The 53,341-nt window shown below is 45.4% G+C and overlaps 1 protein-coding gene across 2 annotated transcripts; it reads left to right on the top strand.

Moving 5' to 3' along the window:
• Positions 1 to 17,663: 17,663 nt before the first annotated feature.
• SYDE2 (synapse defective Rho GTPase homolog 2) lies at positions 17,664 to 50,615 on the top strand. 2 transcript variants are annotated; one of them, XM_077276286.1, is made up of 8 exons: positions 17,664 to 18,132; positions 18,700 to 20,192; positions 29,117 to 29,749; positions 34,376 to 35,469; positions 37,522 to 37,648; positions 43,612 to 43,793; positions 43,912 to 44,143; positions 48,069 to 50,615. In XM_077276286.1, exons 1-8 carry the CDS (start codon positions 17,933 to 17,935, stop codon positions 48,515 to 48,517), a joined length of 4,410 nt encoding a protein of 1,469 aa, XP_077132401.1. In that variant the 5' UTR covers positions 17,664 to 17,932; the 3' UTR covers positions 48,518 to 50,615. The 2 variants fall into 2 exon arrangements, with proteins under 2 accessions (XP_077132401.1, XP_077132400.1); XM_077276285.1 differs by lacking the exon at positions 18,700 to 20,192 and having other exon boundaries at positions 17,664 to 18,020.
• The last annotated feature ends 2,726 nt before the right edge of the window (positions 50,616 to 53,341 follow it).

Below are 53,341 nucleotides of genomic sequence, written 5' to 3'. Positions count from 1 at the left end.
GAATCCCTTTTTATGGGGATTTCAACGTAAGCCCCGGAAGAGCCACTGAGCCTAGGAGAAAACAAGATCTGAACATAGCCTTAGACTCATGTAGACTACATCTTAGACCTCACAGAGACATCCTTTTTTTGCATACAAGTGCTATCCGTACTTGTGATAGTCTATGGAGCCATTCACATGTCTGTGATTTTTCTCAGACCGCGGTAAATCATGGAGACATGTCCGATTTTGATCCAAGAGTTGGATCAAAATTGACAATATAAGTCTATGAGTGCATCTGATGCAGGGCTTCCTCTTCATGTTCAATTTGTCTGAAGGTGCGGACAGTGACGCCAGACCTGATTGGGTTCCTGCGTCACGTGTCACAACATGGTACGAGAGCCCCGGGGAGAGCGAGTGCCGACATTGTGGGAACGGTGCTGGCACGGAAGGCGAGTATAAGCTTTATTATTATTTTATGGGGGCCAAGCGAGGGGTATGTCAAGGAGTTGTCCAAGTAGTGAACAACTTCTTTGAGTGCAACCACCCCAAACGGCTACAAAACTACCAGAAAGTACAATGTGAAAATCAACACGCTATATATATATATATATATATATATATATATATATATATATATATATATGTGTGTGTGTATACAATTGTGTGAGTGTTTACCCCTTCCTGATTTCCTATTCTTTTGCATGTTTGTCACACTTAAATGTTTCAGATCCACAAACAAATGTAAATATTAGACAAAGATAACATAAGTAATGACAATATGCAATTTATAAATGAAGGTCTTTATTGTTAAGGAAAAAAGAAATCCAAACCTACAGGGCCCTGTGTGAAAAAGTGATTGCACCCTAAACCTAATAACTGGTTGGGCCGCCCTTAGCAGCAACAACTGCAATCAAGCGTTTGTGATAACCGGCAATGAGTCTTTGCCAACGCTCTGGAGCCTCCAATTTTAGCATATAGTCATCAAGCTTTTCCAGGGCATATATACTGATTGTAGTCCTCATCTATCTGACTCTGCATTCTGAGCATTAATCCCTTTTTATTGACTATGAAAATGGAAAGAAATATGTCACGGACCCCCGATCCAGAATGGTTTTAAAATGGAACGAAATTCCTTCCAGACTTCAACAATCTCAGGAGTGACTTTGTGTCAATCCCCATAATACAGTATATCCCACTTTAGATCATTGTTTCCAAAGTCAGCTTTCTGGCTGAAATAAGGTGATCTGTTCTCAGAGTCTGGGACGAGTCCAGCGGTTTGGAGGAAATCTGCAGAATAAAGTGAAATCTGGTGAGCGGCTGCTGCTCAGACTGATCACATACATCTGTCTGGCTCCCGAACAGCCAGTGCATTCCTCCTGCTCTAGATAGTACAGGCGGCCATAGCCAAGCCCGAAAATATGGAGCGTTACTCTACAACCAGGAGTAGAAACTGTAGCGTTTACCACCTGCTCCTTACAACATTAGGCCACATTTTACTCATTCTCAGTGAGTTCTGTGACTTGTAGTTCCAGAATAGTAAGGGATTGATGGGTTATCCATCCATGCACACAATATCACCCCATTGAAACTATAAGTGTACTTTGGCAGGGTTAGGACTAGCACTAGGGTTTAACACACCTATGTGATCCAGTCTGCCCAGGTTTTAATTTGCAACACCCGCTGTACAATTATGTGGTTGCATGTTTGGTGCGGGCTCAAGACCAGTATCAAATATCGGCCAACATCCGCCGTACATTTATGTGGTTGCTCGTGATGAGTGAGCATACTCGTTGCTCGGGTTTTCCCGAGCACGCTCGGGTGGTCTCCGAGTATTTGTAACTGCTCGGAGATTTAGTTTTTGTTGACGCGGCTGCATTATTTGCAGCTGCTAGCCAGCCTGAGTACATGTGGGGGTTGCCTGGTTGCTAGGGAATCCCCACATGTAATCAAGCTGGCTAATAGCTGTAAATCATTCAACTGTGGCAAGGAAATCTCCGAGCAGTCACAAATACTCAGAGACCACCCGAGCGTGCTCTGGAAAACCCGAGCAACGAGTATACTCGCTCATCACTAGTGGTTGCATGTTTGGTGCAGGCTCATGGCCGGTGTCGAATATCCGCCAACATCTGCCGTACATGTATGTGGTTGCATGTTTGGAGTGGGCTCATGACCAGAGTCAAATATCCGCCAACATCCGCCGACCGCAGTACATTTATGTGGTTGCATGTTTGGTGCGGGCTCAGGATCAGTGTTGAATATCGGCCACCTTTGTTCTAACTGCTGGGATTGTAGCCAGCTCTAAATCCGCCAGTTATCCTCTAAGATGCCACTGTCAATTGTAACAGTGGCATTAAAGAGGCTGGAAACAATAAAAATAATGGTGGGGTGCTGACGGTACTGACATCATAATCTTACAATGCTCTGCAATATTACAGTAGTGTATCGTACAAGAGATCAAGTGATTTCAGGTTCAAGTCTCTTAGGTGGATCAACTATTTATATATATATATATATTAAAGCTCATATTACCCCCTAATTTCTAAAATATAAATAAGAAATAAAAAGATAAAATATTTGGTATTGTTGCATGCCAAACTGTCAAAACTAATAAAATATAATTTGGACATTGAGGAAGGAAAAGTTAAAACTGAAACCTGTAGCCTACCTTGTAGAAAGGAGCCTCTTCACTGCCTGTAAGTACATTATGTTTTGGTGGTCTATGGGTCTATGGATGCCCATTCCTTTGTCGCCGTGCATGATAAGGGACTGCAACAAAATGATTTCTCACAGCAAAAAAAGCATTAAAATAATTTGACACAGTGAAATATTAAAATAAACGTGCATGCTCGGCCCTGCGGAAAAGAGAGCCATTAGCCAAACCAGTCTCTGGTCAACACTTATCTTTTTCCAATGTTTTTATTTTCATTTTAGCAACATAACAAGATTCAAGTTTGAAGGCATTGTTTGTCATTAGGTAACATATAACATATAATATTCCATATTATAATAGACATTTGACATATAATGGGTGTCTATAAGACTTTGTATTGTTTCATTAACAATTTTAAGCGTATCAAACGCTTCATATCGTTTTAAAGATATAGAATGGTCAACACTTATCTAATATGTATGGCACCTATAGCTAGGATTCCATTAATCTAAGCAAAATAGCTCTCTGCCCTAGCTCTGTGGATGGTCCCTGGCACCCAAGCCGCATACCCTCCTCCTGTTGCCCCGGTCCTATTGGTGAAGTCAAATATAGTAGATGTGGACAGATTCAGTTCTCTCCTTAAACCCATCTGTGTAAACGTGGCTTTATTTACCGTCATTCTCACTTTGGCTTCTATGCTGGTGACAGACGTCTGGTCGCTGCACAGTCCTATCCAAGAATGTGTCAGTGCGTGTTTCCTGCTGGTTATATAGGCCATGTGTGTCGGCGTCAACCATTGCTTTACAGCTACATCTGATGTCATGGATGGAAAATATCATTTATCAAGAAATATTGCAATAATTAGCTGGGTATTTCTGGTAGTAAGGGGGCTTATTAAATATACTGGTTGTAACATTGTGTATAGTACCTGGGCTGTACATGCAGTAATTAACTCTAAACTTTTGGGAGTTGTAAAATTAAACAGAAATGATCTGGATTAAAAGAAAAAAAATCCATCCTATGTTAAAGCTTCCAAATATATTAAACAAAAGGGGGGCGATTCATTATTTACATTTTTTTTACTTGTATTTATTTTTATTTGTTTTTCACTTTTATTTTTTTGTCCTCTGGTATTCATTGACGTTTTTGCACCAAATTCTTCAAAGTGGGGCACACGGTTGGGGAATTTTGACCATAATAAAAAATGTTCTTTATTTATATCTGGAAACTTTTTGCAACTATTATAGCACAAAAAGTCACATGTTCCTCTAAAATGGTGGAAAATTTGTACAAATTTTCAGACTTGAGGTGAAATTACCGGTTGCAACTTCTTAAAAAGTTCCCACCACCTTTGTTTGTTAAAATGCCACTTTCTATAGAGGGGAGTCCTACACCACACACCACCCAACAAAAAGGGAATAAGACCAACAAGAAGACCCAAATTCTCCATACGGCCCTGTAGCAGCCACATAGCCTACCTCTATATAACCCAAAGGGGGTCAGATTGGCAGATTGTGACACATCATAGATTAAAAACACTTATGGCAGCTTTACTTGTGCATAGAACTAATGGCAGCTGTAACATATTCATCCCTTTTTCCTTGCTATTGGACCATTTACGTTTTACAATATGTCAAGTTATAAAGTAGTTTTAGAAAATGACTATCTATACACACTGTTTATAGTTACAATCTAATGCTTGATTCCTATTGGTTGCTGGAAGTCCCTCCCATTTAGAATGTTCAAGTAGCGACTTCGTAATCGTCGTCGTGGAAACAAACTGTTGATGTAGTTACAGCGGTTGGAGAGACAGCATCTCTTTTAGGGATTTTCTATATCTTTTACACTTTTTAGCATTTTTTTAAAACATTTTTCCTCATTTATTGAGTTGATATTTTCAGCAGGACAGAAAGTCACCATGTCAGGTCAGATCATAAGGCTAGATTATGTGTCACTGTCGATACTTACAGCATATAATATGAATATTAAAGAGGACCTGTCACTTGAATGTCATATGTAATTGTTCTTTTTTCTTTTACCAGGAGTAAATGCCGCTGTTTCTGAATCTGGCGCTGTTGTTCTTTTGCTCCTGCGCCTCTCCTTTCCCTCTTCTCTGTGTATAAATCTAGTCCCTTTTTTTTTTTAGCCAAGTAGGCGTGATCCTCAACTCTTGTCTATGGGCGTGGTATTGAGAATCACGCCCAGTTGGCTAACAAGACTAGATCAATACAGGCAAAAGAAAGAAAAACAACCCCAGATTCAGGAGAACAGTGGCATTTATATCAGGTAAAACAAGTTTTCTTAAGTATTTCAAAGGTAAGTAAAGCACTATTATATAGCTACCAGATAAAATGCATTTGGTCATAAATGTCTGACATAAGGAGGGAATCAGTGGTCATTGGGTTCTTGCATGACAAATATGAAACAAAAAAAATAAATAAGTGTAACCAATAGTAATTGCCCCAAAATTAAATGGCCAATGCAGTCTCTTATGCCCTCATTTCTTAATTACAGCTACAATATCCCCAAAACCTAAAATACTGTCAGTTGCATGTCCCGTATCCAATGACTGTGTTAAAAGGGACATATTAAAATTAAAGTAGTTTAAAACATCACCATCAATACAAAAATACAAAACATGCTATGAAATTAGGATAATTGTACACTTTTTAAAATTATATTAATATTTTCAGAGATAGATTTAATGATTCATCCATATTTTCCTCGATTATATCCTAAAAATTGAATAGAAATTACCCATTAATATAGATGGATAGGGGTTCAAATCCCACCAAGGACAAGATCTGCGAGAAGGGGGGGATTAAGAGTAGCCAGGACCCCGGGCAGTTTAGAAGGCAAAAAAGACTGCTGCCTCATAGATGGAGTTAGCTAATCATCTGCGCCCTCTGTTAAGGCTGGTATTGTATATAAAGGAAGGAGGGAGAATGTTTGAGCTTAGGAACATGGATATAGATTAAATAGCTCATACTGTATATAGGAGGCTATGTGAAGGCTCACATTGTATATAGGAGGCTATATGGGGACTCATACTGTATATAGGGAGCTATGTGTGGGCTCATACTGCATATAGGAGGCTATATGGGGGCTCATACTGTATGTATCTATGGAGTTGTGTGTGGGCTCATACTGTATGTAGGAGGCTATATGGTGGCTCATACTGTATCTAGGGAGCTATGTGCGGGCTCATTCTGTATATAAGAGCTATATGGGGGCTCATACTGTATCTAGGGAGCTATGTGCGGGCTCATACTGTATATAGGTTATATGGGGGCTCATACTGTATCTAGGGAACTATGTGCGTTCTCATACTGTATATAAGAGGTTATATGGGGGCTCATACTGTATCTAGGGAGCTATGTGCATTCTCACACTGTATATAAGAGGCTATATGGAGGTTCATACTGTATCTAGGGAGCTATGTGCATTCTCACACTGTATATAAGAGGCTATATGGAGGTTCATACTGTATCTAGGAACCTATGTGCATTCTCATACTGTATATAAGAGGCTATATGGAGGTTCATACTGTATCTAGGGAGCTATAGTATGTGCATTCTCATACTGTATATGAGGCTATAGGGAGGTTCATACTGTATCTAGAAAGCTATGTGCATTCTCATACTGTATATAAGAGGCTATATGGGGGCTCATACTGTATCTAGGAAGCTATGTGCATTCTCATACTGTATATAAGAAGCTATATGAAGGTTCATACTGTATCTAGGAAGCTATGTGCATTCTCACACTGTATATATGAGGCTATAGGGAGGTTCATACTGTATCTAGAAAGCTATGTGCATTCTCATACTGTTTATAAGAGACTATATGGGGGCTCATACTGTATCTAGGAAGCTATGTGCATTCTCACACTATATATAAGACGCTATATGGAGGTTCATACTGTATCTAGGAAGCTATGTGCATTCTCATACTGTATATAAGAGGCTATATGGAGGTTCATACTGTATCTAGGGAGCTATGTGCATTCTCATACTGTATATAAGAGGCTATATGGAGGTTCATACTGTATCTAGGGAGCTATGTGCATTCTCATACTGTATATAAGAGGCTATATGGAGGTTCATACTGTATCTAGGGAGCTATGTGCATTCTCATACTGTATATAAGAGGCTATATGGAGGTTCATACTGTATCTAGGGAGCTATGTGCATTCTCATACTGTATATAAGAGGCTATATGGAGGTTCATACTGTATCTAGGGAGCTATAGTATGTGCATTCTCATACTGTATATGAGGCTATATGGGGGTTCATACTGTATCTAAGAAGCTATGTGCATTCTCACACTGTATATAAGAGGCTATAGGGAGGTTCATACTGTATCTAGAAAGCTATGTGCATTCTCATACTGTATATAAGAGGCTATATGGGGGCTCATACTGTATCTAGGAAGCTATGTGCATTCTCATACTGTATATAAGAAGCTATATGAAGGTTCATACTGTATCTAGGAAGCTATGTGCATTCTCACACTGTATATAAGAGGCTATATGGAGGTTCATACTGTATCTAGGAAGCTATGTGCATTCTCACACTGTATATAAGAGGCTATATGGAGGTTCATACTGTATCTAGGAAGCTATGTGCATTCTCATACTGTTTATAAGAGACTATATGGGGGCTCATACTGTATCTAGGAAGCTATGTGCATTCTCACACTATATATAAGACGCTATATGGAGGTTCATACTGTATCTAGGAAGCTATGTGCATTCTCATACTGTATATAAGAGGCTATATGGAGGTTCATACTGTATCTAGGGAGCTATGTGCATTCTCATACTGTATATAAGAGGCTATATGGAGGTTCATACTGTATCTAGGGAGCTATGTGCATTCTCATACTGTATATAAGAGGCTATATGAAGGTTCATACTGTATCTAGGAAGCTATGTGCATTCTCATACTGTATATAAGAGGCTATATGAAGGTTCATACTGTATCTAGGAAGCTATGTGCATTCTCATACTGTATATAAGAGGCTATATGAAGGTTCATACTGTATCTAGTGAGCTATGTGGGTGCTCATACTGTATATAGGAGGCTCTGTGTATGCTAATTTTATAGGGATACATTTGTTAGCTAGTTATTGATATTCCTCGGATATCCATCTGTTTTTGTAAACTGGTCCACACGCACACGTAATTAAAAGACAAATGAGGCACTTCTAGGTAGGTTGGTGCACAAGTAGGATCCAAATCCGTCAATAATTATGCAAACATCTTGGCAATCTTGTGGTTTTGTAAACACGGATGTTCATTTTATTATGTAGAAGTATCCAGACAAAATTAGAGACATTTCGGTCATAATCTAACCTTCATCAGTCAGCGCTTTCCTGCACCTCGGTGGATACCGCACCGCTTCACCCTGCTGCGCTATACAGTGTTCATCTGTCCGGCTGACTGATGAAGGTCAGGTTTTGACCAAAACGTCTCTAGTTTTGTCTGGATACTTCTACATAATAAAATTAACATCCGTGTTTACAAAACCGTAAGATTGCCAAGTTTTTTTTTACATAATTAGATACGCACACGCAGTCACGTACACACAGTAGAAATAGTAGTAGTAGTAGTAGTAGTAATAGTAGGCAGCCAAATCGTTGTGGTAGGGTCTAATGAAGTATGGGTACCTGGACAATCATATACAAGTAGTATGTAATAAATATATGGTTGATCGGCATATACATGATCAAATACAGGCAAAAAATGATTTTGAAAACATACATAAAAACACATATAAGCAGAACTTTCGCAGACATACGTAGATAAACACAAATAAATGCACATACATACACAGTAAGGGTATTTTTACATTGGGAAGCAGCACACGTCACTCGCCTTTTCCTGGCCTGTCTCCCACCCAGCTCCTCTCTGGCGGGAAGCAGCAGTGCAGAACTGTGGGATGTCACTTTAGCAGACATGGCCGAGGACAGAACCGCGTCTGCAAGCTGTGACACAAGCAGGTGCTGCATTCTCCAGTTTCCTCCACACTCCAAAGACATACTGATTGGGGATGTACATTGTGAGTCCCAATGGGGACAGGCACTATTTAATGGGGCAATGGGGACAGGCACTATTTAATGGGGCAATGGGGACAGAAACTATTTAATGGGGCAATGGGGACAGGCCCTATTTAAGTTAGTAAAATAAATAAGAATAAATAAATACATTTGGAGATGATCAAAGGCATAATACAAGGCAATAATACTTAAGCTTTAGTTGCAGCAGACTGACATTGCGTACTATAATTTAGAAACCAACTACTTAAAATTGTATTAATTCCCAGAATATCTCAAATTTAAAAAAAAAAATAGACACCATGAATTCTCTGTGTATATTCTGTATCTTGCTCCTTAAGTAATAACTTTAATATTTATTTTCTACAGGCGTTAACATCCTGTTAGGACAACTCCAGGCACAGGAGAGTTTTTTTCCAAAGGCTGAGAACAATTGTGGTGGCCCATCCTTACAGAAGGAACAGGGTCTGAGAGAAACCGATGGGAGGATAAATGGTATGTCAGAGCCTTATATACACATGACCACCTCTATGTGACTCCAAGCACCTAATATTCTGATCAAGGTGAGGAAATGCTGAACCCTATAGCTACAAAAGCAAGCATAGATACACTATTCCCTGGTTAGGTTATATGATACTGACATATAACTATGTGCCAACATTATACATCATTTTACATCTATCTATCTATCTATCTATCTATCTATCTATCTATCTATCTATCTATCTATCTATCTATCTATCTATCTATCATTTATTATTATAGCACCATTTATTCCATGGTGCTTTACATGTGAAATGGGGTATACGTAAAACCTTTTCTTTTTTAAAACCTTTATTAATGATGGGGTTTACTATTAATTAATAAAGTTTACTTTTAATTGTATTTTTTGAGTTGGAATCGCTTCTTGTCTAGTGGGAATACCACAATAGACCAATTGGATGCATATGTTTTGAAGTGTCTAACAATATTGTATCTTTGGACTCATAGAGTTTATAATAATAAAAAACAAGTATAATAATCTTAATCAATACAAGTAACGACTGGTTACTATCTATCTATTATCTATCTACAGTATTATCTATTATCTATCTATTATATTTATTATTATTATCATTATTATTTATTTATTTATTTATATATATATATATAGCACCATTGATTCCATGGTGCTGTACATGAGGAGGGGTTACATACAAATTACAGATATCACTTACAGTAAGCAAACTAACAATGACAGACTGGTACAGAGGGGCGAGGACCCTGCCCTTGTGGGCTTACATTCTACAGGATTATGGGGAAGGAGACAATAGGTTGAGGGTTGTAGGAGCTCCCGTGTTGGTGAGGCGGTAGCTCCGGTAGTGATGAGGAGGCAGCGAGGTCAGTGCAGGCTGTAGGCTTTCCTGAAGAGGTGTGTTTTCAGGTTCCGTCTGAAGGATCCGACTGTGGTTGATAGTCGGATGTGTTGGGGCAAAGAATTCCAGAGGATGGGAGATATTCTGGAGAAGTCTTGGAGGCAGTTGGGTGAGGAGCGAATAAGTGTGGAGGAGAGAAGGAGGTCTTGGGAGAACCGGAGATTACGTGAGGGAAGATATCAGGAGATTAGTTCAGAGATATATGGAGGAGGCAGGTTATGGATGGCTTTGTAGATCAGTATTAGTAATTTGAACTGGATATGCTGAGGGAATGGGAGCCAGTGAAGAGATTTGCAGAGAGGGGAAGCGGAGGAGTAGCGAGGAGAGAGATGAATTAGTCGGGCAGCAGAGTTAAGGATGGACTGGAGAGGTGCAAGGGTGTTAGCAGGGAGGCCACAGAAAAGGATGTTGCAGTGGTCAAGGTGGGAGATGATGAGGGCATGCATAAGCATTTTAGTAGATTGACGGTTGAGGAAAGGGCGGATTCTGGAGATATTTTTGAGCTGGAGGCGACAGGAGGTGGAAAGAGCTTGGATGTGCGGTTTGAAGGACAGGGCATAGTCAAGGGTTACTCCGAGGCAGCGGACTTCTGGTACGGGGGAAAGCGTGATGTCGCTAATTGCGATAGATAGGTCAGGTATGGAAGATCTATGAGATGGAGGAAAGATGATGAATTCAGATTGGTCCACATTGAGTTTGAGGAAGCGAGAGGAGAAGAAGGAGGATATGGCTGATAGACAATACGGCATTCTGGACAGCAGAGAGGTGACGTCTGGGCCAGAAAGGTTGATCTGAGTGTCATCAGCATGAAGGTGGTACTGGAATCCATGGGGCTTTATGAGTTGTCCCAGGCCAAGTGTGTAGATTGAGAAGAGTAGGGGTCCTAGAACAGAGCCTTGGGGGACTCCAACACAGAGAGGGTGGGATGAGGAGGTAGTGTGGGAGTGGGAGATGCTGAATGTGCGGTTGGAAAGGTACGAGGAGATCCAGGATAGGGCAAGGTCTTTGATGCCAAAGGAGGAGAGGATCTGTAATAGGAGGCAGTGGTCAACTGTGTCAAAAGCAGAGGACAGATCTATCTATCTCTTATCTATCTATCTATCTATCTATCTATCTATCTATCTATCTATCTATCTATCTATCTATCTATCTTTCTGTCTATCATCTATCTATCCCATGCATTAGATTCCAGAATTTGATACAATGAATTGCTGTAGAGCAGATCACGGTGAGAATATCTTTTCTTTGCGGCTCACAAGGTGTTTTATATGAGCTCATTGCTTCTATAGCTCAGAAAATGTTTTTTTTACCACCATAAAGCCAGGAATTATTTTCCCGGGAAGGAAGTCTTGCGTGACACAGTCAGTTGTCTGATATGACGTCTTGATATTGTTTTAGCACAGAGTATAATCTGTATCCCGGGACTCGTATTTTCTCTAGATACATTTTTGTAGTCAGATTAATTTTTTCTTTCCTGTTACAAGTTTTGACAAAACCGAAGTGTCTTCAGTAAGAATTAAATGTGTATTATCTGTAAAAACAGCAGGATTATAGGAGAGACTGGATGATGTACAGTATAATGTGATTATTTATGGCATTCTGTAAGGTTTTCCTTAAAGGTGTCGTCTTGTATGAAGCACACACCGATCCTCTGCAGTAAGGCTGATGTGGAGAATCATACGGCACTATGGATACATGCTGTACTATTTGGGGGCTGTGTACTGTTTTGGGGATGGATAGAATTGTGTAATAGTTGGGGGCACAGATGGATTAGCATGACCCCCCCCCAAAAAAAAAAAAGAAAAAAGAAAAAGAAAAACATCTTGCCATTGCTAGGGTAGCTAGATAAAAGGATTGGGCACCAAACTTAGGAGCTTGAGTAAAACTCTATGAAGCCCGGTATAAAGCTGGCCAAACATGTGACATACAGTTGTTGAAAGCCGAAAATATATGCGGGTGGTCCAATTCTACCAACAGCATGTTAGGAAAAGAATAGATTGGACATGTTGAATTTCATCGTGCCCAACCATTTGTTCCCTTTTTACCATTCCGGACACATGCACCATCAGTCAAACCAAGTGTTCATGTGTGTTGGAGACATCAGGAAGAAAAGCTGTAGTATGTTTTTGCCTAAGTCTGGGTTCACATTGCGCTTTAATCTACTGTCATTGACTCCATCAGAGCTTGTGTCGGAAGCCCTGGAAATCAGATTTGGATATTTGAGCTAATGGGGCCATTGACTGTAGAGACAGAATCACTAAGTGCTCTGTCTGACATCATTTTCATCTGTATCCGCCTATTTTAGACAGGCTCCAAGATGTTGAGTCTATTTAAGCCATGCACCGTGCACAGACAGAACACATACCATTGCAATCTATGGAACTGTTCACTTTTGGCAGATGATGTGTCCACAAAAAAAAAAAATCAGAGACACTTCCATTTTTAATCTGAGTCACAGAATAAAATGACCCATGTACGGTAAGTGTATGTTTCACAACTCTGTTGTTGAGTATCCCGGGACCAGGGGCTCCTTCTCTATCCCTAACACTAGGGGCATCCTAGCTCACTCTGCTCTCCATCTTACCTCTGATGGTGAAGACGCCAGGGCCACATACCTTGCTTTAGCTCCTGAATCTGCCATGAGTCTGTACCCTTCACCCAGCTAGAGAAGAGGGGAGTAGTAGTGCACCATAATACACCAATCAGACTAACAAGGTAATACAAAGATGGATAAAGGTAAATACCAATCGAACAAATATACTGACACAAACAACAGGAGTAAACACAGGTGAGTGGAGGATGGGGTAAAACCAAAGCAGGAGAAGGAGGGGAATTAGCACACAACCAAAACCTTGCAACAGTCTCAGATAATTCCACTAAACACCTTCTCACTCAACACTTACAAACCACCATGTCCTAACCATACAGCATGAAGGTAACTCTGGCAATGAGTGCTTGCCATGGCCCAGAATATATAGGAGAGGGGAGTGGCTAACAGTGAACAGCTGAGAACCTTAATGCAGGAAAGCTTCCAAGACCTCTCAACTGAGCAGATTAACCTCTGCACTGCTGAAGGAAACCTGCACTGTTTAATATAAAGCTGAAATGCTTCTAATCAGTGCAGGAGCAGGAGAAATCAGACACTGCACTCTTCTGTCTCCTCTCTGTCGAGGTAAACCCGTGATAGTATGAGTCTATGAAAATCAGGGATGGCACACAGATCTCATTAAGGTGCTGGGTAGGAGAAGCTTTACAATTTTTATTTGAATGTACAAGAAAATCACTGATGGTAAAAATGAAAATTTGATCTAAAATACTAATGGAAATCTGTCCATTTTTTTTAAACATATGAAAAAAAAATACTGATGAGATCTAAGAAGATGCCCTGGGAGATGAACTAAATTTGCAATATTAACATGCCTGGGCAGCCATGCTAGTTAGTGATGAGCGAGTATACTCATTGCTCGGGTTTTTCCGAGCATGCTCGGGTGGTCTCCGAGTATTTGAGTGCTCGGAGATTTAGTTTTCGTCGCCTCAGCTGCATGATTTACGGCTGCTAGACAGCTTGAATACATGTGGGGATTCCCTAGCAACCAGGCAACCCCCACATGTACTCAGGCTGGCTAACAGATGTAAATCATGCAGCTGCGTTGACAAAAACTAAATCTCCGAGCAGTCACAAATACTCGGAGGCCACCCGAGTATGCTCGGGAAAACCCGAGCAACAAGTATACTCGCTCTTCTCTACTAATGCTAATCCCTACCAAGTGATTGCGATTTGTTACTTGATCTATTGAGGCTTGCATCTCAGCTCGGCTGAAATAAATTGTTCTGAGCTGTAATGCCACACACAACCTGTGACCAAGTGTGGCGCTACTTATGGAAGCCATCAGCCCATGCTTTTCTAATCCTACACCATCCCATGAAATACCATATGAATTTGGCATGATTTCCATGCCAATGATTCTTGCTCTCCAGACGCCATGTAGCGAACAGATGTCTTCTTTAGCGACCAATAGAAGTTGCGATTCCAATGATGCATGGAAGAAAGCAAGTAATGATGAAAAGCAGAGGAAGCAAGCGAAACATATACCTGGACGTGAGCCAGTGTACATGTGTAGGAAGCACCGGTGAGGCTGACATCTGGAGAGGAGATAGATGGCTAGGCTTGTGCCGGAGATGCTCACATCTGGCCAGAAGGAAGTAAATGCCTACATCATTCACATCGCTGCGCGCCTGATGGTGTAAACAGGAATTTAGTACATCACCCTCCCTACTGGTTATGTTTTCAGCATTATTTTTCCCTGTTTTTGCAATGAAAATGATTTATTGCTCTTTAAAATGCAGTCTGGAGGAATGTCTCCTGTCTATTTACATCTTCAAATATGCCAAGGAACCTTGGCCCCTTCCTGGTGGGAGTCCTTAAAGGTCACCACTTGCAGACAGCGGTATTTGACCTTGAGGCATGTCCTGGCTATCTGCACAAGATGTCGAAATCACATTCATTAGCTGGAAATATGCAACACATGATTGTCAGTGGAATATTGCCACAATCTGATGTGTATGGGGGCAGGGTTAGATTCGGACAGGTTGGATAAATGTGTCTGACTGTCGCTTATCCCCAGATGTGCATGTTTGACCGATCCAAGCGTTCATTTTAATGATGAAGACAGGAATGAGCTGTCAAATGTCTGAGTGTTATGTGTGGACTGACGATACTCCAATTGTAGTAACTCGTCATTATCAGAATATCTCCTTTTAGCTTCTCTCCATCAGAGCTGCAGCTTTAGGGCAGCCTGTACTCTGCGGATAGATTGATAAGTATATGGAAGAAGTAAACGCTCTTATAATGCTGTCACTCCAAAGGATGGATGTTAAAGGTAAGATGTCACCTGATTCATGCTGCCCAAACCGCGGCACAATTGTAGCCAGGTGAAACTGTCTCATAGAAAATGTAGTTTAAAGCCGCAGCAGACACAGACAGAAGAGGCCCCTGTGCAAGAGCAGCATATAGGCCGTCTGCAGTCCAATAGCTCATCATAAGTGGGGATGGGCAGACCCGTGGAAGTTCAGGTTCTGGTATCTGACCCGACCTATAGTCCAAAGTTTGGTTCAGGTGCACGAACTTGAATCCGAACCCCATTGAAAACAATGGAGACCTCAACTTAGGGTCTGGAAAAAATCTCTCTCTAATCCTAAGCACAATTCCACCTGATTTAGAGATGGAAATGGGCCCCTTTAGCCCTTGATCACAGGTTGCACCAATGACATGTCCGCCTTTGGTTTGGTCAGAGACCAGACTAACCTGGTGCCATCCCTGGCCGGCTCTTCCCAGCGCTGCTCTAGGTGATTGGCAGGTCTCTCGCTATGGGAAAAAACAGTCAATCTCCTGCAGCAGCGCTGGGAATACGCGGTCAGGGGCAGAGCCAGACTAGTCTGATCCCTGGAAAAATCTTTAAAGTATATTTTCTCTGAAACTGCAGCCCATTTCAAAGAAAATTATACTGTTTTGGCAGGATGTATCACGTGACAGGTTTACCCGTGGTTTAGGCAGGATGGATCAGGTAACAGGTTTACCTGCGGTCTAGGCAGGATGGATCAGGTGACAGGTTTACCTGCCGTCTAGGCAGGATGGATCAGGTGACAGATTTACCCGCGGTCTAGGCAGGATGGATCAGGTGACAGGTTTACCTGCAGTCTAGGCAGAATGGATCAGGTGACAGGTTTACCCGCGGTCTATGCAGAATGGATCAGGTGACAGGTTTACCCGCGGTTTAGGCAGGATGGATCAGGTGACAGGTTTACCCGCGGATTAGGCAGGATGGATCAGGTGACAGGTTTACCCGCAGTCTATGCAGAATGGATCAGGAGACAGGTTTACCCGCGGTCTAGGCAGAATGGATCAGGTGACAGGTTTACCCGCGGTCTAGGCAGGATGGATCAGGTGACAGGTTTACCCGCGGTCTAGGCAGGATGGATCAGGTGACAGGTTTACCCACGGTCTAGGCAGGATGGATCAGGTGACAGGTTTACCCGCGGTCTAGGCAGGATGGATCAGGTGACAGGTTTTCCTGCAGTCTAGGCAGGATGGATCAGGTGACAGGTTTACCCGCGGTCTAGGCAGGATGGATCAGGAGACAGGTTTACCCGCGGTCTAGGCAGGATGGATCAGGTGACAGGTTTACCTGCGGTCTATGCAGAATGGATCAGGTGACAAGTTTACCCGCGGTTTATGCAGAATGGATCAGGTGACAGGTTTACCCGCGGTCTAGGCAGGATGGATCAGGTGACAGGTTTTCCTGCAGTCTAGGCAGGATGGATCAGGTGACAGGTTTACCCGCGGTCTAGGCAGAATGGATCAGGTGACAGGTTTACCCGCGGTCTAGGCAGGATGGATCAGGTGACAGGTTTACCCGCGGTCTAGGCAGGATGGATCAGGTGACAGGTTTACCCGTGGTCTATGCAGAATGGATCAGGTGACAGGTTTACCCGCGGTCTAGGCAGAATGGATCATGTGACAGGTTTACCCGCGGTCTAGGCAGAATGGATCAGGTGACAGGTTTACCCGCGGTCTAGGCAGGATGGATCAGGTGACAGGTTTACCCGCGGTCTAGGCAGGATGGATCAGGTGACAGGTTTACCCGTGGTCTATGCAGAATGGATCAGGTGACAGGTTTACCCGCGGTCTATGCAGAATGGATCAGGTGACAGGTTTACCCGCGGTCTAGGCAGGATGGATCAGGTGACAGGTTTACCCGTGGTCTATGCAGAATGGATCAGGTGACAAGTTTACCCGCGGTCTAGGCAGGATGGATCAGGTGACAGGTTTACCCGCGGTCTAGGCAGGATGGATCAGGTGACAGGTTTACCCGCGGTCTAGGCAGGATGGATCAGGCGACAGGTTTACCCGCGGTCTAGGCAGGATGGATCAGGTGACAGGTTTACCCGCGGTCTAGGCAGGATGGATCAGGTGACAGGTTTACCCGCGGTCTAGGCAGGATGGATCAGGCGACAGGTTCCCCATAACACTAGTGTGTTCTCCTGTATATTTACCTACTTATCTTTGGGGTCAGAAGAGCCCTAAAAACTATCTTACGCCCTTGTGCTCTCCATCTCCACAGAGTTCACTCCACAGTTCTTACATACAGACCAATTGGTTGCGTGTAGATATGTCACCGTGCACTGCTCTGATCTGTTTTTTTCGTATGCGTTTGCACATGGATGAGCCCTGAGGAAGAAGATTGAGCGCCAAGCTGACTCCTAAGGGCGTTTACATAATGAGCTTTTTGAAACTTTTAGCTAAAAAAATGGCTTAAAAACACTTGAAAGAGAGAGGGGTTCATGACCATGTCACCTGAGGGACCCACAAACACCTGGGTCACGTGGGTGAGGTCAGGTGTAATTTTTGTATAAGTTCACATTGGGCAGGTTTTGCTGGTGCCATGTACTCTGAGGCAGGAGCAGAGCAGAACTACAGCTCCCATGATGCTTAGCGCTCTCTTAGGACGAGCTACAGGTTGTAGATCACGTGATCATATAACCAGGTCTGGTCCCTCAGTTCCGCCTCCCTGGTGCAGTGCGCAGGCGTCGACCCGCGGCCTCTCACCCCAGAAATATTCCAAGTATGTGCAAGGAGAGGAGCCCCGGAGAGCGGCCCCGACACACAGCGCACAGCCGGGAACCGGAGCGGACGCGGCAGCCGGGACACTCAGCGCAGCCTCAGCCAGTACATGCGCTGTACCGCCCGGGGACACCGGACACTATGGAGCCGGGCTCTCACGGACTCTCCGCCGCCCGGAGCTGCTCCTGCTGAGGGCACTGGGAAGGAATGGCTGATCCTCTGCGGAGGACTTTATCCAAACTGCGGGGGAAGAGATCCAAGAAGGGGCCGGCGGGGGGACGCGCTAACGGAGAAGGTAAAGAGCAGCCCGGGGGCGGTGGGCGCAGGGTGCCCGGACACCCGGAGCGAGGAGGGACCCCCGAGCAGTGCAATGGCTGCGTGACTGCAGGAGCCCCGGAGATCCTGGGGTGCAGGGCTGACACCGGGGGCCAGGGGACGGGGTGCAGGGCTGACACCGGGGGCCAGAGGACAGGGTGCAGGGCTGACACCGGGGGCCAGAGGACGGGGTGCAGGGCTGACACCGGGGGCCAGGGGACGGGGTGCAGGGCTGACACCGGGGGCCAGAGGACGGGGTGCAGGGCTGACACCGGGGGCCAGAGGACGGGGTGCAGGGCTGACACCGGGGGCCAGAAGACAGGGTGCAGGGCTGACACCGGGGGCCAGGGGACGGGGTGCAGGGCTGACACCGGGGGCCAGGGGACGGGGTGCAGGGCTGACGCCGGGGGCCAGGGGACGGGGTGCAGGGCTGACACCGGGGGCCAGAGGACGGGGTGCAGGGCTGACACCGGGGGCCAGAAGACGGGGTGCAGGGCTGACACCGGGGGCCAGAAGACGGGGTGCAGGGCTGACACCGGGGGCCAGAAGACGGGGTGCAGGGCTGACACCGGGGGCCAGGGGACGGGGTGCAGGGCTGACGCCGGGGGCCAGGGGACGGGGTGCAGGGCTGACGCCGGGGGCCAGGGGACGGGGTGCAGGGCTGACACTGGGGGCCAGGGGATGGGGTGCAGGGCTGACACCACAAGGCAAGAAATGGGGTGCAGGGTGGGGGATCCTCTTGAGATTTTCTTGGGTTCTCTAGTGCATCCCCCCAAGAGCAGTGCAGGACCCTGTGGAGGGTGGAACACCCCGAATCACAACAATAACAATGACAATCACCCTTCCCAATGGGAGCAGGCGTCTATGGGGTGCAGGGACTCCGTGGGGTGCAGACATTCTCACTACAGCAATTTGGATTTTGAAGACCCCTGTCCTCCCCCCTTTTCTAACAGTCAAGGACGTTATTCCTATTCTGGACATCAGATCCTGGATGCACCCCTCTTAAAATCTCCAAGTAGTGCCCCCTATAGCATCAGCGCCGATTTTGAGGTGCCCTGGCCCCCTCACAGCGCACCCTCCCCCCTGAATTTCATATACCCTCATCTCCCAGACAGGAGTGTGCCCCCAAATCCCCGTATGGGTGTTGGTTTTTTTGCATCTGGCGGGAGCGCAGTCAATGGCCGTAATCCGCCTCTGGTTCTGGCGGGAGGATCTTTTTATGGGGGCATCCCGAGCCATTCTGAGGACAGCGAGGAGGACGATTACTACGATAACGAGAATCTCTTGATCACTGGCACCAGTGACTCCCAGTGCAATAACCAGTACACCGGGCCGGCGGTCCTGACCCCGCAGGCTTACCCGGACAGAAAAGGCAGTTTGGACATTTACCTGGAAACTGACCGACTCCGATCCCAGTTGCAGGAGGCCTATTACTTATTAATTCATGCCATGCATGACATGCCCCTGGAGAGCCATGCCAGTAAGATGGGCACCAGGTTAGAAACCTGCCCCTCCAGCTCCCAGTCCCAAGATAGTGTCTTTTCCCAGTCTTCCGCCCGGATTGTGGAAAGTGACGTGTGGTCTTCGGATGAGGCCAGTCCTAAACAAGTCTCCCATAGCGATTTAGTGTCCCTGAATGCGTTGATCACGGCCCAGTTGATCAGAATGCGAAGAATTAGCAAAAGCGTGGATACGGTCTATCCCCTTCCGACCCTGGAGTCGTTCCATAAGTGCCATAGTGACAGTCAGATCAAGTACAGCCCCGTCAATAGTAGCTTGTCTTCTGAGTGTGATTATGGGCACAGTCAGGGCTCGATTGGCCACCAGGCTGATGTGGACAGCAGCGAGGGTAGTCCCCAAGACATTTTATCCACTGTAAACTGGAGAGCTGCCGAGAGCGGCATCCAAAGCCATCCTGGGACACCAGGGGACTTTGGCATCACCAGGAATGATGACGCCATGATGGAAGACCAGGGCGGCTCTTCACCCAAACCTTCGGGACTCACCGTCCGGAAAATGCAAAAGTGGATGTACAAAGGACGCTTATTGTCTCTGGAAATGAAGGAACGGCTCATCGGATCGTCCCAGAAAGGTGGCGGCTTTGGCAAGTCGGAGGCTAGCACCAAATCTGAGCTTCTCCAGGACAAATCAGGTAGGCGAGCAGGGCACGGGCCCGGCTCCAGGCCTGAACAACCAATGACCACTAGCTCTTCTCTTGTGGGGCCGGTACTAACGGGTGACACTTGGTGATGGGTCGTATTCTGTATCTCAGGGTTTACGGTGCCGTATTGCATGAGAGGACCCTTGTACATATCTCACGCTTATCTTCTGTACATCTGTGGATGACATTCCCTCCGTGTTGCATGCATTTCTTACATATTGGGTGATGTGCACACTTTATTTGCATCGATTACATGGTATATAAAGTCTTTGGCCTCATACAGTGACAAGGTGATGGAAACATGTGTCCCTTGGTTTTAGTAGGAGCCGGTGGTATTCTCCCCCTTCCTTGGATACTTTCTGATTTCCTTGTGCAGTAAATACAATGTATCCGATGTTTGTAACGTGTGTGTATATAGGAAGCCGGAGCTGTCACGGTGCAGACTAAACAGAGCAGATTCCTTTGTTCCCTCTGCCTGTTAATACCATATAAAGCTATAGCCGCGCTCGGTGCCCAGTAACCGCTTTTTGCTCTGCCTGACTTTAGATTGCTATGATGTACAATTTCTTTCCAGTGAAATGCTTTTTGCTTTTAGACCTGAAATATCCAACATAGTTTTCAGATTACGACCCTGAGCCGGGGATTGTTTTCCAGCCTCGGAGATCAGCAGCAAATTATAGACTTTGCAGGGACTAATTTGTTTCTCGGTTAAACAATTAGGTCGGGGTATACATTTATATGTGGCTGTGGGTTTAGGAGGAAGCTGGCGGTCAGACGTCCTCTTGTGTTTTTAATAAAGGGTTAAATCGCTGAGCTCAATTGCAGAATTTCAGGCTTCGGGATGTTCATGGTAACTCAATATTTCTTGACCGTATCTGTCTTGTTATCCAGTATTCACATAGAGAAACTTTCATGTCGTTTTGCAGTAACCTCAAAGCATAAGTTATTTGTGCGCAGTCTGTTCTTGCCATATATTGTCACAGCTCGGCTGATGGCTGTTCTTCCTGCCTTCCCGATGCACGGGCACGCTTGATTCAGCTGAGCATGCTTGTATTCTGAATGGTAGGAGCTTTTCCAGACTCCTTAATTGCAATGAGGACAAAAAGATCTGGCATACTGAAACATAAGGGGGTTGTCCGAGATTAGAAAAACATGCTGGCCTTCACCCAAAACCATTGCCACCCCTGCCTGTAAATCGCCTTTGGTATTGTAGCTTTGCACCATAAACCATAGTAAAAGACAGCAATGCTTTTCTGACCCTGGCCAGCCCCCTTTTTAGTATTTCCAATTTCTTTTCCCATCATCTTCCTAATGATGAAAACGCGTTAGCTGTTTGCTCATTCATCAGACATAGGCAGGCTTGTGCACCTAGACAGGTTTTGCACATCTGTGAAACGCAGACCATGCTCAGATCATAATATCTGGTCCGAATGCCAGTTCTCATGACCTATACAACCTTCCTCATGGGCGTATATGAGGCTTTCATTCAGGTCGAGACACCCAGCAGTTGGGCCAGGTATTATGATCTGACCATGGTCAGCATGTCTGGCCACCGCAACATGACTCGGCTGCTTGTCTTCCCTTGATTACCAAAGGATCAGACTTTTTGAACCCCCAGTCCCTCTTTTTCCTTAGTACTAGATGTATGGCCACATGACCAATGGAGTGGATCATTTGGCCATACAGATTGCTGATCATAACCTTGGTTGTGTCCACTATTGCTGCTCAGAAATAGATTGAGCTATAAATGGTGAAAAGTGTGTCTGTGCAGACTCCTCTATCGGGTATTGACCGCTACAGCCAATCGCTGGCCTCAGCAGTCACATACTGTATGTATAAGAGTCACTGCTAAGCCCAACGATTGACTGCAGCATGCAGGGGACTGGACGCCATTCCTCCGATGCTGTCGTGTTATCTGTAAGCAAATTGTGGTTGTCAGAACCTGCTGGGAGTTGTAGTCTTCCATCCCCTGTACCTAGTGTGGTACAACTTGTGGATCAGTATCCTACAGACTAGATGGACTACGGTACAGATTTTCTGAGATATGACTCCGTGCCCTTTGTACCCTCCAGTCCTGGCAGACAGGGTAGGATGGTGGCATCTGACACCCTGCATTGGGTTTGTTTTTTGTTTTTTTTTATAATTTGAGATTTTATAGACCGCTTAATGGGGGCTATTATATGATTCATGTTTCCTGCAAAAAAAAAAAATCCATCCCAGTTATCCCTGTGTCTGCAACAACAGCAGAATAAACCCGTCTCCTGCAGATCAGCGCGTTTTATCCCATTATTGGCTCTGCGGTGAATGTAAATATTCCAGCCACTCGGTGCCAATTGTTGAGATGTCATTGCTGTGGGCAGAGCAGACCAGGAATTTGGAGCCGTGTTCATACAGGCCCCTGGGCTTATCTGACAGCTTCAGGAAGATTTATCCTTCTTTTTTATTTTTTTTCCCCCAGCGGTGGTGGGACATTCAGATATTTTGTGTATAGTTCATTCCAGGGTATTCGCGGGACGCTCTGCCAAGTGTTCCTGCACCTTTTGTGTCCAAAAATAATACATATAAATCTTATCTTCTGTCACATTGCAAATTATTATTTATTATATTTTTCTTTTTAGAATTTTGTTGACCACAAAACTCTTGATTGCCAGAATTGGGGACTTATCCCTGGTACTTCTTTAGAGGGAACTTGCGGTCAGATATTACATGTTCCTTGCTGCTTCATTCAAGTCTATACTCGGGTATCTGTCTTAGACTTAAATGGTGCGGAACGGGCACAGGTAACTTGTTCTATTGATCGGTAGGGCCTCCAGGTGACGCGTATCCAGTTTATAGGGGATAACATGGTTGGGGAAGTAGAAATGCTGACTTCTTCATCTTGACCAGAATGCCATCTAATGCCAGCTTGTAGTGCTGCCTCCTGGCATTGTGTGGCATAGTCTTTGTTGTTAGATCGTGATTAAGATTGATCGTGTTCACAAAAGTCACGTTGTCATAACACTTAAGTAGAGAGCCTTTATGCAAAAACAGCATCGACTGCAGTAAACTTGGCTCTCGCCTGTAGCCAGAAATGACTAAATGGCCTTTTATTCAACCGAGGGAAGGAAAACAAATCTGGCAGTACATGGCAGCTCCTATGACTGCCCGTAGTGTTCAAATCAGTTAGTGTATGGCGCAGAGTTGCTGTATAGCGCTACCTCTTCCTGGCTAGTACAGGTTTACATCTTAGGACTCATTGATACCTGGTGGTAAATCTATTAAAAAAAGAAAAAAAAAAGTTGATCAATATAGTGAGACGTAAACTTTTAAATAATGCGTAATAATGTGTGATGATAACCGCAGGTTTTTAAGATTCCCCTTTTTAGATTGCTTCTCTGCTAATGCTTAAAAGATGCTTGCGTGTGACCCCGCTACACGATTATTTTTAGACCGTCCAAAAATTATCCCATCACCAACAAAATTAAGGCAAAAGCCGGCCATGAACATTAGATGGCTGTCGGCTGGATGTTGCCAACAGATGAGATGAGCGAACCCAAGCTTAGAAGTTTGGGGTTCATAACAGACAGTTGGCTTCTGGTGTTGTACGCCAAACACAGACTTCTCCCGGAAGTCTGGTGCAAATTTTGGGGTTTCGGGGAAGTCTATGAGAAAGAGATTTATTTTACAGCTGAAAATTTAGGGTTCTCATTGTTTTCAAAGGGGTTCAGGTCCTGGTTGAAGTTCTGGTCCCCAAACCGAACTATGTAAAAAAGTTTGGTTAGGGTACTAGAACCAGAACGTCCATGGATCCGCTCATCCCTGACCAACAGCCATCTCTCCCATGTATCCTGCTTGCTCCTGTGTTCTGTATGAGAAAGTCGCTGACTGATACATCGTCCGACAGCTTATCTCCAAGAAAAAAAAGAGATTTGGGGTCTGAAATGGGCCATGTTAGTCGTAACCCCCCCATGTCTGTAAAGCGCTGTGGAATTAATGGCGCTTTATAAATGAGTAAAAGTAAATCAAATAAATAATTTTACTACAAATTACCTGGGGATAAAAAATGATTGTGAAACCCAGTAGCGATCTTTAGATGCCACATTTCTCATTTTGCCCAATGAAATTGTATTGCTGAGGATGGGTCCCTCCGGGCATGGACCTGTCATGGGTGTGTGTCATGTTGGTGAAGTCCACGTGGTTTGGCGCACCGCTGCTTTCCAGAAAGAAGCTTCTGTGACTCTCTAACCCTTTTGGCACCACAAGGAGATTTCAGTTCCTGGAATTCTGACACCACGTTGATGTGAATGGCCCTTTGTTGGGAGAGCTGTGTGTGAGCCGTCCACATACACAGATGTCTTGGTGAAAGGTTTGTTTGCTCTGTAGCCGTGGTCTCCAGCTGTTGGAGAAGCTACGTCTGCAGTTGGTGAACACCAATACCTTGCACGGACATAAATCTAAGGCTGTCAAACTACAACTTCCAGCAAGCTCCAGTGCACTGTAAGCATTGCACCAAGTTACATGCAATATGTTTTCAAGGATTTGGATAATTTCCACCACAATCTCCAATATGTTGTTGTTTTTGTTTTTTGTCTCGTGTGTCGTCCTGTTGAGAAGCCGATGGAAAAATTGGCCTTAAGGGGATCTGCATTTTAGAGGTCTGTTTGTCAGTAGGGTCCTCTACAAAAAGCCGATCAGTTTCCCTCTGAGACGATCAGTGATCAGCTGTGAAATGTTCAGTGTCCCTGCAGCTCCCCCACAGGAGACACAAAGTATTACAAGCGCTCATTCTGCACGATAGATGCCCTTTGTAATTGCTCTCCTATAAATAAGGTGACCTCTCTTCCTTATTAAAGGGGTGGTCCCACAGTCACAGGTGGTCACCTTTCCTGGGTCTGATCGCTGGGGGAATTAATCAGTGGCATGATTTTACTGCTCCATTTCATGACTGGTTGCTTTAATACAGAATGTGATTGCTGAAAACCAATCCATCATCTGCAGCGAGGAGCCGTTCCCACATTCAGGCCCCTGGGATTATAAAAATAGCTCTGTGCATATAATCCCAAGAGGAAGTGCACGGCCTAAAGGTCACTTATGGGGACGGAGTGTTAATTGACTGCTACAGTGAGCATTTCCGTTCCTGTGTATCTCTATCCTTAGCAGCCTCTGATTTGTGCTTGCTTGGCCCATTTGCAGCCAATCTAGTTGGCATGTTAGCAGCAAATTTGAGTCGTTTAGTAGATATTTCACATTTTGTTTTTGTTTTTTTTCTGTAGTTTTGTAATAGTTTTTGCAAACAATTTTTTTGACTACACACTAAAGTCTGTCTGGTGTCCAATACCCTTCAGTTCAGGTCCATCCACATCACTGCTTCCATGAAACATGAATCCCCGTGAAGCCGTCATGTTGACAATTCTTATCTGCAATTTTCTTGTCTGTATTGCATCCTCAAGTCCTGGCATGACCATTGGCCTCATGACCCAAACTAACAGCATCCTAGACTGTTAGGTCAGCTCACGAGAAAAGCACGGGCTTCTGTCCATAATCTAATTTTGTTAATTAGTTCTAAGGGTTTAGGACTAATGGGACCCATTTAGATGAGCTGTTGTTTGTAGGGAGCTGGTTCCCGACTATTGGCTCACCCAAACAGGCTTGCGATCAGCCCACAAACCAGTAATGCTTTCTTTGTTTGAGTGTGATAATTTTTATGCCCGCCTAAAAATTATCAGCAGGATACGAGCTGCTGATGACTGACATTTTATGGATGGTCTTCTGTGCACATTGGAAGTTAGTATATGTTAACACGCCAGTAAGTGACTGCAGATCGGAGGTCCAAAAGTAGGTGGACAGAAAATAACATTTATTTTGATTTATTATTTATTTTGAATTTTATTCTGTTAAACCAGAGTTATGTGACACAAAATAGTTAATAAATAACATTACCCACATGTCTACTTTACATCAGCACAATTTTGGAAACAATTTTTTTTTGTTAAGAAGTTATAAGGGTTAAAAGTTGACCAGTGATTTCTCATTTTTTTACAACATTTACAAAAACATTTTTTTAGGGACCACCTCACATTTGAAGTCAATTTGAGGGGTCTATGTGGATGAAAATACCCAAAAGTGACACCATTCTAAAAACTGCACCCTTCAAGGTGCTCAAAACCACATTCAAGAAGTTTGTTAACCCTTCAGGAGCTTCACAGCAGCAGAAACAACATGGAAGAAAAAAATGAACATTTAACTTTTTTGTCACAAAAATGATCTTTTACCAACAATTTTTTTATTTTCCCAAGGGTAAAAGGAGAAAGTGGTCCGCAAAAGTTGTCCAGTTTGTCTTGAGTACTCCAGTACCCCATATGTTGGGGTTAACCACTGTTTGGGCACACGTCGGAGCTCGGAAGGGAAGTAGTGACATTTTGGAATGCAGACTTTGATGGAATGGTCTGCGGGCATCATGTTGCGTTTGCAAAGCCCCTGATGTGCCTAAACAGTAGAAACCCCCCACAAGTGACCCCATTTTGGAAACTAGACCCCCCCAAGGAACTTATCTGTGTGGTGAGAACTTTGAACCCCAAAAAACATGTTTGATAAAATTCCCCCTTCATAACCGCATTACACATACTGTCCACCTACTTTTGTACCAACCTGTATACATCCAATGTATGGATTTGCCATTCAGATTGCTCATAAATGCCAAATCTAGGCAGACTGGGTGGCAGAGGTAATGGATTTATGACGTGCCCCCCAGATTTTCCAGAAATTAGAATTTTTAACAATTTTGCAATAGACAAAGGACTTGATTATTACTTAAATTTTGTGAGTAGAACTGTTTTCTTGTTATCGCTGACCCAAGGATGTGTCTGGCTTCGGGATAGACTTAATTGTCTGTATTAATACCACCTCTGGTTAATCATCAGCCGTTGCTGGAGATAGCGATGGCTTCCAGTCCGTTCTGAGCTTTTGGTGGAATGCAGCACAAGTATAAACCTGTCCGTGGTATCGTACCCAGCGCTGTCACAAGCTCCACATAACCTGAATGGCCAAATAATATTCTGCCAATATTCACCCCCTCCTCCCGAGGAACGTGAGGCCGGATGAGAACTGCGGTCTGCTCAAGGCCTGCTCAGTGTCTACAAATTGCCTGCTGTAATCTCGGCATTATCCAGGGCGACATTAATAGAGGGATTGGGTAAACAAGGGTTTAATGCAGGCGGTATTGTGCAGCCTGTGAGGACGTGTAGATAGAGCTGAATGGAGAGCATATGTTGTGCCGTAATCGGCCCCTTGATGCTAATAGCCTGATGAATGGATGCAATTAACAGGATCCCGATCAGTCGTCTCTGTCCATGTGAAGTTCTGAAATACCGCTTTGAGTTGTTGCTTGGGCCAAATTCTGTATCGGCAGCCCTCTAATTGCTTCATGCCTTTTTATAATTCTTTATGTGGACCTATGTAGGGTATGGGGTTCAGGACCGTGTGCCATAATCTCTGCAGTATCGGGGAGCTATAAGTCTCCCCGCAGCATCAGACCCCTACGTTGTAAATACACACCAAGGCTTTTCCAGAATATTCAGCATGCATAGGGCACCATCAGACCAGTATATCATTGTGCTGTAGGAAGCGAAGCTGATGGTTGTTGTGAAGATAGAGGCCATTAAATAATTGTATGCTGTGCAGTATGTAGTTTTTGTCTTTGTTTGAATGGGACGTGTGTGTTTAGAGGGTCATCCCAATACCCAGGGCTTTGGATCAGTGGGGTTGGTCCACCTCCCAATGGTCAGCTTTGTGTATCTAGGCACAGCGCGATCGCGATCTGTGGTTGTGCATGGCGCATTAGCTGCTCATGGCCTCCTCGTTGTCCTCTTCGGTGGGATTTGGAGTTAAGTGAATACAGTTGCAGTAGTCCGTGGCCCCAGGGTTGGAACCCTACGAACCAGCGACATTGAGCCAGACCAGCTAATTGAAAGGAGCCACTGATGATGGCAAGTGGGGAGCGGTCTGTCGGCCTCCTTACCAGCAGCCACAGAATACTGACCTGGCTGTTGGGCTGAAGTCCTGGGAATAGATTTGTTCTTCTCAATTTTTTTTATTATTATTTTTACCTGGTTGAAATGCCACTGTTTTCCAGAAGAATAATAATAATAATCATAATCTTTATTTTTATATAGCGCTAACATATTCCGCAGCGCTTTACAGTTTGCACATATTATCATCACTGTCCCCGATGGGGCTCACAATCTAAATGCCCTATCAGTATGTCTTTGGAATCTGGCAGTGTTGTTTTTTCTCTTGTTCCTGCACCTCTTCGTTCCCAATTTCACAAGTAGGCGTGATCCTTAACTTTTCATTGGGCGTCCTCTTCGGGTCTACTCATTTGGCTAACAAGACCAGGTTTATATGAAGGGAAGAGTGGGCTATATCTCGGTAATGGAGGGACATGGGAACAAAAAACCAAACCTCTGATTCGGAACAACAGCGGCTTTTGCTCTTAGTAAAATAGTTGAAATACATATTTATGGCAACTAACAGATCCTCCTTTATATAGCTTTTTGCAGACAGTTCTTGAATCTGTGCAAAACTAATAAGCTAGTCACTGGCAGATTGCTGAATTATCTCCAGTATTGCAAAGGGATAGCGTGATTCCCTACAATCTGCAGAATGAGATGTTTCCTAAAGCTGGACCAGTGTGTGAGGAGACAATACGGCCTACACCAGGATGCTTGAGATCACCCACTGTTCTCCATATTGTAGCCGCTGTATGCTCTGGATGTAAATGTACAAATCTTTTACCTCCTCGATATTTTGTGCCGTTGTTGGCTCTTGCGACCCTTTTTGTTTTTTCCATGCCTTCAGAGTCTTCTGCCATTTTTGAGTGGTTTGAGTATACTTTGTGTAATGGCTGAGTCTCACTATTGTTTTCTCTCTGATAATAGACTTCATCGAGAACACCTACTCCTCATCAGTCATCAGACGAGATCTTAAAGTCACCGAGGTGAACCAACACAACCTTCAAAACAACCACATCACCGTATCCAAAAAACGAAACTGGCTTACACAGAGCACCCACAAGTACCCTCGCGTGACCGAGAGCCAGAAACGGAGCCATCAAGCCTGGAACTCTAGTCATGTAGTCATCAAAGAAACTGTCCTCCAACTATCGCGACCAGACAGAGATGTGTCTAGCAAAGCAACGGAGACTGCGCCCGCGGCGCCGACCGCCCCACGTGTGCCCGCTGGCACCTCTGATCTAAGTGAAGACAATGATGCTGATGATGAAGGGGAAATTTGGTACAATCCAATCCCCGAGGATGATGAACCTTACATTTGCCCCAGAAGCTTTCCAGACCTGAATGCTTGTGAATCTGAATATGACGTGTCGGAAGTACCAGCGAGACCAGGATGCCTGCCAGGTCCGGGTGAGCCGCTGGCTCCGGCCACGGATAATAATGGAGATTCCTTGGATGCCATGGACTATGGCGTCCAGCTGTGCCAGCAGAGATTGGTGTGCAAGACGGCAGCATCCCTGTCTACAGAGGAGCCACCTGCATGCGGACCCCATGACCCTGGTAGGACCCTCTGCTGTATTATGTGATGTTATAACTTGCACTTGGTCTGTTTGAGGTCTTGAGTAAGCCCCCCGTTATCTTATAACCTATAAGCACCATCCTCCCATCCATCCGTGGTTGCTCCATATAATTGGACATAAGCCATGTTGCTCCTTGTGATGCCAAAGAAGGCGCCGGTCGCTTATCTGCAAATTGTGCTGTTTGTGCTAATTCTGGAGGCTCATTTACAAAACCAATTTACACCCTAGTAAATGAGCCCCTCTCTACTTTTCTATTTCACTAGTTTTTCCATTCCCTTCTTTACTCACATTGTTTTGTTAATTTAAAAAAAGGATTAGGCCATGTTCACACTTTGCGGTTTTTACCGCGGAACCGCGGCGATTTTGATGCTGCGGGTCTGCAGCAGTTTCCATAGCGTTTCCATTTACATGTAAACCCTATGGAAACCGCAAACCGCTGTGCACATGCTGCGGGAAAAACTGTGCAGAAACGCAGCGGTTTAAAACCCGCAGCATGTTACTACTTTGTGCAGAATCGCTGCGATTCTGCACCCATAGGAATGCATTGAACCGCTTACTTCCCGCATGGGGCTGTGCCCACGTTGCGGGAAGTAAGCGGTTAATGTGCGGGTGGTACCCGGGGTGGAGGAGAGGAGACTCTCCTCCAGGCCCTGGGAACCATATTTGGGGTAAAAAAAAAATAAAAATAAAAAATCATGCTATACTCACCTCTCAGCGCTGCCCGCGGCCGCCCGGTCAGAGTTGCTGTGCGAACAGGCCCTGCGGTGACGTCGCGGTCACATGACCGTGATGACACCTGGGTCACATGACCGTGATGTCACGAAGGTCCTTCTCGGCACAGCATCTTTGGAACCGGACCGCTGCGTGCAGCGCCGAGGAGATCCGGACATCGGAGGGTGAGTATAACCGATTTTTATTATTTTTAACATTACTATTGATGCTGCATATTGCTGCATATGCAGCATCAATAGTATAGGAGTAATCCCGCAGCGGAAACCGCGGAACAAACCGCGATAAATCTGCAGGGATAACCGCAGTGGTTTTGCCCTGCAGATTTATCAATTCCGCTGCGGGAGAACCCGCAGAGCACACCGCAAAGTGTGAACGTGGCCTTATTCACCTTTCGGGACCTTTTTTTTCAAAATTTTTTTTTTGTCTTAAATGCATATAATTTTGGCTAAAAAATTTATTTTTGTAATTGATTTTCATTACATTTTGCCCCATTTGCCTTTCTTTAGTCTTTAGCCTGTGTGCTGCACAGTCTATTGGTGACTGCAGAATGAACTAACTGGGAATCAGTCAGTGAGCTCATCTGAGGGTCCAATGGGGGAATTTGTAGCTATTTTGCGGGGGGGGTTTTTTTGTTTGTTTTTTTTTTCTGAATTTCTCTCAGCTGATTTTGGACCACAGAGCACATCAAACGTCAATATGAAAGGAAATAAAGGTCCGGCAAAGGCAAAACTGCAAAATTTGTAGTGAAAACCACATTGCAAAAGTGATTTTTAGCCCCAAATACATGCAGAAAAAAAGTCTCTGGAGGTGAATAACTCATTTTAAAGATGGACTGCTAACGAAAGCTTGCACTGAAGAGAATGGGAGTTGTGGTTCACCATGACTATAACCGTGCCCCTTTGAGACTGAGGGCAGCGGACAGTCGCTAATTGGGCATATAATTACGGGTGGTCCTAGGGCTGCTGGTGCTTTTCTGGAATGTTCAGCAGTCATAAAGAGATGGAGCTGTTGCCCTTAGCAATCAGATTCCAGCCCCTTTTTTTGGGGGGGGAAATGGAAACTGAAGTGGTTGGTTGCCATGGACAACTTCTCCTCTTTTCCTTAGCGATATTTTGTCTATAAACGACTAGTCAGGCTTGTCAAATATACATTTTAGATGAATAACGCCTGTGACATAAAAAAAATAAAATAAATGCTAGGCCTCAGTTATTGTTGGGTAAAGGAAAAAAAATCTGTTACCCATAGCAACCAATCATAGTGCAGCTTTCATTTTACCCAAGCTCTTTTAAAAACGAAAGCTGAGTGTTGATTGGTTGCTATGGGCAACAGTCTATCTAGGCAGGGATTGTTGATCCCAGTATATCATTATTGGTCCGTCTACACGTATATTCTATATAATCCTCTGATGGCCGCAGCCTTTAAGCTGGTCAGGCAGTTCTGGAGGGAAGAAAAATAAAATAAATGTCTTTTTCCATAAATTTTCTTTGCAGTTCTTCTGTTATGTAATCTAGTCTGAGCGATGTTATGTTAACGGAGCCTGAAAAGCGGAGAAGGTTTAATATCCTGCTTTCCTGTGACTGGCTACTGCCGTATGAGAGGGGCTTTGTCCGGCTCTGGTAAATGGAGGGTCTGTGACGTGAGCGCCCCCACTCCCACCCCCTCCATAAACTGCTTCTATGTGACTGCCGTCCGCACCGGCCCTCCACGTGTATACATAGCGGGAACGGGGAGAGAGGCGCTGGTTGTCCTTATTTCTGCATTGACTCGCCCTCCGTTAGTTCGGGGCCTGGTGGGAGTCGTAGTCTCAGCGCAGCTCTTGGCTTCTGCATGTGGGTGTTGTAGTGATCCCAGGGCAATGATGGAGGTGATAGTTTCCCTGTAGCTAGGCCGTGGTTTGGTCAGGAGTTTAGTCCTGACCCGTGGGACTCGAGCTGTTGTGAAACTAGCACTAGCCAGGAGTCTGAGATGCTGGGAGTTGTAGTCTTGCAACGGCTGGGGTGTGACAGGTTAGAGGAAGGAACGTCTTCAGGGTGGTTTATCATATATATAGACGCTCCGGATGAGGCTTTTGTGTTTTTCTTCTATTTTTCGCTGTTGTAACTATTCCTGGAAAATCTGTGGCTCTGACCCTGGATTCAGGAATTTAACACATCGCTCAGGATGTCCGGATACAAGGCCGATCGTCCAGGGTCACTTCTCTCCTCGTTTTTTATTTTTCACGGAAGTTTATCGCTCTCCATTTTTCTTGGGTTTCCAGGTTAAAGTTACAGCGCATGTAAAGTATTTAAGACCCCATAAACATTCTGAACCTGCCAATGACAGTCTGTGTATGGGGACCCCGGACTACTTGTCAGGAGGAGTGAAGATCTGGCGTGTCTGATTTTTGGATCCTTTGCAATCAAGTCAGTGTTGGAGATGTCTGACAGCGGCGCTCTCATAGAGCGTACAGGAGTGCTAGACGGAGCGAGCGCTCCAGTATATGGAGGCGACAGCCATCTAATGCGTATGGGGCGCTGGACATGCAGATCGGCAGTGGAAATGCCGGGCTTTTCATTTCTCCTGTGAATCTGTATCTAAACTTTGCACAGACTTCTTGAGAACATAAAATTATGCACCATTATATTTAATATATACATATAGAATACGGATTAGACCAGTATATTCCTCAGTGATACATTTTTACATCATCTTTTAGGCATTTAAATTTTTTATTTTTTTTTGTAAAGGACTATGAGTACTTTCATACACTTAATAGGTGTAGAGTTGGTATTGTTAACTCTTATGGAGCCCACCAAGCTCACATATAAAGATGCAACAAATAGAAAAAAATTAAATGTGCAGTCAGCTCACCCGATAAGGTTGTCATACATAGTCCAGGAGCGTGGAAATCAATTCCGACCAATACAAGGATGCCAAAGTGAAAAACGGGTTAGCTCAGACGCCAGAGTGCATCTGAAACTCGTACATGACTATATATTTTTGGAATCCACCTGTAATGACATGTTGATCAGGAGCTGGAAGCAAACCTTTTCTTTCACTTGCACCTAAAATGATTTCTAACTGCCCGGCATAGTTGCAGGACCCCGGTCCATGAGCTACGTCTGTGGTCGCTGGCCGAGAGGCCTGAGAAGTTGAACCGCCTCTTACCTGACTGTATCCGCTGCTCTCCTGTTGATTAGCCATCCTGCCTCGGCATCGGACCAGCCCAGCTAGTCAAATGAAGACTACGTTGGGTAAAGGGCGGTTCTCAGGCCTCACGTCCAGCGACCACAGATGTGATGGATGGACCCGCGTCCTATAAATTGATTTGCACAATCTGTATACAAATTGGAAGAGAAGCCGGTTTGTGTGTAAAGCCATATTGGGTGTCTCACAGCTTTCTTAGGAACAGATATTGCCAAATAAAGATCTGAATAATACAAGTTTGCAGATGGCGATAATTCATAAGTTTCAATATAGATCCTGTGAATTCTGAGAATTGCGTTGGATTATTTCGGCCCGCTGCCTCACCCCAGAGCGAGCTTTACATCGGTTTCTCCATTGCACAGCACGTTCCCCTCGTAAAATGTTTCTCCGGATTGGCTGCCAGAACCCTCTTAAAATTCTTTCTGGAAACCTCATAAGTCTGTTTTGATAGGATGCGGGCCCATCGCATCCAACTATTTTTAGTCTGATGGAAAATTGTCTTAGAACTAAGGGGGAAGTTCACAGATGCCGTTATAGTCACCATTTATGGTTGGAGGAGAGCCACTGAAGGGCGTTTCATTCCTCATAGCATACAAATGTCCAAGAGTGAATGGGTTAATGTGTAAATGTAATGTAAATCATATTTTTGCAAAAAAATTTATATACTTTTTTTTTTTTTCTCTCATAGGTCCAAAGGTTATTTCTCCAGGATCTGCTGACTTCTCACCACCTTGTAGTCCTAATCCCAGAAAAAAAGGAGGAAGCATCAATTGGTCTCTTCCAGATAAAATAAAATCTCCAAGGACGGTGCGGAAATTGTCTATGAAAATGAAAAAATTGCCTGAGCTCAGCAGAAAGTTGAGCGTTAAAGGAACTTCATGGAGTCATTCAAACTCCGACCATCCTTCTTCCACCTCTAAAGGAAACTGTCACGAAACAGGCCATGCAACCTCATTATCGTCATCCGGGCAAGCGGCCGCCGCCGCCGCCAGCAGGAACGTGATCAGCCGCTATCACCTGGATAGCAGTGTTTCTTCCCAGCATAGCTATAAGAAGAAAAATTCCGGGACGTCAAAATCGTCCAGTAAAGGGGGATATCTCAGCGATGGAGACTCCCCCGAGCTTATAGCCAAGTCAGGTAAACATGGAGGCGAGAGCAGGTCCCCGAAGGAAAAGGAGTCCCTATCGAGTAATAATGCAAAGTCGGATTTGGACATTGATGCCTTCCGGCACTACAGCTTTTCCGATCAACCAAAGTGTTTCCAGTACGTGTCTGGACTCATGAGCGTTCATTTCTACGGAGCCGAGGACTTAAAGCCACCAAGAATCGACTCCAAGGATGTATTTTGCGCTATTCAGGTTGACTCCGTGAATAAAGCGAGGACTGCTTTGCTGACCTGCAGGACTTCCTTTCTAGATATGGATCACACCTTTAATATTGAGCTGGAGAACGCCCAGCACCTAAAACTTGTTGTGTTCAGTTGGGACCCAGCCCCAAAGAAGAACAGAGTCTGTTGCCACGGGACTGTCACCCTGCCGGCACTTTTTAGGGTCACAAAAACCCATCAGCTGGCTGTGAAATTGGAGCCCCGGGGCTTAATCTATGTGAAGCTGAGCCTCATGGAACAGTGGGAGAACTCGGCAGACCGTCTTGGAGTAGATCGAGAACCTATCATATTTGGGGTCGACGCTCGACAAGTTGTTGAGAAGGAAAATTCGGGACTGATGGTCCCACTTCTCATGGACAAGTGTATAATGGAGATAGAAAAGAGAGGCTGCCAGGTAAGCGGCTGCTACAGCTCCTAATGTCAGGTCTTCAAATGTAGAAGGTCTACATGGTGGACCGGTCTAGTTTAGGCTCTGTTCACACTGGCAGCAGAGACTTTTAGACCTTTAATCTGCAGATTTGTCAGAAAGAAGAGCACAGCACGCAGTGTTATGCTTCATGGATGATCGAATCTTAAATACCCCCCATTATAAGTCAGTGAGGTTTGTTGGGTATCGGAGGTGTCTGGCAGAGCAATGTTAGTCTGGGTTCTGACTGCCATATTTTACTGTCCGTTTATGGACCGCAGTGCCTGCATTGTCCATGGGTCTCTTGACCCTATCCTTTTGTCTCTGAGGCTATAAGTTCGGGTTAGAAAACTAGCCGTTAGTGTCGGCATTGCGGTCCCTATTCAGACCATGAAATGTGGTCACCGCTGTAGGCCCCCTCTGTGCTCTTAAATTTGAGTATAATGCACAGTAGGTGCCAGCTGAGGTTGGCTATCTTTGTGAAAAAAAAAATATATATTTATTTTTCTTAAATGCATATATTTAAGGCAAAAAAATAATTTTTGCAATGAAGTTTCATTAAAAATGTTGCACCATTGGCTTTACAGGCTTGGTTTTCCTACACATTCTACTTTGATGCGGTCTACGTTCAGAAATCAGCTGCGAGGAGATCAGAAGAATAGATAAACGTTACAGACTCCCTGTCGGACTGTCATAGCAGCTGCCTGCTGTCAACTCAGTTGACTCATTCTGTAGCTCTTGGAGTATTGAATGCAAGCCGTGCAAAAGTTTTAGTATAACCCAATTGCACCATTCAGATTCAGTCACTACTATGTCATAGGTTGGACCGCCTGTGTGTAGGTTGCCCCAGCAGGAGGACCGCCTGTGTGTAGGTTGCCCCAGCAGGAGTACCGCCTGGGTGTAGGTTGCCCCAGCAGGAGTACCGCCTGGGTGTAGGTTGCCCCAGCAGGAGGACCTCTTTGGGTGTAGGTTGCCCCAGCAGGAGGACCTCTTTGGGTGTGGGTTGCCCCAGCAGGAGGACCTCTTTGGGTGTAGGTTGCCCCAGCAGCAGGACCACCTTGGGTGTAGGTTGCCCCAGCAGTAGGACCACCTTGGGTGTAGGTTGCCCCAGCAGTAGGACCACCTTGGGTGTAGGTTGCCCCAGCAGGAGGACCACCTTGTGTAGGTTGCTTCAGCAGTAGGACCACCTGGGTGTAGACTGGTTTGGCCGCAGATGTGACGAGCGTTGTATACCTGATATGCAGATACTCTGATGGACCGCGGAGCAGGGTGTTCGTCTCTCGGCACCCGTCATAACAGCGAGTACACAGCGCTCCGTAGTGTTTGCTCAGGATAATATTGATGGTCTCTGATTTCGCACCTGCCAGGTGTCCTTGTACATAAGTGTTTGCACATGTTGATGGCAGATGTCGGCCTCATGGGGGGGTTACAGGCCGACCATCCCCTGACGCTTAAGGTGCAAAGTCTGTTTAAACACTAGAACCACTTTGGAACAAATACAGATTGCTAGGATACAAATTACCGAGGAGGAGCCGCCAATCCAGAAGGAGACCGCCGTTTTCTTTTTACATTATATTACGGAATTAAACTCCAAAAGTTGAGTAACAGGAATTGTACAAGACCAGTTGTTACTCTCCAGAGCTGCATTCACAATTCTGCAGTGTGAAATCTAGATTTCAGTGTTAGTACAAAGCTTAGACTTCCCCAGCCTCACATTACTATACAGTGCCCGGTGTCAGTTCTTGCACCTCACCCTGTATTATAGCAGCTGGACTGAGCTGTCACTTGTGTCCTCAGAGACTTGCTGACAGTTTACCAGTTAGAATTTTTAATGCAGCTCTGGGTTGTAATAAAGGTTAAATCCTGGATCCTTTAACTTTGTACTGATTCAATACTTATGTTGCTGTCCAAGCATTTCTCCTCTGCCAAACCATATGTGCGACTCACAGCAGTGCAATAGTGCCGCCATAGGGAATTCATCTGCTGTATATTGGCGCCTGCAACACTGGATCGTCATCACTGTCTTCATTCATGTTGCAGGTGGTCGGCTTGTACCGACTGTGCGGCTCTGCAGCTGTGAAGAAAGAACTGCGGGAAGCGTTTGAGAAGGATAGTAAATCTGTGGGGCTCTGTGAGAACGACTACCCAGACATCAACGTTATAACAGGTGGGGACCCGGTGACCCTCCAAACCTGGAGACCACCAGAAGTGTCTTTACTGTGTGTATTTACTGTCGCTTCACCAGCAGAATAGTGAGTGCAGCTCTAGAGTATAATACAGGATGTACCTCAGGATCAGTAATGTAATGTATGTACACAGTGACTGCACCAGCAGAATAGTGAGTGCAGCTCTGGAGTATAATACAGGATGTAACTCAGGATCAGTAATGTATGTACATAGTGACTGCACCAGCGGAATAGTGAGTGCAGCTCTGGAGTATAATACAGGATGTAACTCAGGATCAGTAATGTATGTACATAGTGACTGCACCAGCGGAATAGTGAGTGCAGCTCTGGGGGTATAATACAGGATGTAACTCAGGATCAGTAATGTATGTACACAGTGACTGCACCAGCAGAATAGTGAGTGCAGCTCTGGAGTATAATACAGGATGTAACTCAGGATCAGTAATGTATGTACATAGTGACTGCACCAGCAGAATAGTGAGTGCAGCTCTGGGGGTATAATACAGGATGTAACTCTGGATCAGTACAGGATATGAATTATAATGTTCGCACGGTGCTTCACTATTTGTTTTGTTTTTTTTTGTATCCATGGTTTTTAAAAGTGATTTCCTGGTTTAGAATATTATTTATGATTTTGTCTCCCGATATCCTGGAGCTTATTTGGGGGGTACTTAGCGGTAATGTCTGTGTGGGATACTGTAGTAAGCCGGAAGCCTCCCCATTTTGGGTGTCTGTATTTCCTGTGTGTTGGGCGTCCTTTCCCTCGGTGTCGATGGTTTCTGCTGGATATAATGAGGGTCTCATAGTTCTGCCGTTGCATCATGTCTGTCTTCACCCATGTGAATTTGATTCCAAGTAAAGCATGTCATACACTTAACAGTTCACTGCCCCTGAAAAATGAGGAATTAATGAAGTGGATGGCACTTTTTGCTTGCTGTCTACATTTATTTTGCGCGTTAGAGAATGCAGCAGAGCCGGCCTGGCAGCGAGGGTCCGAGCAGCTTAAACCTAGAAAAAATAAGCCCGTCCTGGAACAGAGCTAATTTACCAGCTAGCTTGCGGGAGGATTAACCGAGGGCAAAGGGCATCCCCCGGGTCCTACAATATTCCTTTTGTGGAGGAATTAACAAGGCAAAAGTCACTAGAGGAGGAACTTAAAAATGGAAGAACGACACTTTGTATTGTTCATGGAGAGGAGTAATTACTGTTTTATTTGGCTCTGTACCTCACCTTCCCAGCGGGGAGCGTTTCCTGCAGCTTTGTGGAAGTTGTGTCCAATGAGGAGACGACTATTCTCGCTTTGACTGTCCTGTAAATCTCAGACACCGCCGTCCTAATGAGATGACGGGTTTATGGGGATCGAACACCATTTGGTTAGATGCATATTGCCGCACTGATGCTTTGTCACAATGTATCAGGACAGGATCTGTGCTGGTGATGCCTTTAGGTTGCACAGGAATGTCTAGGCGGATACAATTGTAGCAAAGTCTCAGCAGTCGGATTGTCAGCCTCCGGATCTAAACCAAAATGTGTTTGCTCCGTGACAGCCGGCAGAGGTTTTGAAAATGGTAGGGAGTACCCCAATGACCAGAATGAAGCTGGTCTAGAGCACTTGCTGATGCCACTTTATATTGAACGCTCCTGTATATATATGGCTGTGACTGACACATTATCTACTTTATATCTCCCATTTGGGCTTACGGACGCTCCCATTGCGGCACCTTTTTTATTTTATTTTTTTTTTTTTAGTTTCTTCATTCCTTTGGCAGGAAAAGTGATTCTGTCAAATCAATATTATTTTTTCCCCCATGGGATAGGATACACACGGTGGGGGCGCGAGACCTCAGGCACAGTGGTCCCTGGCACGGCGGTCTGGTGGCCGCTATCCCCATTGAAAACGGAAGGATCAGGCTGCTCAGATTCAGCATGCCTGATCCTTATCAACTTGCAATCCCTTGTAATGTTATTTGGGCGTGAGTGCACAGAATATATTCTAATGGGAGTGATCACTATACGTTCCGGCGTCCCGTTCTATAGGGTTAATAAGTATATGGTTGAGCTTGCTGTCCTGTGCGGATGACTCCGCAGACCACATCCACTACAGTAACAAGTCCGCCTTTGTTTTCCAGCACAGATGGTATTTCTGTCATGCTTTTGGGGATTAGCAATTCTAGCTTGGCAGTCGTACCTCCAGCTCGCGAAACAGAGGCCTTTGATAGATTGACTTCCTGTTTGTAATTTTATTTCTTGGCAGCTGTCGGTCCCGGACGCACACTCAGCCTTTTCTTCTAGCAATAAAAGTGCAACGCGCCGACCCGGGGTGACAATACGATCAGTACGAGGGTGTCACCAGAGGCGGCTCCTGCACTCACTATGGCCTCCATTTCCCTCCTAAATCCTTGGTCAATATTAGACTTTGGAGTTGTCGTTTTCTGCCAAGTCGACTTATAAGCTCCTCGTCCTTTCGGGTCATGGCTCAGCTTTCCCTGAAATTAGAAGAGTCAGCTTAGTTATACAGCGATGGGTCTGAAGAAACAAAGTGTAGGATTTTGGGACAAGTTCATTTTTAGTGGGATTTTTTCAAGTAGGAGAGAATCCAACTGAAGATCATCCCTGAATTATTCTTCATAGCTGAATTTACAAGTTCTTTAGGCTGCAGAGCTGAAATCAACAGTCTTTGTTGGTTCATTGTCTGGACAGAGCTTGCTCTGGTGATTGGGATGTAAAGTCTTTGGTGGATAATACAGGAAATAACACAGGATCAGTAATATAATGTATGTACACAGTGACTTCACCAGCAGAATAGTGAGTGCAACTCTGGGGTATAATACAGGAAATAACACATGATCAGTAATATAATGTATGTACACAGTGACTCCAGCAGAATAGTGAGCGCAGCTCTGGGGTATAATACAGGATGTAACTCAGGATCAGTAATGTAATGTATGTACACAGTGACTCCAGCAGAATAGTGAGCGCAGCTCTGGGGTATAATACAGGATGTAACTCAGGATCAGTAATATAATGTATGTACACAGTGACTCCAGCAGAATAGTGAGCGCAGCTATGGGGTATAATACAGGATGTAACTCAGGATCAGTAATGTAATGTATGTACACAGTGACTGCACCAGCAGAATAGTGAGTGCAGCTCTGAAGTATAATACAGGATGTAACTCAGGATCAGTGCAGGATCAGTAATGTAATGTATGTACACAGTGACTGTACCAGCAGAATAGTGAGCGCAGCTCTGGGGTATAATACAGGATGTAACCCAGGATCAGTAATGTAATGTATATACACAGTGACTGCACCAGCAGAATAGTGAGTGCAGCTCTGGGGTATAATACAGGATGTAACTGAGGATCAGTAATGTAATGTATGTACACAGTGACTGCACCAGCAGAATAGTGAGTGCAGCTCTGAAGTATAATACAGGAGGTAACTCAGGATCAGTACAGGATCAGTAATGTAATGTATGTACACAGTGACAGCACCAGCAGAATAGTGAGTGCAGCTCTGAAGTATAATACAGGAGGTAACTCCGGATCAGTACAGGATCAGTAATGTATGTACACAGTGACTGCACCAGCAGAATAGTGAGTGCAGCTCTGGGGTATAATACAGGATGTAACTCAGGATCAGTAATGTAATGTATGTACACAGTGACTGCACCAGCAGAATAGTGAGCACAGCTCTGGAGTATAATACAGGATGTAACTGAGGATCAGTAATGTAATGTATGTACACAGTGACTGCACCAGCAGAATAGTGAGTGCAGCTCTGGGGTATAATACAGGATATAACTCAGGATCAGTAATGTAATGTATGTACACAGTGACTGCACCAGCAGAATAGTGAGTGCAGCTCTGGGGTATAATACAGGATGTAGCTCAGGATCAGTATAGGATCAGTAATGTATAATGCAGAGTACAATTCTGGGTCAGGGCACAATTATTTGGAAAGTGACTCTGATTTTTGTACAGTTGGTCTATATATCTAAATATAAACTTTCCCATGGTCTTTTTTTGGAGGACACTAGGGGGTCGTTCCCACCTCTGAAGCTCCTTTTCAGTGGTTAGACCCCATGTAATATAACACCAGGTTGTCTAATCTTCTCCCAAGGATCTATAAATATTTTACAGGCTGCCACCATTGACCCCTTCTATCTAAATCGGTTTACGGAGTGTCCCCCATGTCTATAAATGTTTACTAGGTGCCCCCTGTGGCATACAAGTCCCTTTACGTTGTGACTCTGGGTCAGTGTGTTCTTTACTATTGCTGTAAATGGTTATGTGCAATGAAATTCGCGGACCGGTGCCCCCTTTGTAGTTAACGTGCAATCGGCAGCATATACATCATGGATGGAAGCTTATAGTAATGTCTGTCTAAATTATTCTTTTTCTCTTCGTCAGTAATACTTTTTCATGGATTTGAGGATATCTAACTATCTGCTGATTTTAGCTTTTACTTCCAAGGGAGACGGTCATCAGAATTTACCTTTAGAAGATATTGGCAGCGGTTTATGAGCCTGATACCACCTTTAGCGGTGCTGGCATTAGCCCTAAAACTAATTTTAATTATCCCTGCTGACTATTGTAGTACCGCTGTCAATGGATGCCACTGTGCGTGGAGAAAGCATGCCCACAGCAGTGTCGCTGACATCTTGTGTGTGTGTGTGTGTAGGCGGATCAGAGGAGCAGCTCCTTCTTATCCACGCATATGCCAGGATGTTGGGTACCGCAATGGGCATGCTTTTCATCCCACCGTGACATTGACTGGCAGCGGACCTGGCTAGTCGGGGAGAGCAGGGACACCTAAACTTATCATTCAGGGCTAATGCAAGCCTCAGTGCTCCTGATTCCTTCTAGGGGTCAATCTGGACTACCAGTTTCTTTTTTGTAGATGTTTGATCAGAATATTGATGGCCTATCCTTGGGTCACATTGCCCGTGATCCAACATTTGCTCTATTAGCTGATTGCTAGAGCTGTAGTTTCCCCATAATGTACATAAAATACTTTGTGTACCAACTGTGGTGCTTCTTGCAGTTTTTTCTCATTCACTTGATACAAAGCTGCGTTTCCACTTCCTGAATTCTGTGCAGTCGCCACCAGAGGGAGCTGCTTACACCTATTCATTAGATGCAGTGTAAAGAATAGACGGTAAGTTTCAGAGCTCCCCCTGGTGGTGGCAGCACACATTTAGCTTTATTAGACTTGACAGATATTTGGGGATTACAGCTCTAAAACATGGCTGGTGATAAACGAAAAGCAAATATATGGGAAAAATGTCTATCTTTTATAAGATGCTTCTGTTCCTTCTGCAGAATGAGTCCGCTGCCATCTTGCAATCTGTTGCATAGCAATGTTTCATAATCCAAGATGTCCAGGAGCGGAGGTTTCTCGGGTGATTTATTTCCAGTACATTGTTTGGGAGGTCAAGCGTGACTGCAGTCTTGTCTCCACACTCGTGTCACAACACGACATAACCAGGAATTCCTCGCTTTCACATACTTGTGTCAGATACTCCAGGGGCTTGAGTGACTGTGTGACAATGGCCTCGGACTGCGGTCAATGGAGGAATCTTATCCTCAGCTAGAAGTAACCTGCGGGTTCCCCTACAGACTATTAATCCTATAAGAGCAGAATTCCTAAAATACTTTATATAATAAAATATAATCACCACCTGCCGAGCTTCACGGTATCGTCTGGGGGTGCCACCCAGCTTTCCATGTCTCCTGAGTGTAAGCAGTGGTTAGGTATGACCCTGCTGGATACACCTCTGCAATGTAACGGCGTCAGTACGTGGTCACCCAGCTTTATTTTTAACTTTATTAGTAGAAACATGGCTGCTGTATTTCCAGGAACCACGCTCTTAAAGGGGTTGTCTTGGATAAAAAATATATAATTATTTTCTTTAACTCTTGATTATTCTGCCCTTGTAGGGGTCTTGAAGGATTACCTTAGAGAGCTCCCATCTCCGCTGATCACGAAGCAGTTGTATGAGGCGGTGCTGCACGCCATGGCGGAGAAGCCTCTCCGGATGTCAGGCAACGGCTGTGAAAATGATCCTAGAGATTCGGAGCACACCGTCGAGCTTCTGACCTGTCTGCCCGATGTGGAAAGGGTAAGAGCTGCTGCCCCTCCGCCACCTACCCCTTAGGGGCATATTTGTATGCTACAGACTTGTTAAAAGGTTGTTGGATTTATCCTGATAATCTGAGCTTTGTTGCTCTCTGCACCAGGCCACCTTGAAGATGCTGCTGGATCATCTGAAGCTTGTTGCCTCTTACCATGAAGTGAACAAGATGACCTGCCAGAACCTGGCCGTCTGCTTCGGTCCCGTCTTGTTAAGTCAAAGACAAGAAACGTCAAACCACAATAACCGTGTGTTCATTGACTCAGAGGAGCTGGCCAGCGCCTTAGACTTCAAGAAGCACATTGAGGTCTTGCACTACTTGCTGCAATTATGGCCAGGTAAGATCAGTCACGATAACATTCACAGTCCGAGTGCTGCCTGCAAGGTCTGGACCGGCCGCGAGTCTCCTGCCCTGAGCTGTATGGGCTGTGAGGTCAGGACCAGCCGCCAGTCTCCTGGCCTGGGCTCTACGGGCTGCGAGATCAGGACCGGCCACCAGTCTCCTTCCCTGAGCTGTATGGGCTGCAAGGTCGGGACTGGCTGCGAGTCTCCTGCCCTGAGCTGTGCTGACTGCAAGGTCAGGACCGGCCGCCAGTCTCCTGCCCTGAGCTGTATGGGCTGCGAGATCAGGACCGGCCGCCAGTCTCCTTCCCTGAGCTGTATGGGCTGCAAGGTCGGGACTGGCTGCGAGTCTCCTGCCCTGAGCTGTGCTGACTGCAAGGTCAGGACCGGCCGCCAGTCTCCTGCCCTGAGCTGTATGGGCTGCGAGATCAGGACCGGCCACCAGTCTCCTTCCCTGAGCTGTATGGGCTGCAAGGTCGGGACTGGCTGCGAGTCTCCTGCCCTGAGCTGTGCTGACTGCAAGGTCAGGACCGGCCGCCAGTCTCCTGCCCTGAGCTGTATGGGCTGCGAGATCAGGACCGGCCGCCAGTCTCCTGCCCTGGGCTCTACTAGCTGTGAGATCAGGACCGGCCGCCAGTCTCCTGCCCTGAGCTCTACGGGCTGAGATCTGGACCAGCCGCCAGTCTCCTGGCCTGGGCTCTACAGGCTGCGAGATCAGGACCGACCGCCAGTCTCCTGCCCTGACCTGTATGGGCTGTGAGATCAGGACCGACCGCCAGTCTCCTGCCCTGGGCTCTACTAGCTGTGAGATCAGGACCGGCCGCCAGTCTCCTGCCCTGGGCTCTACTAGCTGTGAGATCAGGACCGGCCGCCAGTCTCCTGCCCTGTGCTCTACGGGCTGTGAGATCAGGACCGGCCGCCAGTCTCCTGCCCTGAGCTCTACGGGCTGTGAGATCTGGACCGGCCGCCAGTCTCCTGGCCTGGGCTCTACGGGCTGCGAGATCAGGACCGACTGCCAGTCTCCTGCCCTGAGCTGTATGGGCTGTGAGATCAGGACCGGCCGCCAGTCTCCTGCCCTGACCTGTATGGGCTGTGAGATCAGGACCGACCGCCAGTCTCCTGCCCTGGGCTCTACTAGCTGTGAGATCAGGACCGGCCGCCAGTCTCCTGCCCTGGGCTCTACTAGCTGTGAGATCAGGACCGGCCGCCAGTCTCCTGCCCTGTGCTCTACGGGCTGTGAGATCAGGACCGGCCGCCAGTCTCCTGCCCTGGGCTCTACTAGCTGTGAGATCAGGACCAGCTGCCAGTCTCCTGGCCTCGGCTCTACGGGCTGTGAGATCAGGACCGACCGCCAGTCTCCTGCCCTGGGCTCCGCATCACGGTCCATACTCAGATTGTGAATTGTTCTACATGCTTGTATTTTTTGGGCTCAGTTAAAAATGTTGCTCCGTTTGCCTTCTATTGCCTCTTTGTTCTGCTGGCTGCTGAATGAGTTCACAGAGAGTCCATTAGTGAGCTCTTTCTGAACGGGAGTTTGTAACTTATTTGTTTTTTCTCTAAACTTCTCTGCTGATTTATATCCACATACCTCAGCAACTTTGAGCTTAACTTTGTTTTAAATTGGATGAAAATGGCTAGAAAAAAACTAGATGCAAATCTGTTCACTGATGGATTGTATGTTTAGAGGGGTGGTCCAGCCTAGTGCAGATTTTGGGTGGGCAGCTTTGTTCGAGCCAGCAAGTATCGGCAAATCCTGATCGCCTGCTGCAGGAGGCGACTCTGCTGACAGTGTGCACTGGCCCGCTCGCCCATATAATCATTCAGCAGCCTATAAAAGTCAGGCTGAGCAAAAGTGTCAAAGAAATACCATTCCGAAAATGTCTTGGCATTTAGGATAAATGTTCATATTCTTTAAAATATTCACCTCCTTGGGATTTTCCATTTTTTGCTCCCCTTCTTCCAGAAGCCATATCCCCCCCCCCACCCCCGTCACTATGGCCGTGTAAGGGCTACTTTTTTGCAGGATGAGTTGTACTCTTGAATGACACCATTGATTTTACCATATAATGAACAGGAAAATCCAAGTGCAGTGAAATTGCAAAAAAAAGTGCAATTCTACAATTGTTTTTTGGGTTTGTTTTTTTACCATGTTCACTAAATGCTAAAGCTGACCTGCCGATATGATTCTCCAGGTCATTATGAGTTCGCAGATACCAAACATGTCTAGGTTATTTTTTAAGTAATGGAAAAAAAAAACCAAGTTCCATTTTCCGAGATCCTTAGCGTCTCCATTTTTTTTACCTTAGGCTGGGTGATGGCTTATTATTTGCGCACTGAGCTGATGGTTTTTTTTATACCATTTTGGGGGTAGATAAGATGTTTTGATCTCCTGTTATTGAATTTTATCGCAATATTGCTGCTACCCAAAAAAATGTAATTCTGACGTTTAGATTGTTTTCTTGTTATACGGTTTACCAATTGGAGTAATTTTTATATTTTGATACATCGGACATTTCTGGATAAAAAATGTTTGTTTTTTTGTTTTGTTTTTTGAATGGAGGGTGATATCAACTTATTTTCTTTTTTTGTAGATTTTTTTTTTTTTTTAAACTTTTTTTTTTTACTAGCTTCAATAGTCCCGTTAGGAGATTTAAAGCTGCGATCTTCTGATTGCTTGTGCTACTTATAGCAGGGCCACGAGCCGGCATCTTCTGTAGACCCCTCCCGGCTGTCTTGCCAAACCATCAGTGCCCAGAGATCATGTGACGGGCGCCCATGGTCGGGGTTAGTGACACACTTCCGGCACGCGCATGTTAAATGCCCGTCAAGGGATTGACAGCGGGTGGATCGCGATTCCATCTGCAGGTATTAGGGGCACATGTTAGCTGATCAGATCATCTGTCCTGTGTTGGAAAAGGTGCGGGCTCACCGCCGGAGCCTGCACCAAACAAGGAGAGGCAACAACAACAAGGTGCAGGCATTTATAGAGCAAAATACTGTATTCTATAGTCTTGCTAAAAAGGTTCAAAGGGAACTCGCCAGTGGAGTCATGCAGCCCGAAGCACGGGCAGGCGCGCGCCATCATGTCGTCCTGGTAGGTTTTACTATGAAACTCTGCGGTATTTCAGAGAGAACCTCCATTTATAAGCCGTGCGGGGGCCATGTGGCTCAGTGACTAAGACAAGAGGCCGGTGGCCTTGGTGCAAGGAGAAGCCGCCACCTTTCCGCACTCGTCATCCAACCGGCTCGGTCGTCCCCTTCAGCTTTCAAATGTCCGTTTTCTTTAAGACGCCACAGAATTCACAGTCTGGTTCCCTTTGAATTTCACATGTACAAGATCTCACACTCTGTGGATAAAGCAGGCTGTGGTGTTTGCACACAGGCAGGTGACAGCGGTGTACATGAGCCGCCGTGGTGCAGGTAACCGGTCATTGCCCGGGTGTGGAGTGCTGGCCGGCATGCTGAGTGCATGGCAGTGAGTGCGGTCTGTGCCCTGCTGTGCGATGGCGGATGGTCGTTTCTGTGCGGTGATGCCAGGCCTGGCGCGGTGTTTTGTGCCATGCCTTACCAGTTGAAGCATGCAGCCTCACGGATGAGCGGCAGCGCCCGGCCCTGAATGCCTAAAGCCAGAGGCTGACCCTTCTGCATAGTGCTGTGTGCCATGTACCAGCTGTGATCTGCGGCCGGTGTGTGCCGGGTCCTGAGCTAATCCTGACACTAACCCAACCGGGGCTCTGAGGCCTTAATCCGTGTGGCCGGCATGTATCCTGCTCCATAGAGGCATGCTTGTGTAATTTTCTTGGTTTCCCAGCTCTGATCTGCCAGGATTGGATTTGCATTGTGATTTGAATCCATTGATCATCCTTATTACTTTTTATTTATTTTTTTATAGTTTTTAACTTAATTTTTATTTTTTTACAGTGAAGAGTGAATCTTCCAAAGAAGCTCCCCTGAGCAGCGTCCAGCCAGAAGTGCAGCCGTGCCTGCGCAGGAAGAAGCCACGGCCGCAAATGCTGAATCTGAACAGCTCGGAGGCGTCCGGAGTGCTGCGGCCGAGAGCCGCCCGTCTGGACAGTCCCTCCAGCAACCGCTATGCTGGCGACTGGAGCAGCTGTCCGGGCAGCTATCTAACAACGACACCAAAAGAGGAGGCGGACTATGCGGACATCCCCTCCGAGACCACCGCCATACGGACCGAAGGGACGGATCAGCCTCTTACAGCCAAAGACCACCCGCTCTGCACCCTGATAACTGAAGGCGGGTCGGAGGAGCCGGATGTCAACCTCCACGACCTGCAGGAAAGTATCGACACCCTGATAGGAAACCTGGAGAGAGAACTTAGCAAAAATAAACTAAGCGTCGCCATGTGAACGTTTCTGCCCGTCATTATCTCTTCTCATTAGAAGAAACCTTCCCCCATTAACCCTGTGAGGGTCTACTAGTGTACAGCCGTCTGGTGGGAGCGTGCACTGGGGCACAGCCGCCTCTGCTGCCTTCCTGCCGTATACAAGGCAGGATTTCCAGGAAACAGTCGGTACGTATCCTCTTAGAGGAAAACATATAGTGGCTGCCGGCTCAGTGACACCGCGACCAGGGTCATGTATGGACGGCCCCGACACTACTGCCGCCGCCGCTGGTCTGCCGGTGAAACACAGAACTGACACTTTTTTAAAAAAACGGAAAATTTTATATATATTTTTATTCTAACCTGAACTGCGGCAGCAATTAAGTGTCTGTCGCTACCTGCTATGTAATAATTTATGGTATCTTGTGGTAAGAGAGAAAAAATAAATGGAAGCACCCAAGTGCCTGGCGTCTAGACAGCAGCCCCCTGACATAGAGGGGTCGCTGGGACGATACCTGCAATGTGACCCCACACATGGCTGAAGTGTAAATGGGGCAGGACCATACACCGTAGATCAGTGTTCCCCAACTCCGGCCCTAAAGAGCCACCAACAGGTCTTGTCTTCAGGATTTCCTTAGTATTGCAGAGATGATAATTCAATCACCTGTGTAATACTAAGGAAATCCTGAAGACATGACCTGTTGGTGGCTCTTGAGGACCGGAGTCGGGGAACACTGCCATAGATGAACGTCGGCAGAGACCACTGGTTTGTGATGGCACCAGACGCCCATCTAATGTGTATGGCGGTGGCCATTGACTAGTAGCAGCTGTCTAGGGAAAGGAGGGGTTGGGCTGATGGATTTCAGCATGTCCAACCCTACTCTCTAGACAGATGAGGAGCGTGGCGTCTTCTCTTCCCCCTTTAAGAACTTGGGCCAAGTCTTGAGTCTGGGGTAGTGGTGAGGAAGACCCCGATCTAAGGTGTATGACCTGCCTTGTGTATTTCTTCCCCTGCCAGAAACCTCCTTAATGGCTGCATTTAGTCATTCGCTCCATTACTTTTCACGTCTTGCCTGGAGTATTCCCGTGGGTCAGGTCTGTACGGACCGGATGACTCAGTCCATCTGCAGGTCCTGTTACAGCCCAATACTCCGTGCTATTCGGCCTATAACCAGCGACGTCCTATATTTTCCAAGGTACCTGAAATAATGATGCATTTTATAAATATATATAAATATATAGAGAAAACGCTAAACATACGACAAAATAATTCATGTGGCTATTTAATAACGTTATATATAATGTACATAGAAAAATCTAAATATAATAATGTACAATTGTTTGATATTGTGAATATTATAAAGGTGCGAGGCGCCTCCGCTTGTACGTGGGACGCGGCGTGCCGGTTATTAACATTTCTGACCTTTTGTGAACGTTTCCAGTATCTTGTATTATCGTCCGGATTCCAGCAGAATGCTCGTTGCAGCCTCCGGCCTGCTGGGAGTTGTAGTCTCGCAACAGCTAACGAGTCGCAGCTTGCCTTCACTCAGTGACTGATACCTCGCTGCAAAACTACAACTCTCACCAGGCAGCGGACGTCTGAAATGTTGACGTTTTGCAGAAGTTGGACCCTCCAGCAATGTGCACCCACCCAGTGAGGTGCCTCCCAAAATGTAGGGTCAGGGATCTGCTATAATGAAGGAATACCAGACACTCGCCTGACGCTACATTCCCTGCTGGGACGTAAAATGGCATTACCGCTTTTCTGTACTAGCATGCTGGGAATTGTAGTCCGCCAACTGCTCAAAGGCCACTTCCATCGGCAGAGAGGAGCCAGGTATGATTTTTCTTACTCTATTTTTGTACAGACAGAATATTTTTTACGCAGCGAGTGCCATGTTGTAACCTGTCCTCTTTCGGTCGCTCCCGCCGCGTGGTAAGACCCCACTTCTGGTAAATTGTTTACACCATCCAATGTGAACTCACGACATGTAGAAGGCGTCCGCTCCCACGGGAAAGCCTCCAATGTATTTTCTACTTTGTAATTTATATAAAATCTATGTATACTGTAAATATTTGTTCCTTGTATTCCACAACTGTTACAATACAAACGTAATATCGAACGTCTGGTCTGGTTCTTGGAGGTGACCGGAAGGGGACGTCCGGGTCTCTAGCTGCCCAAAAGGGGTCAGAAATGGCCGATCGGGCGTATTTTCGACTATTTCTTGAAAAATATATTCGAATGGTCTAACAATTTTGGATATGTCAAGTGCGGATTCTTCTATTATAATCGCATGGCATGATCGGCTGGCAATGGCCAATTGTTTGCCACTTTTTGCAAAATACCATTTGCACCATTCTTTATAAGTAAAGGGAGTAATCCGGTTCCTCTCGAGGTAATTGGGGCCGCTGACGTCATCTATGCAGATATCTGCCGACTTGCAAACATGATCAGCAGTCCTAGTCATTAGAGTGGGATCGGTACGCCATGACTGTACCAGGGACTTCACAAAATGGGCAGAGCCAGCAGATGACCCCTCTAAGAGGTTTAATCAACCTGTTTGGACTTCCTATAATCTGCGCCGTTGCTGGTAAGACCTCGGTATGGGACACATTGAGATCTGCTGTGACCAGTAAGAGGTGGTTGGTAAAGAGCGCTGTATACAACCAAGTGTGGTGAGCGCCACCTAGTGGTGGCTGCAGGCAGCTAAAATGTTTTATATACAGGGCAATAGTTACATAGGTGAAATATTTGTCCAAATTAATATCCCCTATGTAAATGGTGTCAGCACACGGTCATTATTTTCACTACAACTTTATACAAACATTTTATATGATCTGTCAGAAAAGTGGTGCATATAATGTTACAGATCGGTGATCCTCAACTTGTGACTTTTTGCAAAAACGATTAATTCCAGCACTCTGGGATTTTAAGTCTTTAGGGCCCCAGGTTGGGGGTGACCGCAGCACAGCCATGGTACAATATATACACTGGGGTTTTACCAATTTGTAGCTTTCCAGAATATAAACATCTGGCCGGAGCTCTCCAGCGCCAAGTATGTGCCGTACTCAGCTTATCTCCTGTCCATTCTCTTTTTACTGCCCCATTCGAGAGATTCGCTGCTGTATGTTTCGCCACTGTTCAACAGCCATAACACATTCGGGGATTGTCTGTTTGTTAGGTAATCCCTCCATGCATTGCAGCTGTCGAACAGCCACGAGACATACAGCCGTGGGGACTCGAGCATATTTTTCGAGCACGCCAAAGACCCTGTGTTAGCACCTGAGCATGCTCAGATAACACCTTATCCCTGCACTTTCGCTCATCACTAGTGCCCATGTTTGTTCTAGCATGTTACCATCACGTTACAGATGCAAACTAGGGCTAAATTTATAGGGATTTTGCTTTTCTTTGGGATAAAAAGGAACACTATATGCTGTTTGTTTTTTTGTTTTTTTTCCTTCCTCTCTGCTGTGCGGATTCAAGAGCGGTCACACCGCCGACACTTGTCCTATGTTTATAGTTCGCTTTACATCTAAAACATTTAAAAGGATTTTCCACCTTAAAGAATAGAACGTCCCAGTGCAAGCACCCTGCTCATAGGATGACCCATACTCAGAACCTCAAGGGATCGGTGGAAATTTAGCAATTTCTGGCAACGAGCGCTAAAGCCATTTTCTAATGTAAAGTTTATCTCCGGATCTGTCCGTATTTCCGGCTTTTGCACAGAGCCGTACAGCCCGTGTTATTGCATACGACGCCTGAGCTATTTCACGCCTTGTACCATCTAAACGGGCACGTGTGGTTGGTATAGAAACCTAAAAGGGTTTGTCAAAACAGTCCTGTTCTTTCAGCACCGACTCCTGGTTAATAACATCACAAAGATCCAAAAAAGGGAGAAAAGCAAACATTGTGCAAGTCTGTAGCCGGCGGATCAAGTATCAGCGGCGGCAATAAAATGACACTTTACTTGTTTAAAGTGCTTAAGATGTAATGAAGCCGAACTCGTACCCCCCTGGTGTAAGGTCCATGGGATCTGTAAGGAGGGTCCCACTGTCATCGGCCAAGAAATGCTGCAATAATAAAGATGATTGATCAGATTGTGAGATGCAAAAAGATAGACTCCAATTGCAGGGTATCAGACTGCTGGGCGTATGGGCCGCACGCTTTGCAAGATGAGATGACATTTGTATGATATCGTTTTTTTAATTTTTTTTTTACATTTTTGGCTTGTTTATTTTAGTCTTCCACATGGCATTCATCAAATGGGTTATGGTACAGATTTATAGCCTGGGTCATTACAAATGCGCTGGTAACAAATGTGCACTTTTTTTGTTTACTTTTTTTTTATTTACATTAAAAACGCTGTTTTAAGTATAAACAAATCTTTATTTTGAATTTTTATTTCCTTTTTGTGTCCCCCTGAATTGGCCACATCCAGTAATTTTGTCTTACAAATTAGCACCACATCGTAATTCTGACCAACAGCTTATAGTAATATGTCCCCATCCTGTTGTCCCCTCTTGTAGTAATGTCCCCATTTTATAGTTAATGCCTCATTCTAGTCCCCATCATGTAATAATGCCCCCGTTTGGGCATCACTGTATAGTAAAGACCCATTGTGTTCACCATCTTGTATAGTAATGCCCCCAATTCTTCCACGCTTCACATACACATAAAGAAAAAGAAAAAAATCCGTGATACATTTCAATTGAATGTGTCCAAGGAATGAAAAGAATTGCTGACGTGGAAAGGTCGGTGCCTGCGGGCCACACGAAGCAGCCTCAGGGGCCGCATGCAGGCTGTGGGTTTGAGACCCTGTGTCTAATTTGTTACCTTAGCGACAAT

This window comes from Ranitomeya variabilis, chromosome 8 (genome assembly GCF_051348905.1).
Source record: "Ranitomeya variabilis isolate aRanVar5 chromosome 8, aRanVar5.hap1, whole genome shotgun sequence".
Lineage (NCBI taxonomy): Eukaryota > Metazoa > Chordata > Amphibia > Anura > Dendrobatidae > Ranitomeya > Ranitomeya variabilis.
This window is presented reverse-complemented; position numbering and strand designations above follow the sequence as displayed.

What these genes read in the sequence shown, in the direction of transcription:
- SYDE2 (XM_077276286.1), top strand. Translation starts at nt 17,933, where the DNA reads ATGGCTGATCCTCTGCGGAGGACTTTATCCAAACTGCGGGGGAAGAGA. An exon ending in ATGCGGACCCCATGACCCTG is followed by an intron (nt 29,750 to 34,375) that starts GTAGGACCCTCT and finishes TTTCTCTCATAG; the next exon opens with GTCCAAAGGTTATTTCTCCA. An exon ending in CTTGCTGCAATTATGGCCAG is followed by an intron (nt 44,144 to 48,068) that starts GTAAGATCAGTC and finishes ATTTTTTTACAG; the next exon opens with TGAAGAGTGAATCTTCCAAA.